The sequence below is a fragment of the Dasypus novemcinctus genome, chromosome 8, assembly GCF_030445035.2.
Source record: "Dasypus novemcinctus isolate mDasNov1 chromosome 8, mDasNov1.1.hap2, whole genome shotgun sequence".
Classification (NCBI taxonomy): Eukaryota; Metazoa; Chordata; class Mammalia; order Cingulata; family Dasypodidae; genus Dasypus; species Dasypus novemcinctus.
Genome location: NC_080680.1, coordinates 13125883 through 13197971, shown reverse-complemented (window position 1 = coordinate 13197971; position 72089 = coordinate 13125883). Strand labels below are relative to the sequence as shown.

Sequence of the window (72089 nt, the reverse complement as noted above, 5' to 3'; positions counted from 1 at the left end):
TTTTTTCTTCCCTCTATTGTTCCAATTTTAGAATAAGCACTGCCAAAGCAAACACTTTATGATGGCGGCTTTAAAGTCCTGGTTAGAAGATTCCACCATTTGATTAATTTTTTTCTCATTTTAAAAGTTATCTTGTTTATTATTACATTAAAAAATATAAAAGGTTCCAATATACCCCACTCCCCACACCCCCACTCCTTCCACTTCGACAACTTCTTTCATTAGTGTGGTATATTCATTGCATTTGATGAGTACATTTTGGAGCATTGCCACACAGCATGGATTATAGTTTATGTTGTAGTTTACACTGTCTCAGTCCATTCAGTGGGTTATGGCAGGATATATAATGTTCTGCATCTGTCCCTGCAATATCATTGAGGACAACTCCCAGTCCCAAAAATGTCCCAATATAACACCTCTTTTCCCCTCTCCCTCCTTTCAGCAACTCCCGTGGCCAATGTCTCCACCATTTGATTAATTTTTGTGTTTGTGTTTGTTTACTGTCTTTTCTAATAAAACTGGTTCTTGGTATCATGAGTGATTTTCTCTTGTATCCTGGATAATTCGGGTACTGTATTATGAGATTCTAAATCATATATATATATATATATATGCGTTGCAGCGTAGCATGAGGGCTGCCTGGGTCTGGATGTTCAGTTTACCACTGGGCCCTGCTAATACCATTCTGGCAAAAAGTGGAGCACAGAGTAATACTGTCCCATTGCAGATGGGTGGGTGGAAGGTTAGCCTCCCCACTTTGCCCTTCTGGCACTTAGCTAAACTGAGTCACTGACATTCACCCACTTGTCGCCTCTGAGTGGAGGTGTTAGCTCTGTTCTTGGAGGGCACTGCTTACTCCAAGGAGCAGGACTTCATTGCTGCCATATGGATGCAGAAATTCAACTCCCGTTTGGTCCTGCTGACACCAGGGAGGTGAAAGGGATGAGTGGAGCGCCAATCAGCCCACCTCCTGCTACCTTGTTTTGCCTCATTGATGTCATGGGGGTAGAGCTCACCTCCCTCCTGGGCCACACTGACCCCAGGGGAGGAGTGAAGAAGAGTACTGACTGCCCTCCCTGAAACCGCCTTTCCTGCCTTCTTGATCCACATGGGCATGCAGGCTCAGCTCCCCCCTAGCACTGCTGACATAAGCAAGGGAGACGGGAGTGCTCACGAGCCTGGCTGCACACTGCTGGCCAGTCTTATTGCTGCCAGGTGATGTGGAGGCTCAGCTCCCTCCTGTGCCCCACGGACTCCAGGGTTGGGAGACAGTGGAGTGCGCACTAGATCCAGATCGCACAGCCTTGTTCTTTCGGGATGCCAGGTATGGATGTGGGTGCTAAGCTTTGCTGAATGGGGTGCTGATGGGAGGAGGCTTGTGGTAATGAAGTGTAGTGTGACTAACCCCTCCTTGTACCTTCTCATTAAGTTTTGTTGCTTCTGGGTGGGGTGGGGTTTCAGCTTGTGGTAGGACCCCACTGACACTGCTCTGGTAGGGTATCTGAGTACCGCCTGCTCCTCTCCAGTGGAAGAAGGAAGAACAGCTCAGCCTACAGCACCACCTAGTGAGGGAGTTGGAAAGCTGCTGTCTGCTTTGTGGGGTGGGGGTAATGAGGTGGATGCTAGCTCCCGCCATGGCCCTGTGAAACTGGAGGGGGGTTGTGGTTTTTCTGTTAGTGTTTGGCTGGAATAAGGAAAGTATTGCCAAAAAGGGTCTTGTTGTTAGGGCATGCTTTTCTTGGTCCTTTGGCTGAGGAGAACAAGCTTTTCTTCTGATCCATCCAGAGTCTTCCTATGCCTGTTTGTTGTGTTATTTGCAATTGTAAGAGGATGGACCTGGGAGGAAGGGGACTGCTCTATCTCGACCAGAGTTCAAGAGGCATTTTAAAATGAAATAAATCTGCCTTTTCCTTTATGATATTTAATTTGTTGTAATGCATGCAAAACTATCCCCAAGATGGTTTTCAAAATCACCTATTATTTCATTCTATTACTTCTCTTATTTCTCTCTTCATATTTGTCTTGTGAGTTAACTTTACTATTACCCAATAACCAAGTAACTAATTTTTCAAGCTTTCCAAACTGATAAATCATCTCTCATCTTTCCTCTCTTTCCATCTTCCTGCCTAGATATCTTATTGACTTTTCTTTTTGTTTCATTCAGCTGACTTGTATCACTTCACACTGATTCTTATAGTTTTATATGCACATGTAATAGGACAAATTTGGCTTTATTATTTACCACCTATCAGTACAGTCATCCAGATACATAGGAGAACTATTTTGTGGAGTTGAAAAATATGCAAATACTAATTTAATTTGAATTGCATTTTGTGGGAGATAGTGAATTTAGGCTTCTTTAAATTTTATTATATAAAAATCTGTAATTCTGCATACAAAATTAACATATAAAAGAAAGTTACTCTTCTTTTTCCTCTGTCACATTTTAATTAAGGTATATACATTGTTTTTTTTTGTACAATGCTATTGCACACTTAATAGACTACAATATAGGGTAAACTTAACTTTTGTGTTTACATTTTATTTCATTTTTTTAAACTTTATTTTGTACATTTAATAATTGAAAGTATAAACAGTTAAAAACTAAAAAGAAAACACAGTTGAATAAAAACATACATTTCTCACTTAAATGTACTGGATACCTGTAAAAAATTTTTTTTTAGTTTTATTTTTTTAAAAGATTTATTTATTTATTTATTTATCCCTCTGCCCCCCCACCCCAGTTGTCTGTTCTCTGTGTCTATTTGCTGCATCATCTTTGTCCACTTCTGTTGTCGTCAGCGGCACAGGAATCTGTAGTTTCTTTTTGTTGCGTCATCTTGTTGTGTCAGCTCTCCGTGTGTGCGGCACTATTCCTGGGCAGGCTGCACTTTGTTTCGCGCTGGGTGACTTTCCTTAAAGGGCACACTCCCTGCGCGTGGGGATCCCCTACGTGGGGGACACCCCTGCGTGGCAGGGCACTCCTTGTGTGCATCAGCACTGCACATGGGCCAGCTGCACACTGGTCAAGGAGGCCCAGGGTTTGAACCGCAGACCTCTCATGTGGTAGACGGATGCCCTAACCATGGGGCCAAGTCTGCTGCCTGTAAAATTTTTTTGAATCATATAACATGTTACACAATATATTTGGTTCATAGTAAAGCAATCATACAGTATTTGTCCTTTTGTGTCTGGCTTACTTCACTCAAAATAATGTCCTCCAAGTTCATCCATGTTGTCATACGCTTTACAACTTCATTTCTTCTTACAGCTGCATAATATTCCATTGTGTGAATTCACCACAATTTGTTTATCCATTCATCAGTTGGACACCTGGATTGTTTCCAACTGTTGGTAATTGTGAATAATGCCACTCTGAATATCAGTGTGTGGATGTCTATTCATGTCACTGCTCAGTTCTTCTGGGTGTGTACCTAGTAGTGGTATTGCAGTGTCACATGGCAAATCTGTATTCACCTTCTTTAGGAACTATCAAACAGTCCTCCATAGTGGCTGTACCATTCTGCATTCCCACCAACAGTGGGTAAGTATTCCTATCTCTCTGCATACTCTCCAACACTGGTAGTCTCTGTCTTTTAATTGTGGCCATTCTGTTATGTGTGAAAGGTTATCTCATTGTAGTTTTGATTTGCATTTCTCTAATCATTAGTGATGTTGAACATTTTTTCATGTGTTTTTTTTTGCCATTTGCATTTCTTCTTTGGACAGATGTCTATTCAAGTCTTTTGCCCACTTTTAAATTGGGTCGTTTGTTTTTTTTATTGTTGAGTTATAACATCTCTTTATACATCATGGATATTAAACCCATACTGGACATGTGATTTCCAATATTTTCTCCCATTGAGTTGGCTGCCTTTTTACCCATTTGACAAAGTCCTGTCAGGTACAAATGTGTTTACTTTTGAGGAGGTCCCATTTATCTATTTTTTTGTTGTTGTTGCATGTGCTTTGGGTGTAAGGTCCAACAACACCTACCATAAGGTCTTGAAGAAGTTTCCCTACATTTTCTTCTAGTAGTTTTATGGTCCTAGCTTTTATATTTAGGTCTTTGATCCATTTTGAGTTGATTCTTGTATAGGGAATGAGATAGGGATTTTCTTTCATTGTTTTGGTTATAGATATCCAGTTGACATTATATGTCCTGTCATAACCCACTGAATGTACTGGGGGAGAGTGTAAACTACAGTGTAAACTATAATCCATACAGTGCAGCAGTGCTCCAAAATGTATTCACCAAATGCAATGAATGTGCCATGATGAAAGAGGTTGTTGATGTGGGAGGAGAGGGATGGGGTGGGGTGTGGGGTATATGGGAACCTCTTATACTTTTAATGTAACTTTTTTGTGATCTGTGTATCTTAAAAAAAAAGCCAAATAAATAAATTTGAAAAAACAAAATATAAAAACAACAACAACAGAAAAACCAGTTGGCCATATAGATGAGTGTTTATAACTGAACTCTCAGTTCTATTTCACTGATCAATGTATCTAGACATCTTTATGTCAGTACCATGCTGTTTTGACCATTGTAGCTTTGTAATACATTTCAAAGTCAGGCAGTGAAATTCCCCTCATGTCACTCTTTTATTTTAGAAAACTTTCGGCTATTCAAGTGCACTTTACCTTCCAAATGAATTTGGTAATTGCCTTTTCTAATTCTGTAAAGTAGGCTGTTGGAATTTTGATTGATATTGCATTGAATCTATATATCAGTTTGGGTAGATTGCTATCTTCATATATTTAGTCTTCCAATCCATGTATACAGAAGGTTTTTCCATTTGTTTCTTTTAGCACTGTTTTGTAGTTTTCTGCATATAGGTCCTATAAATATTTGGTTAAATTGATTCCTAGGTATTAGAGCCTTTTTTTTTTTGCTATTGTAAATGGAATTATTTCCCCCTGATTTCCTCTTCAGATTGTTCAGTACTAGTGTACAAAAACTATTCATTTTTGCATGTTGATCTTGTATCCTGTCACTTTACTGAACTCATTTATTACCTCAAGTAGCTTTGTTGTAGACATTTCAAAATTTTCTAAATATAGAATCATGTCGTCCATAAGTAGTAAGAGTTTTACTTCCTCTTTTCCTAATTGGATACCTTTAATATTTTTTTCTTGTCTAATTGCCATAGCTAGAACTTCTAGCATAATATTGAATAACAATGGTAGTAGTGGACATCCTTGTCTTGTTCCTGATCTTAGACTGTATTAATCAGGGTTCTCTATGGAAACAGAATCAACAGGAGATATCTGTAAATAGTATGAGATTTTATATAAAATTCTCTCATGTACTGTGGGGATGCACAAGTCCAGATTCTGCAGGCAGGTTGCAAACCAGGGGCTCCAATGAAAGTCCATTGAAGGTCCTTTATGAATTCTTGGGAGATGTTGGCTGTCCAAAGATAAGTTGGAAAATTCTCTCTGAATGCTGAAATCACTTCCCCTTTTAAGGGATTAAACTGACTGGATAAAATGTCACTCATTGCTGATGGAAATCTCTCTGGTTGACTGTAGAGATTGACTGTAGATGTAATTGGCTATCTATGCAGTAAATTCACTGATGACTAAAGTCCATAAATGTCCTTGTATTACAGTTACCCAGAACTTGCTTGACCAAACGACTGGCCACAAACCTGGCCGGGTTGTAGCCTAACCATCATATAGAGGGAACGCTTTCAATCTTTCCCCTTTAATACAATTTTGGTTGTGGGCTTTTTATATATACCTTTATCATATTGAGGACTTTTCCTTCTATTCCTATCTTTTGAAGTGTTTTTATCAAAAAAGGATGCTGCATTTTGTTGAGTGCCTTTTCTGCATTGATTGAGATGACCATGTGACTTTTTTCCTTTAATTTGTTAATGTGGTGTATTACACTGATTTTCTTATGTTGAACCTTCCTTGCATACCAGGAATAAATCCCACTTGGTCGTAATGTATAAGTCCTTTGATATGCTCTTGGATTTGATTTGCAAGTATTTTGTTGATAATTTTTGCATCTATGTTCATTAGAGAGGTTGGTCTATAATTTTCTTTTCTTGTAGTGTCTTCATCTGGCTTTGCTATTACTCTCTTAGTTTCTGTTTATCTGTGAATATTTTGAACGAATGCCAGCTTTGCTGGATAGAGTATTCTTGGCTGGAAACTTTTTTCTTTTAGTACTTGACTGTGGCATACACTGCCTTCTTGCCTCCATGGTTTCAGATGAGAAGTCAGCACTTAATCTTATTGTGCTTCCCTTGTATGTGATGGTTCTCTTTTTTCTTGCTGACTTCAGTATTTTCTCTTTGCCTTGAGCATTGGATACTTTGACAAGTATATGTCTTGTGGTAGGTCTGTTAGGATTTATATTGTTTGAGGTGCATTGTGCTTCCTGGGCATGTGCATCCATCTCCCTCAATAGGTTTGGGATGTTTTCAGCCATTATTTCCTCCAACACCCCTTTTGTCCCCTTTCCCTTCTCTTCTTCTTCTGAGATGACTGTAATGCATAAGTTTGTGCATTTTGTGCTGTCATTCAAATCCCTAAGTCCCTGCTAAAATTTTTTCAATCTTTTTATCACTTCTGCTATCTGTTTAATATTAAATATACTGTCTTCCACATCACTAATTCTTTCCTCTGCCTCTTCAAATCTGCTGTTATTTGCTGAGAGTGTATATTTGATTTCTTGGATTGTGCCATTCATCACCATCATATCCATTATCTCTTTGTGTATGTTTACAATTTCTTCAGTATGCTCTCCAAATGTTTTCTTAATATCCTTAATATCTTCCTTCACTTCCTTAAGCTGGCCCATGGTATTTATTTCGAGAGCTTTGATTAGTTGTTCGATGTTCTGTTCCTCTTCCTGGTTTTTTAGTTTGTTCATTGGACTTGGCCATATCTTCCTGATGATTGGTATTGTTTGTAATTTTTTTGTTGCTGTCTGGCCATCATTTTATCTTGATGGGTTTGTTCAGATAAGTAGCTTCTCCATCTCGCCTTGGGTTTTATTTAGATGCTGTTTTTGTGTGTGTGTTTAGTTTTCTCTTTGACACTTTGTTATTCTTATTCTATTTCCTTGTTGTTGTCTAAGTTCCCTTGAAGGAAAAGGATTAGGGCCAGGGAAAGCAAAAAAGGTAAGAAAAGAAAAAGTATAATAGTGGTATTGATAGTAAATGTTAGCAGAAGAACCATATATGACCTATGAGAATGAATATTAAATTCATGTAAGCAGTGTAGAGTTATAGGAATAAAAAAAGTGGAGTAATTACAATGAAATGGGAAACTGAATATGGCGAAGAATATAGTATGAATTTAAAGGCCAGCATGATCAGGACAGAGGGAAAGAGAAAAGAAAGGACTATAACATAAAGGGCTAATAAAAGATAGAAAATAGAATACAAGTGTTAGAAATAACAAGCCAGAAAAATTGGGGTAAACAAAGAGAGGTGGAATGTAAGAGCAACAATAGAAAGTGGAAGATAGATATAGGAAGGAAAAGAGATAGAGTTGGTAGCTGTGGCAGTTTGATATGGTTATGATTTCCAAAAATAGATATTAGATTATGTTTGTAATCTGGTCTGTAGCTGGGCATGATTAAGTTATGATTAGGGCTTTGATTGGGCCATGTCATTAGGGCATTGTGTCCCCACCCTTGGTGCGTGGGGACTCACAGATAAAAGGCATGGAAAAAAGACAGAGTTGGAGGGTTTTTGATGTTGGAATTTTGATATTGGAGTTTGATACTAAAGCCTTGAGCTGGAACCCTGGGAAATAAGCTCACAGAGGAAAGAGAAGCCAGCCCCAGAAAAAAAGGAACCTTAAGCTCAGACAGAAGCAAGGGAGGAACCCAGGAAGCCTGAACCCTCACTGCTGTTGGCAGCCATCTTGCTCCAACACTTGAGAATAGACTTTGGTGAGGGAAGTAACTTATGCTTTATGGCCTGGTAACTATAGCTCCTACCCCAAATAAATACCCTTTATAAAAACCAACCAATTTCTGGTATTTTGCATCAGCACTTCTTTGGCTGACTAATAGAGAATTTGGTACCAGGAGTGAGGTAGTGCTTTTGCAATTATCAAAATGCTGGAATGGTTTTATAAAGGGGTAAGGGATATGTTTTGGAGGAATTGTGGAAGACTTGATGGAAAAGACCTAGATCACTTTGAAGAGACTGTTGATAGCAATATGGATGATAAAGAGACTTTTTATGATTCCTTAGATGTAAATGATGAAACTATTATTGGAACCTGGAGGAAAAGTGATCATGTTTTGAAGTTACAGAGAACTTAGCAAGATTAACTCCTGGTGTTGAATGGAAGGCAGAACTTGAAAATCCAAGCCTGGGCATTTAGATGAAGAAATTTCCAAAGTAAACTCAGAATGTGGCTTAGCTTCTGCTTGCAGCTTATAGCAAAATGCTAGTAGAGAGAGATATGCTGATGACTGAACTGTTGGGCACAAAGAAAACAGAAACTGATTCTATAAATTCCAAGCCTCTGGAAATCAAGCTCCCAGAAGAAAGTGCCCCATTTGGGGACTTAACTAACCTTGGAACTTGTAAATCAGGATTGAAGATGCATTTATCTAGGAAAGACTTGTGGAAAGTCTTACTGTCTGATGGCTTGGACCCCTGCTTTGTGCATGCTAAACCAGCAAGGTTTTTGAGAGAGCTATATGAAAAAACCACTGTCAGTCTGGAATAAAAAGGACATGGAAAGGAAAGATTGAAGGAGAAACAGCTTTAAGAGGAAAACCATGGAAGCTGAGATCTAGAATTAGGATATCACCTTGGGCCAAGAGAGGAACCCCACCTATGTGTACAGAGAGGGTGAGTTTACCCCAGCAGTTGGAGAGGGTGGATGGTACTTTCTGATGTTCTGGGAGAATTTTGCTGACCCAGGGTACAGGGAGGGTGAAGCACATTCCCCAAGGATTAGGGTGGTTAAGGTCAGCACTCCACAGGTCTGAGAGGGTCTGTCCCCCACGGATTAGGGAAGGCCAGCTAGGTGGTCGACTCGTTGCTCTGAGAGTGTTGAGCCTGCATGCCAAAAGTTAGGGAAGGTCAGGTGGTCAACTCTTTGCTCTGAGTGGATTGTGCCTGTATGCCAAAGTTAGGGGGAATGTTGTCATCACATTGCTACATTAAGTACTATACTGTATTTTGGGTTAAGACTTTAACCCAAAGATTGGGTAAGGTGTGGCAATCACCCCAACACTCTTGGAGGGTGAGGCCTAGAGATTGGTTGACACCCAGATGCTTGATGAGGGTAGAACCAAGAAAATGGCTGTTGGTCAAGGATGTGGAAAGGGTGGGTCTCCATGTGGCCCCAATGAGAAGAAACCATTATCTTAAGTGTGACTCTCAGACTGAGATCGAATGGAGGATGCCCTGCAGGTTTACTGAACTGTAGAGGACGCGTGATTCATGTTTCCCTCCCAATTTCTCCTTATTGTAATGAAAATATTTATTTGTCTGTCCATTTGTATATTGGAAACAGATAAATTGTTTTGTAAGTTTCAGAGGTCTGTATGAGACAGGACTTTGCTCCAAGACAAACTGTATTTCTTTAAATTGATTGTGATATGATTTAGTACTTGCATTGTTACTGATTTAAGTTTTTTTTCAAATATTATAATGTCTTTTTGGCATTCAGAAGGTGGAGTGTAGCAGTTAGATATGGTTATGAATTCCAAAAATAGATAATAGATTATGTTTGTAATCTGGTCTGTACCTGGGCATGATTAAGTTATGATTAGGGCTTTGATTGGGCCATGTCATTATGCTAACAGGCATGACAAAAGACAGAGTTGAGGGGTTTTTCATGTTGGAGTTTGATACTGAAGCCTTAAGCTGGAACCCTGGGAAGTAAGCTCACAGAGGAAAGAGAAGCCAGCCCCTGGAAGAAAGGAACCTTAAACCAAGACAGAAGTAAGACCCTGGAAGGGAGGAACCCAAGAAGCCTGAACCCTCGCAGCTGTCAGCAGCCATCTTACTCCAACGCTTGAAAATAGACTTTGGTGAGGAAAGTAACTTATGATTTATGGCCTGGTAACTGTAAGCTCCTACCCCTAATAAATACCATTTATAAAAACCAATAAATTTCTGGTATTTTGCCTCAGTACCTCTTTGACTGACTAATACAGTAGCTAAAATCAGTACACACAGAAAAGAGGAAATCGAGAACAAGGAAGCACAGCAAACAAGAAACAAGCCAGCAGCACCTAAAAGAAAAAAAGAAAAAAAAAAAAAGGGCGTGGGGGGGATAAAAAGGAAGGAAAGACAAGAAAACAAAACAAAACAAAACAAAAGAGAAAACCCAGACAAACCCTCAAGCAAGGAGTCAACCAAACCCTAAGAAAAACCAGACTTCCCTCTTATGCCCCTGTGGAGCTAGTCAGGCTGCTGGTGTTTATCAATTACCCTGCAGCTTTTGATGTGAGTTTTGGTGAGTAAACTAAGTTAAATTGTGTAACAAAAAGTAGTCTTTTTTTTTTTTTTAAAGGAAAAATGAGGGACCCAAGGGAAGCTAACACAGGAATAATGTCTTTGTTTTCCCTGTCTCAATGTATCAGCTAGATGTTTAATATCCTATTGGTCACTACTCTAAGAGGAGCTAGGAATTGAACCAGAGTCCTTGCACATTCAAGGCTGAAACGCCTCTACTGAGACAAATCCTCCTTCTGGGTCAACCTGCTCCTCAATAAGAGTCCCCTTCCTGGGGCAGGATCAACTCTTGACAGTTGAATAAACTGATTAGGAATCTGTCCTTCCCCTTTTCTCCCTTCCTCACTTCCCTCTCTCCCAGGGCAGCAGGAAGTGTGTGAAAACTCCCATCCAAGACTCAAGTGGGACCCTGGTGAACCAACTTACCACAGAAAACAATGACTCTCAGTCTCTTTGAGAGAGAGCACCCACACCCTACCAGGAACCCCAAATATGGTCCTGGAAGCCCACCAAGCACTTCCCACTGTGCCCTTCCCTTATGTGTGTTGCACAGGACTAGTTAATTGCCTGACTCTACCTTCTCCCATACTCACCCTCCCTTATCCCAGGGAGTTTGGGTAAATTAGGTCACCTCAGAAGATTCCCCTCTCAGCTCTTCCTAATCTCTCCTCAAGCCAGCTGGCTTGCTCCTCAAAGCTCAAAAAGAGGGGTCCAGACAATTGAATCTGCACTCACCAGACACCTCTGTACCCCTCATCAGAACCCTCCCACTCCCAGAGCCCATCCAAGACTGGCAGGGTTTGGGGAACACTGGGGTTTAGGGTCCAGGGATCGCTGGGCTCAGGGAACGTGGACTCAGGGAACATGGGGTTTGAGGAACGTGGGTTCTGGAATCACAAGCTCAGGGAACATGGGGTTTGGGGAATGCAGGTTTGGTGATTGTGGGTTTGGGGAACATGGGGCTCGGGGAATGCTGTGGCTTCCTGCCCTTCAATGTCTTCTTGATGTTGTTTATCTCTTTAGCTATGTTGTCTTTCAGTTCATTAATTTGATTTTGGAAATTTGAGCACATCTTATTCTTTCAAATTGTGTGCTTCTCTTCGAGTTTTGATATATTCCTTTTTTGGGCCATGTCTTCCATATTCTTAGTATTGCTCATAATTTTTTTGCTAATGTCTACCATTTGAATTAGGATGTAGTTTACTCAGATGTTCAATTTCTTTCTCTTTCATAAGGATTTATTGGCAGGAGGCTGTGTGTTACTGCTTCTCTTTGATCCTTGACAGTTGTGAAGATTATTTCTGCTAGTTGCTTAAAACTGGGCTCTGGACCCAGTAATTGGTTGCAGACTTGCTTCCTAGGGCCTTGGGAAGGGAGGCTATCATGGCCAGAAAAAGCCTCTCATACTTATTTTTAATTTTCTTACATGCACTTCCATGGTCTGCCAGCAGGTGGTGCTCTTTGGCAGCCCTCTCAGTTCAATGCCTGGTGGGAATGCGTTTGTTGCAACAGAGACTGGGTCTTGTGATAGAGGTTCCTGCCTGGAGGCTAAGAGCCTTGTAATTCAAACTTTCTCAAAGACAGTTTTCCAATTTTCTCTGGAAGCCCTTATCCCCTTATCCCAGATGGGAAATATTTCCACTCCTCTCTGTATTCTCAACAATCAGTCCCCATTAGTAGAGAAGCAGAGGGTTGCATATCTTTAGTCCCTTGTCAGCTCAAGGCAAAAATGGCATCGCCCTGCCCATCCTGGAAGGCTGGTGGGACACAGCAGACCAAATGTTTGGGTCAGAAGCTGAGTCAGCCTTAGGCTGTGTCCCTCTTTCTCCCCTTTCCTGGGGGTGGTAGATCCTTGGAGCCCCCTTTGTCTGTAGCCGCAGGCCCAGAAGCCTGAGTATTCTAAAGCATCCTTAGTGTGGGGAGGGTGCCAGCAGCAGTGGCTGCTGGTTTCGACTCACAGTTCTGTCCTAGTGATTTCCCTCCTTCTCTCCTCTGGCTGTGTCTAGCTTTTGCCTGGTGTCCTAAACCCTAGAAGATATTTTTCCAGACTGTTTCAGCCTGTCCTCTAGCTGCTTTTCTGGAGGAGAAGAGAGTTCCATGTCTTTCTAGTCCACCATCTTCCTGGAAGTACCTGAAAGTTACTTTTAAATTTCTGAAACATATTTGACATACTCATCCCCAAAATTTAACATAAAAATTAGCAGAGTAGATATGGCTCAAGTGATTGAGCACCTGCTTCCCACATGGTAAGTCCTATGTTCGGTTCCCTGTGCCTCCTAACAAACAACAAACAATAACAAACAACAAACAAACCAATGAAAAAAACCAACTCATGGGAGCCAGTGTGACTCAATGATTGAGCGCAGGTTTCCCACTTGTGAGATCCCAGATTCAATCCCCAGCCCTGGTACCTCAAAAAGGAACAAAACAAAACAAAACAAAAACAAGAAAAAAGGAAAATTAAATTGTTTAAGTTATACATCTGAACATGGTCTACCAGCAGTAAATGGTAATAAATCAGTCAGCATAAGGTATGACTATCAAAGAAGACAACAACTTTACTCAACATTGGTTACTATTTTTAAAAATCTCTGCTGGTTATGTGATAGCCAGGTCCTAAGCCTCAACAGACTCCAGCACCTACAATCTGATCTATTGGACTTACCACACTCAGCTAAGATGGAGTTGAAGAAGGACAACCACCACACCATGGAGCCTAGAGTGATTACAACTGAAAATGGGAGGATTGCATCCAGCATCCATGTGGAATCTGAGCCTCCTCTTGACATAGAGGTGCAATGGACACAACCAATCCAATGTCCACATAGAAGAGGTGGCATTGGATTGGGAAAAGTGGACATGGTGGACGATGGGTATGGGGAAAGGCAGGAAGAGATGAGAGGTGGAGGCGTCTTTGGGACATGGAGCTGCCCTGGATGGTGCTTCAGAGGTTTCCTGTTTAAGGCAGAAATACAAACATTTTTAGAAGATATCAATTAGGGCTGTATGTGATCAAGGTAAGAAGAGAAAATTTGTTAATTTTTCTCCAGACACTCACTGCACATCCTTAGGTTTGTTGTCTTGGATTTAATTCTAGTTTACAGTTTCTCCTTGTGTATAATAAGAATGATAATTCCTTAGCTACCATCTGAAAGAGGTTGTTTTGAAGATTAAATGAAGTAATGTGTGCAAAATTACTTTGTAAATTGAAATACTATAACAGGAACAGCCAGCATAATTTATTTAAAGGGCAGAAAATATGCAAAAGATTTTATAATTACTACTGTTTACCAACGTTTAATAAGTTTTCAATTCTGTCTTGATTTAATAAGATCACAAATCACATTGTTCAGCTGTTAGAACAGTTTACATCTGAAATTCAAATTTCATTTTAACTAGGAAAAAAAAAATCTCTGCTGGTTTGATAAAGGAAAATGATAAGTTCCCTTTAAGTCATAGAGAGACCAAATATGGTTTCTTATGTTTCCTAGATCTTTTAAAAAGTAATTGCCTGTTCATTTCCTTTGCTTATTTTCCTATTGAATTGATTAGTGCATTATTTAGGTGAATTTTTATATGCTAGGCATATCATTATTTTATGTTATATTTGGTTGCAGTCTTTGTTGTTTGAATATTGATCATGGTGTATATGTATGTATTTATATATACATATTTTAGGAAGTTTTATTGAGCCATATTCACATACCATATGATCTATCCAAAGTGTATAGTCAATGGTTTTTAGTATAATCACAATGTTGTGAATTCATCACCACAAAAAGCTTTAGAACGATTTCATTACTCCAAAAAGAACTCCACACCCCTTAACAGTCACCTGTCAATCCCTCTAGCCTTCCCCAGACCTACAAAACCACTAATGTAATTTTATCTTTATATATTGCTTTATATTTACATTTTATGTAAATGGAATCATACAATATGTAGTATTTTGTGCCTAGTTTCTTTCACTTAGCAAAATGTGGGATTTTTTTTTTGCCTGATAATAACATCTTGTAGCATTAACATACATTTGTTCAGTTTCAAAGAAAACAGTCTTATATGTGCATATTACCCATATTCATATTTCACCTGAAGTTTTACTATGCTATACAGTCCCACGTTACATTTTTTAGTGTTCCTTCTAGTAATATAGATGACATTAGATTTTTCCTTTTGACCACTGTCATACCTATATAATAGCACTGCTAGTTATAAACACTGGGTTGTGCTTTCACCTTTTTCTATTCATTTCCAAAGATTAGCAAACAATCTTTTTTTTTTTTTTTTTTTTTTTTACCAATTCTGAACAAGTTTATCTTTCCATATTCTAACATCATTCTATTTTCTGGTGACCCATATTCTAGTTATTAACTCCATGAGTTTACACAGTATATTTAGTTCATAATAGTGCAACCATACAGAATTTGTCCTTTTGTGTCTGGCTTGCTTCAGTCAACATAATGCCCTCCAGGTTCATCCATGTTGTCATATGCTTCACAACTTTATTTCTCCTTACAGCTGCATAATATTCCATTGTGTGTCTATACCACAGTTTGTTTATCCATTCTTCAGTTGATGGACACCTAGGTTGTTTCCATCTTTTGGCAATTGTGAATAACACCACTATGAACATTGGTGTGCAGATGTCTGGTCATGTCATTGTTATCAGTTCTTCTGGGTAGATACCTAGTAGTGATATTGCCAGGTCATGTGGCAAATTTATATTCAACTTCTTTAGGGACTGCCAAACAGTCCTCTACAGTGACTGTACCATACTACATTCCTACCAATAGTGAATAAGTGTTTCTATCTCTCCACATCTTCAACAATTGCAGTTTTCTGTCTTTTTAATAGTGGCCATTCTAATGGGTGTGAAAATGATATCTTGCTGTGGCTTTAATTTGCATTTCCCTAATTGCTACTGATGTTGAACATTTTTTCATGTGTTTTTTTGCAATTTTTATTTCTTTTTTGGACAAATGTCTATTCATTTTTTTTTAACAAATCAATTTTATTGACACATACTAATAAAACGTGGAGGCAGAGGTGGCTCAGGTGATTGCACTCCCATCTACACATGGGTATGGTGAAGGCAAACTGGCCCACACCTCAGCGGACAGCTGACAGCTTGCGCCACTATGGAGAGCTGAGAGCAGACAGCAAATGCGAACAAGGGTGGGGGAATAAATAAATGAAGTAAAATAAATAAATATTTTTAAAAAATAAAGCATACATATCATCCAAAGTGTATAATCAGTGGTATTTGGTGTATATATATAATATAATATATATATATATTTTAAGATTTATTTTACTTATCTCCCCCCCCCTTTTGTGCTTACTGTCCGTGCTCTATGTCTGTTTATTGTGCGCTCATCTTCTTTTTAGAAGGCACTGGGAACCAAACCCAGGACCTCCCATGTTGGAGGGAGGTGCCCAATCATTTGAGCCACCTCTGCTCCCTGGCATTTATATATTTTTGCCAGGTATTGCAACTTTACCATTTTTCTGAAAGTGTTAGTCAACATAGTTAGACAAAAAAAATGAAGTACTATAAATATATATTTATTTCCAGTTATTTCTTTTACTACACATTTTCAGCAAACAAATCAAGGTACAAACAGAGTTTATTTCACATTAATATATTAACTAGATTTTTGTAAAGTAAATAGGGTGTTCTCTTTAAATAACCATCACCTTACTTCGTGGCCAGCTCAGGAGGAAAGGAGAGCAAATTTTAGTGCATTGAGGGGCATCCCGCCAACCAGGCTGGAAGGTGAAGGGAAGAGGGCAGGCTCAAGGGCTGGCAGCCATGGCTGCCCACAGGGCTGGGCTCAGGGCTCAGGGCCCTTCTCCCCATCCCACCCAGCAGCCTAAAAGGCATGATGGGGTAGATGTCCACTGTCCAGTTCCAACCCGAGAAGCCCCTCCTAGAGAGAAGAGAGATGAGAAAAGGCAGAGCAAAGCAAATTCCAGAAACACTAGCAGGGAACAGAGGGGCCTCTGCCCCGGCTGTAGCAGCCTTGGCCCTGATGCCTCCCAGTCAGCCCTGGCAGCTCCCTGGGTCACATAGAGGTGGCAAAAGAGTGACCAAGAGCAGGGCAAGAAAGGTGAAGGTGACAGGAGTTTGGGCTGGGACTAGAATGTGGCCTCTGGGGGCTAGGGACAGACCAGCGGGTTGGGAAGGGAAGGATGGCTGGGCAGAAGCCCTTCCACAACGGGCTGAGGACTCCTTCCAGGACTGGAGGACACGTGGCTGGTCCAATGGTGCTCACGGGTTAGTAGCAGCTGAGGATAAAGCAGCTACCAATGCAAGAGGCTAGACTTGGGCAGGGCTGGTGGTTAGAGAGGCCTTCCATGGGGAGAAGCCGCTAGTAAAAGGGGAGCAAGGGCGATCCCCCGAGCTCCCGAGGAGAGCCCCAGAGATGGTAAGTGAGAAGCTTGGCTAGGCAGCACCTGTGACTCTGAGCTCAAGTGGGAAACTGGCAGATGCCTTTCTAGAGACAGGGACCCCCTCCTTTGCCTCAGTTCCTGGGGTTCATCAGCAGAACTGGAGGCAGAACAAAGCCCTTCCAATGCCTCCCCCAACCCCAGACTCAGCTCCAAGGAGAGGGTAGGGAGGAATGGTGAGTGGTGGGAGACAGGGTGGGGTCTACTGGGTCTTCTCATCTGGGGTGGCAGTAGGGGCATGGCAGGCTTGTAGACATTGTGGGGGTTCCCCAGGTTGCAGTTAGCACTGGAAGCTGTTTCTGTGGCCTTGGCTTTGGCTGCAGGGGTGGAAGGGACATGAGGGCTGCTGAACGGAGGTTCCATGGGCCCAGGATAGGGTGGTGGTGGGGTCTGGATAAAACTCAGGTGGGGGCAGAGGATAGTGATAGCCTAGAGTGCAGCAGGGGTTCCATTCCATTGGTGACTGGCAGGGAAAGATACAGAACCTGCCGGGTATGGAAGGGTATCCTTAGACTCTACTGTTGCCTTCACCTTGAAAGGCTTGACATGTCAGCTGGAGCATTAGCTGTCCAAGCTCAGTGGTGCTCCCTGCCATCAAGGTCAACTTGTAGGAAGCAACGTCTTCCCAACTCCTTCCTGCTTTGGCCTTTACTGCTTGCTTGCATTTATTTGAACCCACCACAGACTGCTAGATTTCACAGTCCTTCATCATGTAGGACTGCATGACCTCCCTCCCCTTGGAAAAAAAAATGACCTGGTAAGGGGTAAAGCAGACAGAGCCTACCTTGGTTCCTTTGGCAAGGTTTTCCTGTTATTGAACCCAAGTGCCACATGGTCATAGGACATTAGGCTGCCACAGTGTTGTTGACAATTACTCTGCTGCCTTCCAAGTGATTCTTGTTGAGCACCATCATCTCTTGGAAAGGGGCTCCCTAAATATTTTTAAAGTGGAGGAAAATCTATAATTTTTTGCTAATGAAGTGATCACATGATTGAAAAACTGAAGACAATCACCTAAAATTTATTGGAAATACTGAATTCAGTAACCTGGAGTGGTAAAAAATAAATATGCCAACTCAATGGTTTTTACAACAATTATAACCAATTAGAATATAAAATGGGATGAAAGACCCCATTCACTAAAACAACAAAACAAAATAAAATAACACATATGGAACTAATGAGATATATGAATGTAACTGATGAAGAGAATAATAAAACCCAGTGAAAGACATTTAAAAGGCCTGAATAAATGATGGGATATGCTGTTCTCGGATGCTGTTATAGAATATTGTTTAATTTACAATTACTGGAGACTTCTGGAAAGATGGTGGCCTAGAAAGACATGGAACTTTCTTCTCCAGAAAAATACCTAGAGACAGGCTGAAACAGCCTAGAAAAAGATCTTCCAGGGTTTAGGACAACAGGCGAAGGCTGGACACTGCCCAGAGGAGAGAGGGACAGGGGAGGAATCATGATGACAGAACTGTGAGGTGAAACCAGCGGCTGCTGCTGCCAGCACCTGCCCCCACACTAAAGACACTTTAGAATTCTCAGGCCTTTGGGCCTGCAGCTACAGACAAAGGGGCTCCAGAGATCTACCATCCCAGGAAATGTGTCCCACCAGCCCATTCAGGCTGGGTAGGACCACAGTGTGGTTTCTCCTGGGAGCCAGCACAGGACTTGAGAAATCCAGCCCTCACAATATTCCTCTCTTCTAGCTGCACCAATTACTGAGGATGCACCTCCCCAGGAAAGGGGACAGAGAGGGACACAGCCTACGGCAGACTCAGCTTTTGGATCACAAATCTGGTCTGTAGGTCCTCGGAGCCCTTCAGGGCTGGGCGGGGCTGTGACCTTGTCTGCCTTGGGAACCCACAAAGGGCTAAAGGTACACGACCTCCCCATCACCTTCTCTACTAACTGGGGCTGATTGTTGAGGACTCAGAGGGGTAGAGAAAAGGGAGGGGGCTGCCAGAGAAGGTTGGAGAACTGTCTCAGAGAAAGTTTGAATTACAAAGCTCTTATCCTCCAGGCAGGAAGCTCTATCACATTGATTGCAACACATACACTCTGACCAGGCATTGAACTGAAAGCTGCCAAAGACCACCGTCTGCTGGCAGACCAAGGCAGTGCATATGAGACAATTAAAAATAAGAGGATTTTCCAGCCTGTATAGCCTCCCTCCCCAAGTCCCTAGGAAGAGAGTCTACAACCAATTGCTGGGTCCAGTGCCCAGTTTTGAGCAATTAGCAGGGACAATCCAAAAGTCCAGGTTGAGCCAAGAATCAAAGAGCAGTGGTAAAACACAGCCTCCTGCCATTAAGTCCCTACAAAAGAGAAAGAAACTGAGCATCTGAGTAAACTGCATCCTAATCAGATGCCTAGACATCAGCAAAAAATTACAAGCCATACTAAGAAAAAAGAAGACATGGGAAGCAGATGTGGCTCAACTGATAGTGTCCGCCTATGATACAGGAGGTCTAGTGTTGGGTACGCAGGGCCTCCTGGCCTGTGTGGTGAGCTAGCCCACACGCAGTGCTGCTGTGCACAAGGAGTGCCATGCCATGTAGGGGTGTCCCCTGCATAGGGGAGCCCCATGCACAAGGAGTGTGCCCTGCAAGGAGAGCCTCCCCATGTGAAAAAGTATGGCCCACCCAGGAGTGGTGCTGCATGTACAGATAGCTAATGCAGCAAGATGATGCAATAAAAAGAAACAGATTCCCAGTGCCACCTGGCAAGAATGCAAGCAGACACAGAAGAGCATACAATGAATGGACACAGAGAGCAGACAATGGGGGGTGGGAGAGAGGAGGAGGAGAGAGAAATAAATAAAATAAATCTTAAAAAAAAAAAAAAGAAGACATGGCCCAAGAAAAGGAATTTCACAAAGCCCCAGAAGAGACACAAGATGTAGAGAAATAATCAGTGAGATGTGCAAAAATTTCCAAAATCAAATTAGTTAGTTGAAAGACAAAATGGTTACAGAGATAAACAATATCAGAAGACATTGAATGAGCACAAAGAAGAATTTGAAATCCTGAACAGAAGATTAACAGAAGTCATGGGAATGAAAGACACAATAGGTGAGATAAAAAAACACATTAGAGGCATACAACAGCAGACTCAAAATGATAGAAGATAGAAAAAGTGATACCAAAGAAAGAACAGATGAAATTGCAGGGAGAGAAGAATAGAAAAAATTGAGCAGGGGTCAGAGAGTTGAATGACAACATGAAACAGAACAACATATATGTCATGGGAATTCCAGAAGGACAAGAGAAGGAAAAAGGGGCAGAAAGAATATTAGAGGAAATAATAGCTGAAAATTTCCTAACTCTTTTGAAAGATATGGATTTACATGTCCAAGAAGCACACTGTACCCCAGTCAGAATAAATCTGAAGAGACCTATAGCAAGACATATACTGCTCAGAATGTCAAATGTCAAAGGTAAAGAGAAAATTCTCAGAGCAGCAAAGGAAAAAAACCCATCCTACAAAAGGGATGCCTAGTAAGGCTTAGTGCTGATTTCTCGTCAGAAACCATGGAAGCGAAAAGATCATGGTATGATACAATTAGGATACTGAAAGAGAAAAACTTCCAGCAAAATTGTCCTTCAAAGATGAAGGTGAGTAAAAAATATTCACAAACAAAAACTAAGAGAATTTGCAAAAAAGAATCCAACTTTGCAGGAAATATTAAAGGAAGGCATAGAACCTGAAATAAAAAGACAGGAGAGAAAGGCTTGGAGGAAAATATAAAAGAAAGAATAGCAGAAAGAATAAAGAGTAAAAAGACAAAAATATGACATGATATATGAAAACCAAAGGAAAAAATGGTGTAAGTAAATAGTGCATTTATAGTAATACCATTGATTGTGAATGGATTAAACTCCCCAATCAAAAGATATAGGCTGAAAGAATGAATAAAAAACACGAGCCATCCATATGCTGCTTACAAGAAACTCACCTTAATGCAGGGATACAAAAGAACTGAAAGTGAAAGGTTGGAAAAAGATACTCCATGCAAATAGTAATCCAAAAAGAGCAGGGTAGCTATACTAATATCAGGCAAAAAAAAAAGGCTCTAAATGCAAAAAGCTATGAGATACAGAAGGCCATTATATATTAATAAAAGAGACAACCCACTGGGAAGATATAACAGTCATAAATATCTATGCACCTGACCAGGGTGCCCCAAAATACATGAGACAAAGTTTGACAAAACTGAGTGGAGAAAGAGACATCTCTACAATAATCACTGGAGACTTCAACATTCCACTCATTTCATTAGAACAATTAGAAGATCAACAAGGAAAAAGAGAACTTGAACAATGTGATAAATGAGTTAGACTGAACAGACATATACAGAACTTTGAATTATACATTCTTCTCAAGTGCCCATAGATCTTTCTCTAGGATAGACCGCATCTTAGGGCACAATGCAGCTCTCAGTAGATATAAAAAGACTGCAATTATACAAAGCACCTTTTCAGATCATAATGGAATGAAAACTGGAAATCACTAACAGACAAGAAAAGTAAACTTGCAAATGTGTGGAGGCTGAACAACACACTCCCAAATAATGAGTGGGTCACAGAAGAAATTGCAAGTGAAATCAGTAAATATATTGAGACAAATGAAAATGAGAACACAACTTATCAAAATGTAAAGGATACAGCAAAGGCAGTGTTGAGAGGGAAATTTATAGCCCTCAATGCCTGTATTAAAAAAGAAGAAAGAGCTAAACTCAAAGATTTAACTGAACATCTAAAGAAACCAGAAAAAGAACAGCAAACCAATCCCAAAGCAAGGAGAAGGAAAGAAATAATAAAGATTAGGGCAGAAATATATGAAATCGAGAACAACAACAACAAACAATGGAAAAAATCAACAAAACCAAAAGCTGGTTCTTTGAGAAGATCAATAAAATTGACAACCCCCTAGCTGGACTAACAAAGAAAAAAAGAGAAAAGATACAAATAAATACAGTCAGAAATGAAAAGGGGGAAGTTACTGCTGACCCCACAGAAATAAAAAGAATCATAAGAGGATATTATGAGAAACTGTATGCCAACAAACTAGACGACCTAGAAGAAATGGGCAAATTCCTAGAAATGCACCAACAACCTGCACTGTTGTTATAAGAAATACAAGAACTTAACAAACCAATCACATTTAAAGAGATTGAATCCATTATCAAAGTTTTCACAGCAAAAAAATGTCCAGGACCAGATGGCTTCGCAGGTGAATTCTATCAAGTATTTAAAAAAGAATTAACACCAATTCTGTCTAAACTCTTCCAAAATATTGAAGAGAAGGGAAAATCACCCAAGGCATTTTATGATGCCAGCATCACCCTAATACCAAAGCCAGAATAAGACACTAAAGAAAAGAAAATTATTACAGACCAATCTCTCTAATGAATATAGATGCAAAAATTCTCAACAAAATACTTACAAATTGAATTCAGGAGCATATCAAAAGACTTATTCATCACGACCAAGTCAGATTTATTTCTGGTATGCAAGACTGGTTCAAATAAGAAAACCAATCAATATAATACACCACATTAACAAACTGAAGGGAAAAAACCACACGATCATCTCAATCGATGCAGGAAAGGCATTCAAAAAAAAAATCCAGCATTCTTTCTTGATAAAAAGACTTCTATAGAAATAGAAGGAAAATTCCTCACATTGATAAAGGCATATATGAGAAACCCACAGCCAATATCATATTAATGGAAAAAGTTGAAAGCTTTCCTCCAAGATTGAACAGAAGACAAGGATGCCCACTGTTACCATTGTTATTCAATGTGGTACTAGAAGTTCTGGCTAGGGCAATTTGACAAGAAAAAAAAAAAATTAAAGGCATCCGAGTAGGAAAAGGAAGTAAAACTCTCATTGTTTGCAGATGACATGATACTGTACTTAGAAAATTCTGAAGTATCAATGACAAGACTACTTGAGATAATAAATGAGTTCAGCAAAGTGGCAGGATACAAGATCAACATGCAAAAATCAGTAAGGCTTTTGTATACTAGTACTGAACAATCTGAAGAGGAAATCAGGGGAAAATTCCATTTTTAATAGCAACAAAAAGACTCAAATACCTAGGAATTAATTTAACAAAAGAAGAACAGGACCTACATGCAGAAAACTACAAAACAATCCTAAAAGAAATTTAAAAATATCTGTACAAATGGAAAGACATGCCATCTTCATGGACTGGAATAATGAATATCATGAAGATGTCAGTCTTACCCAAACTGATTTATAGATTCAATGCAATACCAATCAAAATTCCAACAGCTTACTTTACAGAGTTAGAAAAGGCAAATGCCAAACTCAGTTTGAAGGGAAAGTGCACCTGAATAGCCAAAAGCATTCTAGAAAGAAGAGTGATGTGCAAGGAATTTCACTGCCTAAACTTGGAACATATTACAAAGCTACAGAAGTCAAAACAGCATGGTACTGGCATAAAGATTGACACATCAATCAGTGGAATAGAACTGAGGATCCAGAAATAAACCCTCAGATATACAGTCAACTGGTTTTTGACAAATCTACCAAGTTTATGTTAATGGGACAAAATAGTCTCTTCAACAAATGGTGCTGGGACACCTGGATATCTATAACCAAAAGAATGAAAGAGGACCCCTATTTCACTCCCTATACAAGAATCAACTCAAAATGGATCAAAAACCTAAATATAAAAGCCAGGACCATAAAACTACTAGGAGAAAATGTAGGGAAACACCTTCAAGATCTTGTAGTGATGGTTTCTTGGACCTTACACCCAAAGCACATGCAACAAAAGAGAAAATAGATAAATGGGAACTCCTCAAAATTAAACACTTTTGCACCTCATAGGACTTTGTTAAAAGAGTGAAAACGCAGCCAACTCAATGGGTGAAAATATTTGGAAAGCACGTATCTGGTAAGAGTTTAATATCCAGGATATTAAAAAAAGATGTTAAAACTCAACAATAAAAAGACAAACGACCCAATTAAAAAAATCAGTAAAATACTTGAATAGACATCTCCACAGAAAAAATACAAATGGTAAAAAAACACATGAAAAAATGCTAAACATCACTAATGACAAGGGAAATGCAAATCAACACTACAATGAGATATCATTTCACACCTATCAGAATGGTCACTATTAAAAGGACAGAGAACTACAAGTGTTGGAGAGGATGTGGAGAGATAGGAACATTTATTCACTGTTGGTGGGACTGCAGAATGGTACAGCCACTGTGAAGGACTGTTTGTCAGTTCCTAAAGAAGTTGACTATAGACTTGCCCCTTGACTCTTTGATATCACCACTGGGTATAGATCCAGAAGAACTGAGAGCAGGGACACAAACAGACATCTGCACACTAATGTTCATAGTGGCATTATTCATGATTGCCCACAGTTGGAAACATCCCAGGTGTCCATCAACCAAAAAATGGATAAACAAACTGGTGCATTCACACGATGGACTATTATGTAACTGTAAGAAGAATGAAGTTGTAAAGCATATGACAACATGGGTGAACCTGGAGGACCTTATGCTGAGTGAAGCAAGCTGAACACAAAAGGACAAATACTCTGTTTGTGTTACTATGAACCAAATATATTGTGTAACACATTGTATGGTTTTAAAATCTATATGTGTCCAGTACATTTGAGAATTATGTTTTTATTCAACTGTGTTTTCCTTTTCTTTTTGTTTATATTTTCAATTATTAAATGTACAAAATAAAGAAATAAAAAAATAAAAAAGCAAAAATAAATGTACTTTGGTGTCCTGGATAGTGCTTCACCGACAATTACGGGACATTGTAGATCCCCCCAGGGCCCACTGGATGGAACGTGAGAGAGTCTGGGCTATGATGTGGACCATTGACTATGGGGTGCAGTGATGCTCAGAGATGAACTTACCAGGTGCAATGGATATGTCATGATGATGGGAGAGAGTGTTGCTGTGGGGGAGTGGGGGGCGGGGGCGGTGGGGTTGAATGGGACCTCATATTTTTCATAATGTAATTAAAAAAAATAAATAAATAATAAAAGTTAAAAAAAAATGTACTTTGGGATTTTCCAGATATCTTTGTGTTGTTAATATCCTGTTTAATTCTGTTCTAGTTAGAGGACATACTTTGTTCTATTTCAATTCATTTAAATTTTTTGAAATTGTTTTATGGCCTGCAGTATGGTGACCCTCTGTATCCCTGGTTATATTCCTTGTCTGGTTAGTCTTGTCTATTAATAAATCCCCTCCAAGTAAAAAGAAGTTCTTGCATCATTTCCTATCCTTTTACTTTTGACCTTTATTTTATCCTATCTTATATTAATGGTGGGTTTCTGGTAGACAGTTCTTAGTTGGGCCCTTTTTAATTTAATGTGGTAATCTTTGCCTTTTACTTGATATGTTTTGCCCATTTATGCTTAATGTGATTCTTGATATGGTTTGGGTGTGAATATTCCATCTTACTGTTTGTTTCCTTTCTCCTATCTGTCATTCTCTCTTTTCCCTTATTTTCTTGCCCTCTTGTACCTTGAATATTTTTTATGAATTCATTTTGTATCTTTTGCTGGCCTATTAGCTATGTAACTATTTTGTTATTTTAGTGGTTATTTTGAGTTTATAGAATAGATAATTAACAGCTTACCTTCAAGGGATATTATACCATTTAACATATAGTATAAAAACCTTACAACAATATACTTCTATATCTTCCCTTTGGCTTGTATTTTTCCAACAAGATGTATGCTATTGTCCTTTTTCCCTCTGCACATTATCTGACTTTTCTCTTTTAAAAGAATTTAAATGAAGATTTAAAAATGTTCCTTTAAAACTTAAAAAATATTTTCTTTATGAATAATTTTAAGTATTTGTCTCGGTGCAGTTTTCTGCATGTTTCTTATGCAAGGGTTTCTTTGAAATGCTTGGACCTATGGGTTTATAATTTTCCTCAAATAATTTTCATCAACAAAATTTTTTTCTCTTACCCAATTCCCAGCATATTAGGCCACTTGAAGTTGTCCTACAGCTCAGTGATACTCTTTTCAATTTTTTGGAGTATATTTTCTGTATTTCTATATTACAACTTGAGTCTTTTTTAAAAAAATCTTCCTTATCTGGACTTCATGTTCAATCTTTCCTTTGACTTCTTGGAATATAGCTATGTCCTTATCTCATAATTTTGTGTGTCATTTCTGAGTCAGTTTCTATTGATTGACATTTCTCCTCATTCTGAGGCAGGCTAGGTTAGGGAACCCAAGACGAATCTGCCAAATGGCAGAAAAACTGCTGACGTTAAACACGTGGCCACAGGAGCTGCCCCCTGCAGGAAAGACCTTACAAGATGGCTGCTGGAAGAACCTACTGAGAATTCCTTATTCTGAACAAGATTTCCTCCAGAATCAAGGAAAAGCCCCAGATGTTCTCAAGGGGCCTTGCCATTGGGCCTCTCAGGGGAATTGATGGGTGGGGTAACCAATAAAAACAGTTAACAATGGGGATTCCTTCCCTCTAATTAGCAAAGGGGCGGAATAATTAATGGTTCAAAAAGTAAATGCAGAAGATGAATTGGACCTTTTTCCTTTCTTCCTTGCCCTCCTCTAGCCCTGTTCTTGCCGGTTTTGCCCTTTCTCTCCCTGTCTGGACCAGCATGCAAGTATACCTGGAACTCATAATCTGTTACTTTCTCCCATTTCTCTTCTCTCAGTTCCTTAATAATTTACTGGCCTAACTCAACTGGCTTGCACTTAAAATTCATTTTTTGTCACATAGCCAAGAACCTACAGAAAATCTGGCAAAAATTCTGCCTCTTTGTATGTTGGCACTTGTTCTTGGTGTACAGACAGCCTGTATTTTTCCTTATTGGGTGCTGGCTAACTTCGTAATCCTGACACTCTTCTTGCCTGTTTTTCCTGGGTCACAGTTAAATTACTTGGGAACAGTTTGATCCTTTCATGACTTGGTTTTGAGCTTGCTTAGGTGAGACCAGAGAAGCATTTGGTGCAGCTAATTCTACTGCACCATTGAGGCAAAACCTTCTTCACTACTTTACTGGATGCCATGTGAATTATGAGGGTTTCCACTCTGGTTGGTGAATATGGTTACTATTCCTGGCTCTATGTCAGCTCCCAGAATGTTCTCTAGAATCTTTTCCAGTGGCTCTTGTCCTGGCCTTGGAGTGTTTCCTCACATGCACATGCTGATCAGTACTCAATTGAATACTTGAAGGAGACCCACAGCAAGATACGTGGAGTTCACTCAGCACAGTTCTGTCCTCTGCAGCACTCTGTCTGCCCTGTGAACTCTAGCTGCCTTGGCCTCCCCAGAGTCCCAGCTCCATCTCTTCACCAGGGAGAGCACTGGGATCTTCTTGGGTTTCTTTTGGGTTCCCTCTCCCTGTCCTGTGACCAAGAAGCTTTCTCCAATTGAGGAAGTCCTAGTGCTCACCTAATTTGTTACCCATCTTTCAGGGACCACTGCCCTTCATTGTTTGGTGTCCATTGTCTTAAAACCTGTCTCATTTTGTTCTTTTTAAAGTTGTTTGAGCAAAAAAGGTAAATCTGGTCCCTATTACTCCACTGTGACCAGAAGCAAAAATCTTTCCCTAGTAATTAGAAAGAGCACTTTTGTCAAATTCTAAGAGAGCATGTGCCTCTTTGCACAGACTTTGTTATGTTTCGGGTTTTCTATTGTTATGTAATGATTTTTGTATTAGTGAAATAAATCTAATTATTGTAGCTTTATATTTTTTCACGTGTAGTTTTCCCTTATCTTTCCTGTTTTAATAATTTCTTTTTTGAACTAAAATATCTTTCTAATTAAAAAAAGTTGCCACTTTGGCATTTTTTGTTCATTCATTCATTCAAAAAGAAACACAGGGGTGAATTTACCGGATGGACTTGTTCGAGGTTGTGCACATCCAGGTAGTTAACGTCTTTTCAAAAAAAAAAAAAAAATTACAAGGGCTCTACAAGTTAAAAAAATAAAGTTTTAGTGTTCACCGAACCGCCCTTCCAGTGTATCCTGAAAAGTTAGTTTCATTTTTTTTATTTTTCACAAATTTTGTAAGTATATGTTATTCTAGGATGGAACGCGGGCTCAGAAGTTGCTTCCGCTGCTGTGGCCAATGGCTTGGCAAGCCCTAAGAGCCGAATCAGCTCGCGGCTTCGTGGTACTGAGCCAAAAAGTTTGGGTAGGGTCGGCTTTTCCCGCAGAGGTGTCGGGATAGGGTGAATTTTGAGAACTGCAGGGGAGTCTGGGTAGCGTAGTCCTTCCTCCGCGGAGGCGTCTGGGTATTGTAGTCCCACCCCTCTCGCCGTCGCTCCTCCTCCCCCGGAGGCGTCTCGGTAGCCCCGCCCCCAGGTGGCCCCGCCCCCGGGTAGCCTAGCTGCTCTCGCCTCGTTTGGCCGGGGGTGTTGGTCCTCCCTCAGCTCCGGTGAGTGTCCCCTGGTGCTCCCTGACCCTCGGCGCGCCCTGCAGCTGGGGGGACGGGCGTGGGCGGGCGGACGGAGAGTTCGCGGCTCTGGCGTGTGTTCCTTAAGGTTCTGTTTTCGGCACGTGGGGACCGGGCTCGCGGAGGCTGATCTGGGGTGTTTCAGCGGCGAGGCCCCGGCTGGGGAGTGAGGGTGTCACGCTACCGCTTGGACCCTGTGTCCCGTGGTTTTGGGGGGTGGTGTGGTGTGTGTGCAGTATGCCAAGGTCACAGATGGATTGGAGTCTGAGTTCCCTTTCGGAGCCCAGACTCGGGGACTGGCCATGACCAGGACCATTTTTTAATGGGAAGAAGTTAAACTAGAACATGAGGAACAAACCAATATGATGGGATAACACAAAAGCGAGGAAAACGGAGAAGGGGAAGAAGAGTTGACAGGACTCGACTGCTAATGAGATAGGTGGTCATTTTGGAGGAAAAACAGGGAGGCCAGGGGAACCTGTAACCTGTGTCCTGTGTGGAATTAGCACCATTAGCAAAGATCTGTAAGACTGGAGTGGGTGAAGATAATGAAAGGCTGAATTCCAGTTATTCTCCTGCACAGAACTCTTACTTGGATGGTAAACTATTAGCTAGACATTCTTGAGTCTGATACCTTTTCTCCTGATGCATGTTTAAAGCCAATTTCTGAGACACTGGGTTTCAAAGAGAGAAAGAGCTGACTGGTTGTGCAAGCAATGGAGCACAGTGGTCTTACGGCCCAACTGCCCCCTGATCTGCAGACATTATCGTATTTTGCAACATTGGGGTGCCAATGGATAATTAGGGTGGAGCTGGACACAGGTTCCTTCATTAATAAACATTAAGGGCTGAATGGGACGGGCAAGGCTGGGCCCCAAGCCAGGGGGAGTCACAAAGTTGCAATCATTATCAGACATCAAGGTTCTGGGATACGGGTACGCAGAACAAAGGTCGGCTATAAGGTTTCTCATACCATCCTGATAGTAAGCATGCACAAGCGTTAGCCTAATCCATAAGCAAGGATAAGTTCAATCTAGAATTACTACCACAAAGGTGAGCATATGCAAGGGTGAGGCCAACTCTAGAGTAACCATAAAGAGGGGTGAGGCCACTGTAGCTAATTTCAGTAATTTCAGGTATTAACCTTTTGCTATTTTATAATATAAAGGCATCTATATAATGCTTTAGTAATCATAATTATTTGTTAATTCTTAACCCTTGGTTACAACTCATTTGGGGAATTTGAACCAGCCTGTGTATTAGATGACCTTAAGGAATTATTAAGTCCTTCTTTATAAGAGAAGCACACTGAAATATTTTCAGGTGAAAAGATATGTTGTCTGGGATTTGCTTCAAATACTTCAGCAGAGTAAACAAAAATAAGAGAGAAAGAGTAAACCATTAACTGCTTTTGGGGATTTTGTAAAAATTTCCTAATACTTTAAAAAATTGTGTAAACCCATTTCCCTCCACCCCTTAAAAATAAGGACATACAAAAACATTAAGAAGGTGTGGGGGGACACAAGCAATGGAGCTCGTTCACCTCTACTGCACATTTTCCTAAGTTGTTGTAAGGAAAGTTTTTTTTTATCAAGAAAGGATGCTGTATTTTGTCAAATTCTTTTTCTGCATCAATAGAGAGGATCATGTGATTTTTCCCCCTTCAGTCTGCTAATATGGTATATTACAGTGATTCATTTTCTTATGTTGAACCATCTTTGCATATCAGGGATAAAACCCACTTGATCACACTGTATAATTTGTTTGATGTGTTGTTGGGTAAGTTTAGGATTTTGTTGATGATTTTTGCATCTAAAATTGACTAGAGAGACTGGTCTGTACTTTTCTGTTCTTATGGCATCTTTATGTGACTTTGGTATTAGGGGGATGTTTGTGTCATTGAATGAGTTAGGTAATGCTCCCTCCACTTCTATTTTTTGGAAGAGTTTAAGCAGAATTGGTGTTAGTTCTTTCCAGAATGACTGATAGAATTCATCTGTTGAAGCCATCTGGTCCTGGGGTTTTCTTGGTTGGGAGGTTTTTGATGACTAATTAACTATTACTACTTATGACTGGTGTATTGAGTTCTTCTGTTTCTTCTTTCATCAGTATATGTTGCTCATGTGTTTCTAGAAATTTGTCCACCTCATCTAAGTTATGCATCTCCTTGGCCCCAAATTTTCAAAGTATCCTTTTATGATACTCTTTATTTCTGTGGGATCAGTGGTGATATCCTCTCTCTTGTTTATTTTATTTTCATCTTCTCTCTTTTTTAGTTTTTGTTAGTCTATCTAAGGGTTTGTCAATTTTATTAATCTTCTCCAAGAACCAGCTTTTGGTTTTGTTAAAATCTTCTAGTGTTTCTTTTAAAACTCAATTTCATTTAATTTTCTAATTTTTTTTGTGTCCTTCTGCTTGCTTTGGGATTAATTTGTTCTTCTTCTAGTTCTTCCAGTTATAGAGTTAGGTCTTTGATTTTAGCTTTTTCTTCTTTTTAAATATAGGCTTTGTTTTATTTTATTTTTGAAAGTACTGGAAATTGAACCCGGGACCTTATATATGGGAAGCATGTGCTCAGCCACTGAGCTACATCTACGCCCCTAATATAGGCATATAGGGCTATAAAATTCCCTCCCAGCATTGCTTTAGCTGCGTTACATAACTTTTGGTATGCTGTGTCTCGTTTTCCTTTGCTTTGAGGTAGTTACAGATTTCTTTTGCAATTTCCTCCTTGACTCATGGATTGTTTAAGATGCATTGTATAACTTCCATATATTTGTGCCTATTCTGCTTCTCTGCTTCTTATTAATTTCCAGCTTCATTCCTGGCACTGTGGTGAGAGAAATTGCTTTGTGTAGTGTTAATCTTTCTAAATTCATTGAGACTCGTTTTTCGACCTAGCATGTGGTCTATCCTGGAGATATTTCCATGTGCATTCAGTAAGAATGTATATCTTGCTGTAATTGTGTGTAATGTTTGGTATATGTCTTATTAGGTCTAGTTCCTCTAATGTATTATTCTCTGTTTCTTTATTAACCCTCTGTTGAGGTGTTCTGCCTAATGCTGATAAAGTCCCCCACTGTAATTTTAGAGGCATCTATTTCACCCTTAGTTTTGCCAGTGTTTTCCTCATGTATTTTGGGGCACCCTGGTTAGGTGCATAAATATTTATGATTGTTCTTTTTTCTTGATAGATTACCCTTTTTATTAATATATAGTATCATTTGTCTCTTAAAACAGTTTGCATTTAAGGTTTCTTTTGTCTGATATTAGTGTAGCTACTCCTGTGCTTTTTTGGTTATTGTTTGCTTGTAAAATCGTTTTCCAGCCATTAACTTGCAAACTATTTGTGTCCCTAGGTCTATGGTGAGTTTCTTATAGACAGGATATAGATGAGTCATATTTGCTCATTCATTCTGCTGATCTTTCTTTTGATTGGGCAGTTTAATCCATTAACATTCAATGTTATTATTTACTTCAGCCATTTTTTTCTTTAGGTTTATTTATGTCACGTATTGTTTGTCTCTTTTTATCCTTTCAGTTACTTTTACTAATAATCTTCCTTTCTACACTCTCCTTCAGTCCCCTCTGTCCTTTTTTTTTTTTTTTTTCAACCTGCAGAACTCCCTTAGAATTTCTTGAAGGGCAGGACTCTTGTTGACACACTCTCTCAAGTTTTGTTTTTCTGTGACTATTTTGAACTCTCCCTCATTTTTGAATGCCAGTTTTGCTGGTTACAGAATTCTTGACTGCAGTTTTTTTTTTCTTTTATTATCTTAACTGTGTCATACCAATGCCTTTTCACCTCCATTGTTTCAGATGAAAAATCAGCATTTAATCTTATTGAGCTTCCCTTATATGTGATGGATCTCTTTGTCTTGAGCACTTGACAGCCTAATAAGTATGTGTCTCGGGGTAGGCCTACTAGGATTTATTCTGTTTTGTGCTTCCTGCACATATACATCCGTGTCCCTCCTAAGAGTTGGGAAATTTTCAGCTATTATTTCCTCAAACACTCTGTCTGTACCCTTTCCCTTCTCTTCTCCCTCTGGGATGCCTATAATGTATATGTTTCTGCATTTCGTGTTGTTATTGAATTCCCTGAGTCCCTGCTGAATTTTTCCCATTTTTTATCTGTGAGATTTCAAATGTCATATCTTCAGTGTCACTAATTTCCTCTGTTTGTTCAAATCTGCTCTTATATGCTTCCAGCATATTTAAAATTTCTTGTACTGTGCCTTTCATCACCATCAGATCTATTCTCTTTTTGTATATGTTTCTCCCAGTGTCTTTTTTTTTTTTTAAGGAGGTACCAGAGTCATACATGGGAAGCAGGCACTCAATCACTGAGCTACATCTGCTTGCCAATGACAGGGGTTTTCTTTGTTTGTTTGTTTGTTTTTAGGAGGTACCAGGAATTGAACCCGGGACCTTGTATATGGGAAGCAGGCATTCAACCTCTTGAGCTACATCCACTCCCTAGTGTCCTCTTTTTTTTTCTTTCTTTTTTTAATATTACATTAAAAAAAATGAGGTACCCATATATCCCCCACCCCCTCACCCCAGTCCTCCCCCCATAACAACGATCTCCTCTATCATCATGAAACATTCATTGCATTTGATGACTACATCTCTGAGCACTGCTGCACTTCATGGTCAGTGGTCCACATCATAGCCCACATTCTCCCACATTCCACTCAGTGGGCCACAGGAGACATCCAATGTCTGTTAACTGTCCCTGCAGCACCTCCCAGGACAACTCCAAGTCCCAAAAATGCCCCCACATCTTATCTCTTCCTCCCACTCTCTACCGCCAGCAGCCACCATGGCCACTTTCTCCACACTAATACCACATTTTCTTTGATTACTAATCACAATAGTTTATGAATAGAATATCAGTAAGTCCACTCTAATCCATACTCTATTCCTCCATCCTGTGGACCTTGGAATGGTTGTGTCCACTCCACATCTATATCAAGAGGGGGCTTAGATTCCACATGGATGCTGGATGCAATTTTCCTGCTTTCAGTTGCAGGCAGTCTTGGCTTCCTGGTGTGGTGGTTGACCTTCTTCACCTCCATATTAGATGAGTGGGGTAAGTCCAATAAACCAGAGTGTAGGAGTTGCAAGTCTGTTGAGGCTCAGGGCCTGGCTATCACATGGTCGGTTCAGTGATTCAGGTCCTCTGGGTATACAGTAAAGCCCAGCACCAACTACAGTTCCAGTAAAAGTAAAAGGAGAGAGTTGTGGACAAAGATCACATCTAAGTCCAGCTCCATTGCACAGAAACACAAACTCCAAAGTAGGGCCAACTGAGATGGCACTGAACTCCATCTGCCATGACCTTAGAACCTGTGGGTCTCTGTAGCTCTCAGAAGAACCAATACCTGGGGTCTACTTTATCTGTCTCTGGGACTCTGCTCAGGTATGCATAAGGGTAACTCCTCTGATAATGTCCCAGCTCTTTTTGGAGACTCATAGCCATATAAACTCATTTGTCCTTTCCATTTCCCCCTTTTCTTCAGGTCAAAATGCATTTTTAACTCCTGGTATTATATGTAGACTGAGATATTCTGCTGGTCCAAGTTGACCCTTTTATTCAAGGTCATTTTCTAGTTACATCATTAGCTGGTACTTGTAGTAATCCCTTGGCACCAGGGAGGCTCATCCCCAGGAGTCATGTCCCATGCTGGGGGGAAGGCAACACATTTAATTACATGCTGAGTTTGGCTTCAAGACTGGCCACATTTAAGCAACATGGAGGCTCTCAGGAGGTAACTCTTAGGCACCCTGCAGCTCTAGGTCTTGTTCTTATTTCAGGTGCACAGGCTCACAAGCATAGTCATTAGTATCAAGGGCTCATTGTTGGACCTTCCTTCTTTTTTGGTCTTTGCCGTTGCACTTGGGGGAATGTCGCTGTTCCTTTAGGGAATGTGATAGAGCTCCCCTGGCTAGGAACTCAGCACTCCCTCAGTTGTTGTTTTTAATTGTAACCACTATGAAAATATCCAAAGATTTTTATGTATCCTGGATATATGCCCTGTAGGACTCCCTGCCAACCGTGTGCCCCCTGTCAATAACATTCCACACCAGTATTCCTCCCCTGCCATTGTTGAACCTCTCTGTGATCTAAAACTTCTTGAAAACTGCAGCCCAATATATTGCCAGGTTCCATTAATAGTAAAATGGAATATAGTGATGAGTTTAAAGGTTAGATATAGAATACATATTAATTTAGAAAAATTAAGGTAAAAATAAATTGGGGTATCAAAAAATTAAAAATGCAAAAGCTTTGTTTTTGATATTTTGCCTTCCATCACTGTAATAAGTGTTGCCCTGTATGCAAATTGGCAAGGTAACTACTTTCATCTTTTCCTCAGTGTCTATGTCCTATCTTTTTCTTTTTTTTTCCTAATTATTAAGCTTATCTTCATGAAAGTTTTAGATCACAGTAATTCATATATACAATATACAGTACTCCCACATATCCAACATAAAACCCTTTTCCCTTCCACAGCAATAATCTTTTTACATATTCATATTATACTTACCGAAACTGATGTACAGATATTGAGACAATAGCTTTCAAATAAGGTAACATTTGGGTTTGCATTGTGGCTTGTATTTTAGACTATACAATTTTCTAAATTTTTAGTTATCTTATGTTTTACATTATGATTTACATTTTAGCCTATCAGCCCCTATATATTTTTGGTGTAATTTAACATGTCTTATATCCATCCTTGCGTACTCTTATGGAACACTTCTTTTGCCCACACAGTTACAGTGGTTCCATCTATTCAATACCTCTTTCCCACCTGCCCTTAGGGCCCACAGTGACAGACTGTCTTCATTTTTTGAAGAGCCATGTTCAGAGATACTTGCAACAGTGGTGAGGGCTTGACATGCTCAACTGCCCTAGTGCACTGGGAGCCACCATTTCTCTTGACAGATACAGTTCCCTCTATTTGATGGCATCAGTCCTCCTCAGGACTTCACTCTCATTATATGGGTCTCTATCCCATGGTATAACCCACTATGGCAAAATGAGCATTCACATACTCCCTAGGAGCCTGTCCTGCATTGGATTATCCCCTCTAAGCATCTTAAACAGGTAACCTTCTTTATTATATTTTTGAAAAACTTTTCTCAGCATTATAGTCTCAACCAAATACCTGACAGTCTCCTATGTTCGTGTGTTGCCCCACCCTCCCCCCAATTTCTTGGGCAATTTTACCCATCCTCCCATCCCTAGCCCCCCACAAGCCTGCAAAGCACCACCCAAAGGTAACCCTATTCCCCCATTTTATCCCTTCCTTGTACAAATACTTACCTCCAGCTTATCATAGATTTGACCCATGTAGGTATCAGCTTACATCCTTCCTCTATCCCCCATTTTCGTTTAAGCCTATCATCCAGTCTCTAGTTCTCTGAGGCAGCTTGGTTTATTTATTTCATATCATTGAGGTCATGTAATACTTGTCCTTCAATGCCTGGTTTGCTTCACTCAACATAAGGTTCTCAAGATTCATCCATTTTATTACGTGTGTTTGTAGTGTATTTGTTCTTAAAGCTGAGTAATATTCCATTGTATGTATATACCACATTTTATTTATCCATTCATCTGTTGATGGGCATTTGGTTTGATTCCAACTTTTGGCGATAGTGAACAATGCTGCTATGAACGTTGGTGTGCATATATCAGTTTGTGTCTTTGTTTTAGTTCTACTGGGTATATACCCAGCAGTGGAATTGCTGGGTCATACGGAAAATCTGTAGCTAGTTTTTTGAGAAACTGCCAAACTGTCCTCCAGAATGGCTGGATCCTTCTGCATCTTACTGTCCTCTTAATGTCCTTTTATTGAGTCATGGTATTTGTTTGGACATTATTGATTATTATCAGTAATTATTATTGATTATTTGTTTCCCATTCTGTGTCTCCTCCTGCTTTTTAGTTTGTTCATTAGACTGGGCCATGTCTTCCTGTTTCTTTGTATGGCTTGTAAGTTTCTTGCTGGTGACTAGGTGTCTGTTTATCTTGATGGACTTAACTCGGTTAGCTTTTTTTTTTCTTTTTTCCCTAGTCTAGGGTTTTATTTTGTTTGATTTTGTGTTAAAGGTCCTCCTTGACACCAGGTTCCAGTTGTTCTATATCTTCCTCTGGTTTCTGGAGGAGGAGTGCATGCAGCCTGCCATTCCCTACTCTGTCGTCTTGGATCTCCAGTTGAATATTTTGTAGAATTCCATTCTAATTTAATTGAATTGACATTTAAGCTATGCCGCTTTGCATTTTAATTTTTTGTGTGGTTGCTCTAGAGATTACAGTATACATTCTTACATTTTCACAGTTTATTTAGAATTAATACTGTACTACTTCAGATAAAATGGAAGGACCTTGTAGTTGAACAGATACTTTTAGCCCTTCCTTTGTCCTCTATGCTATAATTATCATAGGTATTTTAACTGTGTATCCTATCCATCACACAATGTGATTCTAATATTTTTGTTATAATGTCTATGTGTTTTAAACAAATTAGAAAAAAGATGTGTTTTTAAAATGTATGAACATGTTTACCATTTCTGGTGATCTTCAGTCATCACAGACTTTCATGTTTCCATTTGTCATCATTTCCCTTCAATCTGAAGAAACTCCTTTTCTTGTAGTTAGGTCTGCTGGCAATGAATTTGTGTGGTTTTCTTTTATCTGAATATGTCCTTTGCCTTTGTTCTTTTTAAAAATCAGCTTTAAGAGGCATTACTTACATAAGCAAAATCACAGTTTTTAAGTGTACAATTTGATAAGTTTTGATGACTGTTATCCTTCTGCCACTATAGTTTTGTCTTTCCTAGAATTCCACATCAATGGAATCATATGCCATGTATTTGTTTCTGTCTTTTTTTATGCAACATAATGTTTTTGAGATTCATTCATGCTGATGCTTGTGGAAGTTTAAAATTGTTTTATGAATCCTAAAAAGAGAAAGATTATGTATTTAAACTAATGTATTCCTCTGGGTGTGACACTCATTGATTGCTTTAAATTCAGCTGAGGGGCCTTTGATTACAGTGGTTGGTAAGACTGTTTTAGGGCTTTTGACTGGGCTAGTCAGTGAGGTGTAACTCAGGTTGGGTCTCCGCCCCCTTGCTCGGTCAGATGTAAACAGATATACTGAGAAAGACTGACTGACACAAACACAGGCAGAGCGAGCTCTTTCATTTTTGGTCCTGTCATGTGACAGAAAGAAGGCTCAAACAGCTTAGGCCCCAGGGACAGATGAGCCATTTGCCTGATAGCTCACAGCTGAAACTGATATAGGACATCCTAAGACACACCCAGTGCCACCTTGCAGCTGAAACTGGGAAGAAAGCAGACCCCCAGCTGAGCCACTGAGAGGAAACCCAGAGGCAAGGAGAGACCAGGCAGAGATCGCCGGCCATCTTGCTTCAACACGTGGCAGCTGACTTTGGTCAGAAAACACCTCATATAGTGACTTGAGTAAACTTTTCATGGCCTTGGGACTGGAAGTAGATGTGGCTCAAGTGGTTGAGTGCCTGTTTGCCACATGGGAGGTCCTGGAATCGGTTTCTGGTGCTGCCTAAAAAATAAACAAAAAAGCAAACAAATGAAAAAACCCACTCAGGGGAGCCGATGAGGCTCCGTGGTTGAGTGCCATCTACCCACATACAAGGTCTCGGGTTCAATCACTGGCCCTGGTACCTCAAAAAAAATTCCTCATTATAAAAGCCAAGAGATTTCTGGTACTTTGCATCAGTTCCCCTTTGGCAATCTAATGCAGTACTTGATGGGCTGTTTATTATTTTTATTTTTTTTTAAATATCTTTCTTTCTTTCTTTCCCACCCCCCCCTCGGTTGTCTGTTCTCTTGTGTCTATTTGGTGCATGTTCTTCTTTGTCCGCTTCTATTGTCAGCAGCATGGGAATCTGTGTCTCTTTTTGTTGCGTCATCTTGTGTCAGCTCTTTATGTGTGCGGCACCATTTTTGGGCAGGCTGCACTTCCTTTCGTGCTGGGCGGCTCTCCTTACAGGGCGCACTCCTTGCGCGTGGGGCTCCCCTACGCGGGGACACTCCTGCGTGGCAGGGCACTCCTTGTGCGCATTAGCACTGTGCATGGGCCAGCTCCACATGGGTCAGGGAGGCCCGGGGTTTGAACTGCGGACCTCCCAGGTGGTAGACAGACGCCCTAACCACTGGGCCAGGTCCACTTCCCACCGATAAGCTGTTTATTGATCAGTAGTTTATTCCTATTCCTTTTTCCCCTTGTATTCCATTGTATGACTTTTCCACCATTTGTTTATCCATTTTCCTTTGGGCTGTTGAATACATTTGGATTGTTTTAGCTTGTTGGCTGTGTTAGTAAAGCTACAGTGAGCATTCTTGTACAACTATTTTTGTGGACCTTTTTTCATTTCTCTTGTGGGTTAGGACTTGTGGGCGTTGACTGAGAAATTACAGACTGAGCTGCAAGGCAACTAAAGCGTTTATTTGGGGTTCTTACAATTGCAATTCAGGGAGCATAGATTCAGGTAGCAACCCAAACTATCCTGTCTTGGGGCTTCCAAGCAAGACTTTTTAAAGGAAAAAGGAGATTACGTAACTTGTTTGTAAAGAATTATGATTGGTGGATATTGGGAGCTTTCCAAATGTCCTTCAAGTTAGACTGTTTACTTATTTATCTTGTAGTTGGTTCATGGCATCCAGTTGTCCTTAGAAACATTGTTCCTTTGATTTTGCAGACCTTGAGACGGGTGTAAGAGTCACTTCTGAGTGGCCTCCCAACTCTGTTTTATTTCTCTTAGCTGTAGTAACTCCAGTTTCTTTTTTTTAAAAAAATATTTATTTATTTATTTTAAATTCCCCCCCCTCCCCCGGTTGTCTGTTCTCTGTGTCTATTTGCTGCGTCTTGTTTCTTTGTCCGCTTCTGTGGTCGTCAGCGGCACGGGAAGTGTGGGCGGCGCCATTCCTGGGCAGGCTGCTCCCTCCTTCGCGCTGGGCGGCTCTCCTTATGGGTGCACTCCTTGCGCGTGGGGCTCCCCTACATGGGGACACCCCTGTGTGGCACGGCACTCCTTGCGCGCATCAGCACTGCGCATGGGCCAGCTCCACACGGGTCAAGGAGGCCCAGGGTTTGAACCGTGGACCTCCCATGTGGTAGACGGACGCCCTAACCACTGGACCAAGTCCGTTTCCCCCAGTTTCTTTTTAATCTCTTTTCTCATTACCCTCTTTTGGTGAAAATCTTTCTCTGAAAGAATTGCTGGTCAACATTTGGCAGTAATCCCTTGGCAGTAGGGAGGCCTATCCCAGGGAGTCAGTACCACACAAAGCGGAAGGTTGCAGGTTTGTCTGCAGATTTTGGTTTGGAGAGGGGCCACGTTTGAGCATCAGGGAGGTTCTTGGGGAGTGACTCTTAGGCGTTAATTATATTTAAGCTTGTTAGAAATTTTATAAATACAAGCTTCAAAATTAACGGTCTGGCTCATTAACATGGCTCCTTCACATGGCTGCTTCTAACTTGTAGGATGTGAATTGTTCATATGATCAGGAAATCCAACAACAGAAATGTATGTTTTTTCTTTAAAAATCCCCTCGTAAAATACTTGCAAGTTCATTCCATTTTGTCTGTAACCACTTCTCACTCTTTCAGTGTTGATTCGTTTAAAGTGAGGTATCATACTTCATATATCAAAATAGTTTACACTACTGACTTGAGTTTTGTGATAGTTTCTATGTTTATTTCTGGCTTCACTGGGTCTTGTTCTGACTGCAATGTTTTCTTTGTCTTGACTATTCTTTTAGAAGCTTTACGTTTTCTACCTTTTAAAATGAAATATTTCAAACTTAGAAAAAAGAAGAGAAAAACATTATAGCGAGCATCCTTTTGTTGATCACCTTGATTTAGCAATTATAAATGTTACTACCTTAATAAATTTGTTTAGTTATTGCTTGAAATTTTATTTCTAAACTCCTTATTGTGGAATATTTTCAAGCTTATACAGAAGAGAGAATAGGATAACGAATTACCAGGTACACATCATCCTTCTTTAGCAGTTACCAACCAGTGACTCATTGTTCGATATATGCTGCATTTATCTTTTTTTTCTCCTTCTGAAATGTTTTTAAAACAAATCTGAGTCAATTTCATCCACAAACACTTCAACAGTGTATATCCAATAGATAAGTACTCTCTCTTTCTTTAAACTTAACCACATGCCATATTTGCAGCGGGCATCATCAGCACAGCCACTTCCAGCCTAAGCCTAATAAAATTAATATTGATCCTTTAAAATCTTCTAATAGCCATTTAATGTTCAAATTTTCCTCATTACTTAAAAATGTCTAAACAAGGTCTACACCTTGTATTTGGTTGATAAGTCTTTTAAGTCTCTTTATTCCACAGGAGTCCCTTTTTCTGTTTTTATTTTTAATGCCATTCATTTGTTGGTTTCACATTTTAAAAATTGCACCCTTCAGTACCTCAGCATTATATCTTAATAATGGCTATTGTTTCCTCTATAGCCAGAATGTCATCATACTTATAAATCTCTAATATTATCCAATACCCAGTTCATTTTGAAATGTCTCTAGTAGTCCCTAAAAGCTTTTTTTTCTTCCTTGCAATTTGAGCAAACTAGGATCCAGTCAGGCTTATACATGGCATCTGAAAAATATTGATCCCTTACGTATCCTTTCATTAGAACAGTCTTACCCTTTTAAACAATTTCTTCATGGAATTTGTTTGTTGAAGGCCCCAGACCAGTTGCTTACTGCGTGTTCCTGATTTCCAAGTCACATTTCAATTCTTGGGAACCTAATCTCGGGTGTTAGGAATCAGGAGTGCAGCCACGGTCACATGGGAAGAGACCCAGATTAAAGCTTCCACCCTCTCCAACTGTCCTGCAAATCTATATTTTTGGGGTCCTCTAGGGTTCCTTCTGCTTTGGCCTTCTGGACCCTCTCTTTTGGTCTCAGGGCAGATGTCGATGGTGTTCTCCAAGTCTCAGTGTGAGTGCTCACCTGTGGCGCTCTGAGGCCTTTTTCCTCTTAATGGAACCCACACCATGTCAAACTCTCATCCAGCTGCTGGGACATGAGGCTTTTTTCCCCAGCCAGAGCAGAGGGCCCAGCCTGCTGCTGGCACACCTCTGCGGGCTTTATTTACAGGACGGTGGTTAAGAAGGGCACCGATGCCCTCAGCACCCTGCCTGCTTTGCCCTCCTCTTCCTGCTCACCGCCAGGTTGGGGGACCAGCTGGAGTGCAGGGGCTGCTGCTTTTATGGGCAGGGCGTTCCTCCCCAGGCTCCCTCTCTCTTCTTCTTTCTGCAGCTGTGCCTCTGAGAGTTGACTCTTGTCCTTAAAGAACACTCAGATCAGGAAGATGGCCCCGGGACCCCTCACAACCAGGGACAAGGTGAGTCCTGAAATTTCTTCCAGACTTTCAGGGGATGGGCCCTTTGCCCTATCTTGTCCAGAGACTGCCTTACTGGTATTGCACAATATCTAGTCCTGCTCTTGGAGGTGTGACCCATCTTACCTGGAGCCTACTCAGAGGCTGCCTCTGCTTCATTCAGAACGTGGACATTTCCAGTTAGTTCACTGATCGCTTACTGAGCAGTTAAGATACAGGGACATCCATGCTTCATGTGACTCCCAAGGCCTAAAAAGGTGAAGGACATCTTTGGGGTGGGCTGGAGACTACGCAGGTAGCTGGAGCCGAGCAGTGTCTTCACAGTGTGGTCACTCTCCTTGCTCCCCTTGCCACCCAGGCACGCTCAGGTTACTTGCCTGGCCCCTGAAAGCTTTGTTTTCACCACCTCTGAGTCTGGATGGAGACATTCAGCTGGATTCCTGAATGCCAGACTAAGGAGTGTGGACTTGAACTTGGAGCAAGCTGGGTTTTTTGAAGAATTCTGAGAATGAGTTTGCTATGATGAATTTAAAAACTTAGGAATAAATACAGAAATTGAATGGATTGAATGAATATGGGTACTAAAGAAAAGATTTTCTAATCCCTGAGGCTAAATAGTTTTATGAACTTGACTTAATTGAATGGAATTAACATTTATTGACTACCTAAACAGAGGCAAAGCAGAGCACTTTTGTATTGATTATATCAATCACAGAAAATATAGTCATTTTTGCTACAAATTATGGGCTATTTCAAGTATAGATGTTTTCTGCAAAAATATCTCAACATGACCTTAATCCTGGATCCATGGTGGATATTTGCATGCTTCTGGAAAAGTTAAAAATGATTGGTTTTGATGTTTTCAGATGATCATTGAAAGCTGTGTGCCCTACATTTGTCTTTTATACCTTTGAGAGAAAATGTGTAGGTACTTTTGAAAGAAAATATATGCAATTCAAGACATTTCCTAAGGTTATTTGGGAATTTTTTCTTTTATGTTTCCATTTACTATTTATGTTAATAGAGAAGCAAAAACCAGAAGATGGCACCAGCTTTCATTTTCTGTCCCTGTTGTGCCACTTCCTGTGGGATCCTTGGCAGATCCTGAATCTCATCTTATCTATAACCAGCTGTCAGTATACTTTCTTTTTTCTTTTTAGTCATAAATGCTTATCGCATAAAGGGGCCACAATCTTATCTGATTATTTATCAGGAACTAAAGAACAAAGGGGTTTCTTTGGGTTGCTGTATGTTATGTGAGGCATAGAAGTCACCTATTTTTTTTTAAGGTTTATTTCCCCTCCCCAAGATAGCTCCTCATCTGTCTGCTCATTGTTTTGTGTTTGTTGTGTGCTCACTGTGTGCTCACTGTGCCTGCTCGCCTTCTTTAGGAGGGACTGGTGCCTCCCGTGTGGGAGGCAGGTGCCCAACTGCTTGAGCCACATCTGCTCCCTTCATCTTATACTTTAGAGTTAGTAAATTGCATTTGTAGGTAGTTTGGTCTGTATCAAATCCAATTTATCTAGAAAAATCTAGAAAAATCTAAACTGTATAGACAACATGACTTTCAGGCATTTCTCCTCAGGGCATTTGCCTGAGAGGATGAATAGGAATATGCATGCAATTTGTGATGTAGAAGAGACCTGGTGGGTACATGCCCTTAACTAATAAGAAATTCACTGGCAGCTCTTCATTGATTCTTCTTTCTTTTTTAGATTTTTATTTTTCTTTATTCCCCCTCGTCCCCATTGTCTCCTCTTTGTGTCCATTGTCTGTGTGTTCTTGTGTCTGCTTGTCTTCTCATTAGGCATCTCCAGGAACCAATCCTGGGACCTTCCAGAGTGGGAGAGAGGCAATCATTCTCTTGCACCACCTCAGCTCCCTGTTCTGCTATGTCTTCTTATTTTCTCTCCTCTGTGTCTCTTGTGTCATCTTGCTGCGCCAGCTCTCCGTATCAGCCAGCACTCCTGTGCAAGGCGCCATTACTGCGTGGGGTGGCATTCCTGCATGGGCCAGCACTCTGCCTGGGCCAGCTTGCCGCATGGGCGAGCTTGCCCTTACCAGGAGGCCCTGGGCACTGAACCGTAGACCTCCTATGTGATAGACGGGAGCCCAGCTGCTTGAGCCACATCTGTTTCCCTTCATTGATTCTTGAGAAATTTTTATTTGAGTGACTTCTCTGGGCAGGACTTTTTGGGCTATAAACAATGTATAAAGCACAATCTCCATTCTTAATAGACCTCCCAATATATTTAGGGGTCAGACACTCATTGGGATTAAAATTTTTATTAGTTTTTTTTTGTTGTTGTTGTTGAGGTATAATTCATGTACCATACAATTCACTTTCTAAAAATGTACAGTCCAGTGGTTTTAAATATAATAAAAAATTTGTGCAACCATTATCACTCTCTAATTCCAGGATGTTTTCATCACACCAAAAAGAAACCCTGTACTCATTAGCGGTCATTGCCCATTCCTCTCTCCTAGCCCCTGGCAACCTCTAATCTAGCATTTATAAAGAAATCAAAACAACAATAAAAAAGAAAATGGGCGGAAGACATGAAGAGACATTTCACAGAAAATATGCAGATGTTCAAGATGTTCATCATGAACAGCTATTAGGAAAATTAGAATTAAAACCACTATGGGATCCCACCACATACCTATCAGAAAGGCAGTAGCCAAATGTTGGTGATGATGTGAAGGAACTGGAACTCTCATATAGTGTTGGTGGGAGTGTATGGTATAGCCACTCAGCAAAACATTTTGGCAGTTCCTTAAAAACTAAGCAAGCCCAGGATGCCCCAAATTAAATGAGGCAAATAGTAGCAAAATAGAAGGGAGAAATAGATGCCTCTACAATAACAGTTGTAGACTTCAGTATGTCACATTCAGCATTGGATAGATCATCTGGGCAGAGGATCAACAGGGAAACTGAGAGTTTGAATAATATGATAAATGGACTATACCTAATTGACATATATAGAACATTTCACCCCAGAACAGTAGGATATACATTCTTCTCAAGTGCTTTTTGATCTTTCTCCAGGATAGACCATGTGTTAGGTCACAAAATAGATCTCAATAAATTCAGGAAGATTGAAATTCTACAAAGCACTTTCTCTGATCATAATGGAATAAAGTTAAAAATCAACAACAACAACAAAAACTAAACATGCACCTACCATTAAGACCCAGCAGTTGCTCTCTGGGCAAAGAAATAAAACCTTGTGTTCATACGATAACCTGTACGTGAATGTTTATTCTAATAGCCTCAAAGAGGAAACAACCTAGATGTCCTTTGATAGGAGAATGGCTAAATAAGCTGATACAATGGAATACTACTTAGGAATGAATAGGAGCAAACTATTGTTACATGCAGTAACATAGATGAGTCTTCAGAGAATTATGTGGAATGAAAAAGCCAATCCAGAAGGTCCCGTAATGGTGTCATTCCATGTATGTGATATTTTTGAGATGATAAAATTATAAGAGTTGGGAACATATTAGTGATTGCCAGGGGTTGAATAGAGTGTGGGGTGGGAAGGAAGTAGGTGTGGCTATAAAAGGGTAACATGAGGGATCCTTGTGGAGATGGAATTGTTCTCTCTTGACAGTATCAGGGCTAATGTCCTTGGTTGTGATGTGTGATGTATTACAGTTCTTATTATATTATCATGGAAGATGTTACCATTGGGGAAAGTTGGGTAAAGAATACAGAGGATCGCTTTGTGTTATTTTCTTACAACTATGTGATTCTACAATTATCTCAAATTTAAAAAGTTTAATGAAAACTTCAATATACACTGTACCATATGCCCCAGCCATTCTAGTCCCAGATATTTATCCAAGAGAATCAAAAGCATATGTCAATACAAAACCTTTTACATGAATATTCATCATAGCTTTATTTGTATAAACCAACACTGAAAACAACCCACCCAGCAATCAACAAGTGAATGTATAAACTAAATGTGGTATACCCATCTAATGGACACCTATTCAGTAATAAAAAGGAATGAGCTATTGGTACATGCAACAACATGGTTGAATGTCCAAATTATATATCGAGTGAAAGAAATCAGGCACAAGAGAGTATGTATTATATAATTACATTTACCTGAATTCTAGAAAATGAAGTGACAGTTAGCAGTTCAGTGTCTGCCTGCGGCCAGGCTTGTAGAGAATTTAAAAGTGGCACTTGGGAATTTGGGGGTATCATGGATATCTTTTATATCTTGATTTTAGAAGTAGTATCATGGGTGACACAACTGTCAAACTTTTTGTTTTTACCAGCTTTACATGTGTTTGCCCTTTCTCCTTGCCTTTATTTAAAGCTTCCCAAAGGCAGGCACTATATTTTTTGCTGATAAATCCTTTAGCACTCAGCCTTGGCTCTTGCCTGTGGGAAGTACACAAATGTGTGCTATACGTGTGACTATGAAGAGGGGATTAATAGTCGTGAACACACGGGTCCAACTGCAAGCAGGAGCTGCGACTCTCACCCACTCCCCCCAGGACAGCTGCGCTGCTGTCCACTGAGCGCTGGGCAAGGCTGTGTCGTAGGTGGGTTTTATGTTTACAGGGATCACTGGCCTTCAGGGATGCGGCTGTGGACTTTACCCAGAAAGAGTGGCAGCTGTTGAGTCCTGCTCAGAGGACCCTGTCCAGGGAGGTGGTGCTGGAGAACTGCAGCCCTCTGCTCGCTCTGGGTAAGGATGGCCTGTCTTAGGGCTCTGACTCTGCCTGTTGGGCGTCTTAAGCTTTTATGTAGTAGCTGCCATGCTTACCTGGTTTTTCCCTTTGGCGCTGGATTCAAAAAGAAAAACAGTATTTTTCCTGTCCCCCCTGAGAATGCCTGGGTTTTGTAGAGTTGAAAATGGTGACTCTTTACGTGCGTGTGCACATGTGCACATGTGCGTGATGTCCGACACTGTATTTCCAGGCCTCTTTTTCCAGGTTGGTGCCCTCTTCTGAGGGTATTTTGCTGCAAACAGGGGAAGATATTATTCTACTTCAGCACAGAACAGAAACAGCGTACTGCCTTTAGGTCCTGAATCCCCTCCTCTTAGCCGTCACTTCTAGCTGCTCAGAGGTCCTTTGCTCCACCCTCTATGGCTCCCTACCACTTTCTGGGTTATTGCATTCCCCCGTTTTGCTCTGGGTTCTGTAATAGCCTCTTAAGCCACAAACCAAAGGTCACCTTGGTTTCTTTCCTGTGAATAGGAATTGCATTTTCCAAAACACAACTCATCACACAACTGGAGAAACGGGACGATCCCTGGGGAGAGGAGAGTGAATTTCCCCTGCTATTGTATGCCTCTAATATATTATTATTACTATTATTATTTGGAGGTATACCAGGGAATGAACGCAGGACCTTGTACATGGGAAGAAGGCACTCAACTGCTGAGCTACATTTGCTCCCCAGTGAGAGGTGGTTTTTTTGCTTGTTTGTTTTTGTTATTTAGGGGATACCAGGGATTGAACCCAGAACCTCATACATGGGAATCAGGTGCGTAACCACTTGAGCTACATCCACTCCCCTCTAATGCATTTTTGATCTCACCTATTGTGTCTTTCATTCCCGTAAGCTCTGTTATTTTTCTATTTAGGTTTTCAGATTCTTCTTTATGCTTGCCCAGTGTCCTCTTTTTTTTTTCTCAAAGATTTATTTATTTTATTTCTCTCCCCTTCCCCTCCCACCTCAGTTGTCTTTTCTCTGTGTCTATCTGCTGTGTGTTCTTCTTTGTCTGCTCTGTTGTTGTCAGCGGCACGGGAATCTGTGTTTCTTTTTGTTGCGTCATCTTGCTGTGTCAGCTCTCCGTGTGTGCGGCACCATTCTTGGGCAGGCTGCACTTTCTTTCATGCCGGGCGGCTCTCCTTACGGGGCACACTCCTTGTGCGTGGGGCTCCCCTACGCAGGGACACCCCTGCGTGGCAGGGCGCTCCTTGCGCACATCAGCACTGCACATGGGCCAGCTGCACATGGGTCAAGGAGTTTGAACCGCGGACCTCCCATGTGGTAGATGGATGCCCTAACCACTGGGCCAAGTCCACTTCCCACCAGTGTCCTCTTAATATCCTTTGTCTCTTTAGCCATAGTATCTTTGAACTCATTAATTTGATTTAGATTTGTATGAATGTTATTTATCTCAAATCCTCTGTCTCATCTGGGACATTGATATTTTCCTTTGCTTGGGGCATTTCTTCTATTTTCTTAGTATGCCCTGTAATTTTTTGCTGATGTCTAGGCATCTGATTATGGTGATGAGTTTACTCTGATGCTCAATTTCTCTCTCTTGCATAGGGATTTAGTGGCAGGAGGCTCTGTGTTACTGCCATTCTTTGATTCTTAGTTCAACCTTTTCCAGCTCTTTAGGATTATTTCTATTTAGTTGTTTAAATCTGCATCATGGATTCAGTAATGGCCTGCAGACCAGCTTAGGAAGGGCCTTGGGGAGGGAAGCAGCAGAAGCTGGGAAAAGCCTCTCCCGTTTACTTACTTTTAATTTCCTCACATGAAGTTCCTTGGTCTGTCAGTAGATGGCACAGTTCCACAGCCCTCTCAGATCAAACCCTGGTTGGAAGGCAGTTTGCTGCAATACTGATCGCAACAGTGTGACAGAGGATCCTGCCTCAGGGCTTTTCAGAGCCTTGCAAATCAGACTTCCTAAGAGGCCAGTAATCCCCTCCCTTTTCCCAGGTAGGAAATAATTTCACTCCCCTCCACATTCTCCACAGTCATTCCCAGTTAGTAGGGAGGATGATTGAGAGGGTAGGCTGTCTTTAGACCCTGCCGGCTCCCAGGGCAAACAAAGGTGCGGCCCTACTCAGCTTGGGAGGGCTTGTGGCACACAGCAGACCAAATTAGTTGGCCACAAGTTGAATCAGCCTTAGGCTCCATCCCTCTCTTACCCCTTTCCTGGGAGGTGGATCCCTGTGGCCCCCTTTGTGTGTAGCCACTGGCCAGAAGCTGGAGAATTCAAAGCTGTCTGCTCTAAAGGTTGGGGGATGGGCACCTACAGCCGCAGATTTTACTCCCAGTTTTCCCATTGTAATTCTTTTCTTTGCCCCTGTCTCTTCTGGGTGGTGTCCAGCCTTCCCCTGGTGCCTAAACCCTAAAACCTTTTTTTTCTGGGCCAGAAACCTTTTTTCTGGGAGAGAAGTGAATCCTGTGTCTTTCTAATCCTCCATCTTCCTGGAAGTCCAATTTTTCTCTTTTTAAAAGAACTTTATTATTAAGGTAAAGTTGATGTACAATAAACTACATATATTTAAAGAGAAAAATCTGGTATTTTGACTTATGTATACACCTATAAAACCATTACCATAATCAAAATAACAGGTAAATCTATCACCTCCTACATTTCCTTGTGCTCCACTGTAATCCCTCTTTAAAGTCCCTTTCTGCCTTCCTCTTCCTCCCCCATTCTCAGGCAACCACTGATTTCCTTTTTATCACTAAGATTTATTTATACTTTCTAGCATTTATATAATTGAACCACTCAGGGTACCTAATGAATTCATTCACTCATCATAATCATTTTGCATTTGAGCCATACTGTTGCATGTATCAGTAGTTCACTTTTTATTGCTGAATACTGTTCTATTATCTGTAGATATCACAATGATTTAGCTATTCACCTACTGAAAGACATTTGGGTTATTTCTAATTTTTGACTAGTTACAAATAAAGATGCTATGAACGTTCATGTACAAGTCTTTGTATTGACATATATTTTCATTCCTTTTAGGTAAATCTCTGGCCTAGAATGGCCAGGGTGTATGTCAGAATGCACGTTTCACTGTTTTCCGAAGTTTTCTGTACCATTAGACATTCTTATCTGGTGCTCCATGTCTTTGTCAGAACTTGTCATGGTTAGTCATTTTAATTTTAGACATTATTGCTGTGTAGTGGCATCTTACTGTGGATTTTAATTTTCCTAATGACTGATGATGTTGAGTATCTTTTTATGTGCTTATTTGTTATCAGTATGACTTCTTTAGTGAAATGTTTTTACAAATTTTTTTCCCATTTTTAAACTTGCTTTCTTATTTTTTTATGATTGAATTTTAAGAATTCTTCATTTCTAGTAGTCCATTATCACATAGGGGACTTAGACATATTTTCTCTGTGGCTTGCTTTTTATTCTCTTACCAGTGTCTTTCAAAGAGTGATTCTTAATTTTGTTGAAGTTCAATTTATCAAAAAAAATGTTAAATGAATTGTGCTTTTGGTATTGCCTAAGGTCAAAAAGATTTTCTTTTATTTATTTTATTTTTCTTCCACTTTTTCTTTTGGAAATTTTATAATTTAAAAATTTTACATTTAGGTGTTACCTATTTTAAGTAAATTGTACTTTGGTACAAAGTCTGGAACTAAGTTCTTTTTTTTTGCTTTTGCATACAAATAACCAATTTTATTGAAAAAATTATTTCTTTATTGAATTCCTACATTTGTATGTCTATTTGGTATAATTTTTCTTCTGTCTGAGGTAATTAAAAAAAAACAAAAAACATTTCAAATAGTGCAGGTCTGTAGGTTCTGAATCCTTTCAGCTTTTGTGTATCTGAAAAAGTCTTTATTTCACTTTCATTTTTGAAAGTTTTTTTGCTGGGTGTAGAATTCTAGGATGAGTTTTTCTTTTATTAAAATACTTTGCAGATTTTGCTCCACTGTCTTTAGTGTTTTGTTTTATTCTTTTCCCTTTCTTTTCTTTCTTTCTTTTTTTTTTTTTTTTGAGGTACTGGGGGCTGGGGATTGAACCCAGGACCTCATATGTGGAAAGCTGGTGCTCAACAACTGAGCCACATCAGCTCTCCTGATTTGTTTTGCTTGTTTTTCTTACAAAACATGCTGGCAAAAGTTTTTTAAGAAACTGCTATATCGTTTCCAGAATGGCTTTATCATTTGGTATCCCTATCAGTGATGTATGAGCAGTCCAGTTTTTCCTTTCTTTGTCAGTATTTGGTATTATAACTATTTTTATTTTGATTATTCTGACAGGTTTGTAGTGATATTTTGTTTTCATTTGCATTTCTCCAATGGCTAATGATGTTGAACATCTTTTCATGTGCTTTTTTATCTCCAGCCATTATTTAAGATTTTCTCATTATTGCTCTATAGTCCTATTTATATAAAATTTCCAGAAAAAACAAATTTATAGAGATAGAAAGGAAATTAGTGGTCACCTGGGGCATGGGGGTAGGAATGGGGATTATCTGAAAATTGGCTTGAATGGTTTCTCTGGTGTGATGAAAATATGCTATAATTGGGGTATTTTGAAAATTTACTAAAAATTGTTTTACACATGGTAGGTGAATTTTATGGTATGTAAATTATACATCAATAAAGCTGTTAAAAAACACTTGAACAGTTCAGCAAAGTTCTTAAGTGAAAATATAATAAATGGAATATCTAATATAGCTTGTAGTGATAAGACCAAACATATAATTTATCCTAATATGTATAAATGGGACAGAATTCCATATTAAAAGAGAAAAGACCTAAAAATATTATCAAGTTATGAATATATTTTAATAATACACCAAGATTAAGTGTGATTTATGCCTGGAATGCAAGGTTGGTTTAACATTTGAAAAAGATTGAAGTTGATTTCACTTTCCAGGGGAGCACTGCTTAGGAGCAAGTAAGAATTAGTCACTGATACATGGACCAACATGGATAAATCTAAAAACAAAACACACAAACAATAAATGCTGAGTGAAAGAAGACAGGCACAATAAATTAAATTTTGTATGATTCTGTTAATAGGAAATTCTGGAATAGGCAGACTAATCTATAGTGACAGAAAGCAGATCTGTGGCTGCCTAGGGTTGGGGGTAGTGGAGGGACCTGGCCCCTGCTACCTCTGCGTCATTCCCAAGCTGTGCAGGACTGAGCAAGGGGCACGGTTACAGATTGGCAGGTCAGGGATGGAAATTATTTTTCTGTTTCTTCAGTTCAGCATTTGTGGAGTCCTTCTCCAGTCTCTGTCATTCCCCAGAGTTCTTACCAAGTGGGATTTATCCTTTCATTAGCCGATTCTTTTTTTTTTAAGATTTGTTATTTATTTCTGTCCCCCCCACCCCAGGGTTGTTTGCGCTTCCTGTCTGCCCTCTGTGTCTGCTTGCCAGCCCATCACATCAGCTCGCTGTTTTTCTTGTCTTCTTTAGGAGGTGCTGGGGACCAAAGCTGGGACCTCCCATGTGGAAGGTGGGTGCCCAACTGCTTGAACCACACCCACTTCCCTCATAGCTGATTCTAAGGGGAGATTTTTCCAGAGGACATCTTAGGTTACCATGTTGATGACATCATTATTTTAAACACGTTTGAAAACAATTTTGTATTTTTTACCTATAAAACCAGTATAGGAAACTTAGAATATTTAACTTTATTATGCTTTTTGTGACAAGTAAACCAGATTGTGCATAAACTATAATATTATGCTAACATCTATTTTGTGATCAGATCACGGATATGGCATATTAACAGAGTAGTCCAGATTTCATGCATTTATGCTGATTAATCTTTAAAATGTTCCCACCTCTTTGACATTTATGGACCAAGTCTTAAAATTCTTGTTTAAAAGCAATAAATGCCTAGCATTTCATCTTCTCTTGTAATCCAGTAACCAAGGATATTAACTTTCAGTTATACTTTTATCACTCAGAACCATAGCTGCAGCAGGAAAAATTTCCTTATGGAGCCATTAGGCTTAATTTTTTTCTTTCTTTTGGAAAATTTTGAGTAAATTTATTGAAGTACTTCTTGGTGTGGAAACCACTCGCACAGGAGCACTTGTAAATGTTAAAAGACTTTATAAAACAGACTGATTACTTTTCTTCTACAACCTGAATAGATATTCCAAGAACTGTTATGATGGAAAATTTTACGATTATCTGAAAAGCATTACTTCTGGTAAAATTATTTCTCTTTCTATTCTGTAGCTTCCTGATGTTTAAACCCATGTTAAATTTCAAAGTTTCCCACATGAGCATTAATTCTAAATCACCTTTTGTTAAACTTTGCTACATTACTAGATAGGCACATAAATTATGATGAATATTCATAGCGTAAGCTGTGGTTTCCATAAGCATAATGTTAACAATTAAAATCAGTCACTTTATTTAACACAGAAAAGACACAAAAGTGATTTCTATACTGTTAAAAGGCATGTGTTTAATGGTGTATAGTTCTATCATGGCCACAGTCTTTATGACCCAGTGGGTATGTAAATAAACCAAGGAGAAGGTAGCGGCTGCTTTTCCCAGCAATCCATGGACAAGAGACAGTAACTCAATACTGAACGCTCAGCTGGACACAACTCAGTGACATTCAGAGAGAAGAATTAGAGCATAATTGCTATAATTGCTGACGTGAAATCAACCATGGCAGAACCCCTCAATGACCAGATCTGAATACCAGACTGCAAGATAGAGTGCTTGCAAAGTTTGGAAGCCCAGCCGTGTCAGCTCTTTTGAGTGACTGTCAGCACAATCTCAGAGGAGCTTCTAAACCTGAACTCTCCCACCCCAGCTGTATGCTAAGGAGAAAAGTTAGGGGGCTTTAAGTGTTAAGAAAGGAGTTTTATTCTTATTAGGATTGAAAGCTAGCATTTTAGATCAGATGGGATGAGTCAGTACTGTAGATCGCTGTTGACAAACATTTTCTGTAAGGGGCCTGAGAGTAAATATTAATACTTTAGTCTTTTCCAGCTTTATGTTCTTTGTTGTAACTATTCACCTTTGCCATTATTGTGTGAAAACAGCCATAGACAATACAGAAATGCACGAGTGTGGCTGTGTTCCAAATAAAACTTTATTTACAGAAATAGCTGATGGGCCGTAGTTTGCTGACCCCTGCTTAAGAGGCTTCTTAAAACTCATCTCATTTGTCGTTGGCTACGAAAGAGTCAGGGAGGTCCCAACAGGCCTGATAGACTCAGGTGACTCAAAGCTCATGTTTTCTGTCAGCTTCTGCTGGATAGAACCAATTGTAATGGAACAAAACACGCACATTTAGTATTTCCTAGGCAAGAGGTGTAGTATGTGGAACTTATTCCTTTTACAACGATGTGTAGAAAACTAAGAAAACCAGGTCATTGATTGATTGGCAATACCAGGAGCCAGAATCCTTTAAGGGGGACAAACACAGGTCTCTCTTTCTCACTGCTGAATCTCCACTTTCTGATAGAGAACCTAGCACACAATAATCCTCTAGAAAATACTTGTTTATGGGCAGGGAGACAAATTCAGTTTTATTTCATACATGGATCTCTTTACATGCCATTTTATACAGCCTCCCCCATTTGGGAGATCATGGGATTCCTAATACAATCCACCCCTTTCTTAGAGGAAAGGCTACTTAAATGTGTAATAAATTATATAGCTTAGCTCTCAGTAAGAGCATATATTGATGAAAATGTTTATAAACATCATTGTTAATGACTATGGCTTAGAAGGTATATGGATTGGGGGAAAATGTTTAATTCTCACTGTAGCAGTTTACAGAGCTAAAGCTGCCTGTGATACTTTTTTTGAAACTGTCCTAGTCTGGCTGATATTTAGAACTGATTCATGATATGGGTTTTCTGTGTTGCAAAGAATATGTAAAATGGACGTATGTGAAAAGTTCGGTCTGTAAAGGGGAGCTTTGGTGGAGAAGAGCAGGTGTTGGGGACAGCTTGGGCGTGACTGGGGCAAGCATTACCACCAGATGAGGCGGCGCCTGTGATTATTCTGACTGAAATTCTCCCTCTAGCAGGGTCGAGGATGGCATTCCAGTCCTGTCTTCCCTGCCCAGCGGTTCTTTCTGATCCTCGGTCCCTTCAGCAATATGTGCTGTGTGATTACCTCCCTGAGAGCTTCCCAAGCTCCTCTGGAGGAAATAAGTTCCTCCCAGAAGATCAGGGGCCAGGCCAACAGAAGCATCAGCAGCAACACCGCTCTGATCCACAAACCTGGTGTGAAAAAGCAGAAGGTCGAGACGCAGAAGGCTCCAGCACCTTTTCTGGGGGGAAGAGCAGAACAGCACCACAAGGGCTTTCTTCAGCCCAGCTCAGGGACAGCCAGGAGACGCTGGGAGGCAGCAGAGGAGGAGGAAAGGACCTGGAGGAATCAGATAACATGTGGAAGGGAGCTGAGGCCTCAGAGCCTGGACCAGGCATGTGCGGGAAATACAGACTAGGAGTTAGCAAGAAGTCGGACCTATTCACTCACCAGAAATATCACGGGTACGCTGCATGTGGGAAAGGCCTTTGGTAGAGGGCAGCGCTTCTCAGCCCCCAGAGGACGCACTCAGGGAGAAGGCCTCCGTGAGCAGGGCCTTGGGCGCGGCTTCAGGGGCAGGGGTCCCTCACCAGCCACCAGGGACGCCCTGCGGGGAGAGGGGGGACACGGGCGAGTGTGGGCGGTGCTTTCCGTGTAGATCAGGCTCACTAAACACCGGAGGACACGCTGGGGGAGGAGGGCTTAGGCCAGAAGACGGCCCTCCTCCCGCCCCAGAGCACCCATTCAGGGGAGAAGCCTGTGGGGCAGCGGTGTGGGCGCGGCTGCTGCTGGAAGGGCCCCCGCCCGGGCTCCAGCACACCCAATGGAGAAGCCCTTCCCCTGCCTCTGTGGGCGAGGCTTTGCCCGCCAGGCTCATCTTTTTTTTTTTTTTTAAAGATTTATTGCTCTCCTCTTCCCTGCCCCACCCCCCAAGTTGTCTGTTCTCTGTGTCTATTTGCTGCATCTTCTTTGTCCGCTTCTGTTGTCAGGGGCCGGGGAATCTGTGTCTCTTTTTGTTGCGGCATCTTGCTGTGTCAGCTCTCCTTGTGTGCGGTGCCACTACTGAGCAGGTTGCGCTTTCTTCCGCACTGGGCAGCTCTCCTTATGGGCGCACTCCTTGCGCGTGGGGCTCCCTTACACGGGGGACACCCCTGCGTGGCCTGGCACTCCTTGCACGCATCAGCACTGCGCATGGGCCGGCTAACAAGGCTCTTGTTAACGTGCAGGGGAGGGTGCACCCGGGAGACCTGCCTTCGTGTGCCCGAGTGTGGGCCAGGCTTCGGGCAGCAGCCGGGCCTCCTGGGCCGCCCCACGCTCCTGTCCGCGGGAGCGGGAGCGGGCAGCGGGGGGGCTTCAGCCGCAGGATCACCCTCAGCAGGCACCGGAGGACGCACACGTCTGACTCATGGCTAAAGCCGGGCCCACACGCTGCACAGGCATAAAGCTCCTCTGCTAGGTGTGTCCCTGGTCTCATGAGCGCAGATTTAAAGCTGAAGTGTCACCCACTGTCACCTGCTGCAATGTAAGGCTTCCCCGGTGTGCGTATGGAAACAAAATTTTAAAAAGCAACTTCTTCATAAAAATTATGGAAAGAAAGGAAAGCAATTGTACTCTATGAAAATGCACACAGTCTCCTAGAGGCCCTACCCAGGCCTGACCTATGGTTTCGGCCCGACCAAGCACAGGATGAAGGGCAGACAGTGTTCAGGCCGGTAGAGGAAGATTCTGGGTTCCTCACCAAACCTCTTGTTGACTCCCTCTGTGTGTCCTGGGAAGGAGGGGGTTGGAGGCCCCTGACACCCCCACCCCCAGCTCCATCCCAGAAGGAATAAGACCCAAGTGTACCAAAGACTTTCAGAAGAATCTGTCCAGGAAGGAAAGGGTGGGACCTGGGGACAAGTGTCTCCAGGATTTCTGAGGACCACTGGTTTTTTCCCACAGTGAGGAATGTGAGTCTTTGGGGGAAAGAACTGGGTACTCATGATGTTAGGTCATGATCTCAACCTCCAATGGCTGCAGAGGCCAGAAGAATCCTCTTCAGAGACCTGGACCCCCCCTGGGGCACTGAGAACTGGGGAGGGAGCTCCAGCCAAAGTCAAGACAGTGCTTGCCCCTTCTAGTTCTGCCCTTTGTCTGCCCCTAAAGTTCTCTGAGGTACACCTTGCTTTCTCCTTCCCTGTAAACCTCTGTAGTGGAGGCCCTTAGAGATCCACCTGGATGCCTTCCCCTGTGCACCTCTGTGATCGTCAGCACGGCTGGTCCTCACGGCTGACCCCTTCCTGGAAGTTACATGGCCCTGGGAGCAGCTGGCAGCCAGTGACCAATGGGAAGTGCCAAAGGCCCCTCTCTTGCTTCCAGGTGTCTCTGGTAAGATTCATGGTCTAGAGGTCATTCCAGAACCTGGGCTGAAGGTGCTGTCTGTTGAAACCCACCCTTGCTTCGTCTCTTCCCCTGACCTCTCCTGCTTCCCACCTTCCAGACGATTCTCTCAATAAATCACATCTACAGGTATCCCCATCTAAGCTTTGCTTCTGATGAACCTCACCTATGGCAGTTGGTACTGGAGGTAGCCCTAGGAAGCAGAGTTCTAGGGGTGACTCAGCCAGCTGCCTGGGAGGTCTCCATCTCCAGTGTCAGATGGGGATTGGGAGTCCCCAGCATGCTTCAGCACAGTGACTGCTAATGAGGAAGGGGCACTAGCCAGTGCCATCCTTACACTGGAGGCACAACATGTATGATGGGAGCCACAAGGCTCGGGTCACATACGACAGCTGCACAATCCCCTTCAGGCCCCTGTCCCCCTTCCGGACCCACACACATCCACCTGCCTTGTTGACCTACTTGCTCCCTGTCCTGGGCACACAGCCACCCTGCACAGCTGCCAACTGAGCCATGTGAACATGGACACGGGACCCACAACTCCCTAAAACGCGGACACTCAGACCACCTCTGATCTCCTTGCTTCCTGAATACACGTATAACTTCTAACCTTCCACGAATATGTAATCACCGCACCCCAGATACGCAACTGTGACTGCCATGGGCTGAAATCCACACAGCTACAAGCTGTACCTCCGCAAATATGCTCGTGTGCTTTCTCATATACTCCACACTCCTTGGATCCACAACTGTAAGTGACACCATCAGACACTGAAAGTTCACACATACACACGTGTGTGCATGCTACTACCTTACAGAATCCAAATAAACAGAATCCTAACTCCCAAAAAACTCACTCAAAATTAAAATATTCATATATAAACTGTAAATATGCCACACACCCAGATATACACAACTACTACAACTTCTGTACACACACAAGTTGACTAAAGACACAAAACATGTATAATCTGATTAAACAGACACCACACCAGAAACTCACATAGACAATGGCTGAAAGCCAGAAAGCCCTGATGCTCCCCCACACTCCCAGTACACATAAAACCCACCAAATCTCTCCAAAAACATCCTGAAGACACAAAAAAAACCTCACACCTTAAGAATAAACACACATAAACACCCTTCATTTTACAAATACAAAACACATTAGAGCCCCCCATTCTTCCACACACCTGATATAAACACAAATCCCCTTCTAGGTTTCAAACCTCTCAGACACTTCCCTTTATAAACAAAAATCCCATCATCTTTAAAACGTGCATATAGGGACGCGGACTTGGTCCAATGGATAGGGCGTCCACCTACCACATGGGAGGTCCGCGGTTCAAACCCCGGGCCTCCCTGACCCGTGTGGAGCTGGCCCACGTGTAGTGCTGAGCGCGCAAGGAGTACCGTGCCAGGCAGGGGTGACCCCACATAGGGGAGCCCCACGTGCAAGGAGTGCACCCCGTAAGGAGAGACGCCCAGCGGGAAAGAAAGTGCAGCCTGCCCAGGAATGGCGCTGCACACAAAGAGAACTGACACAGCAAGATGATGCAAGAAAAAGAAACACAGATTCCCAGTGCCGCTGATAAGGATAGAAGCAGTCACAGAAGAACACGTAGCTAATGGACACAGAGAGCAGACAACTGGGGGGGGGGGGGGGGGGAGGAAGAGAAATAAACAAAAACAAACAAAAAAGTGCATATATAGTCTTACACCCAAGGATCCAAATTCAATTCCTGAAAAATATACTCACACCCCCTCTGCTCACACACATACACCCCAGGTATATTTGCAAGCACCCCACAAATGACCCAGCCCCACATATGCATAGAACTGTCCCCACTCCCCCAGCAGCAGCACGTACCCCTGACCCACAGCACTAGGATGACACCCAACTCACCACATTTCCTGATTACATTCACATCCTTCAGGGTCCCCCGGCTCAAGCACCCAGTGCCAGAATCTTCCACCCACAAATCCCCATACAGCCCCACAGCCCCACAGCCCCACAGTTATGATGTACATACGAGACTCCCTGTGTCTGCTGGATATACACGGTAATAGTCAAATCCACAGAACCCTGAAGAGTCTCAGACGCTAGCTACCTACCTACCAGATCCCTGAATATACACTCAGAATCCCTTCTCCAAAAAGACGTAAACCACCCAAGTAACAAAAAAATCACCATCTATAGTCTTTAAAACAAAAACACAAGGTCCTCCAAAGCCCTGAGTAAACAAACATTTATGTATTACAAATATCCTCATATCCCACAAAAAAACTTGAAATCTCATATAACCCCCCAAATCAATTGCACAGACCCTCTGACAACACCCAAATACATTCCAGGCAAACTCACCTATTAATACTCAACACAGTTGCCTAATTCCAAATGTTACACATCCAGTCCCCTGTATCCTGTGAACACACATACATGATGCCCCAGGAGGTGAAGATAAACAGTAACATGCCTAAAAAGGCACAGACACATCAACATTTTCCTAAATAGTCACCCATGATGCCCCTCTGTACCCCAAAATGCACACGGTAATCTTATATCCCCAAATACAAACTTACTCAAAACTCCAACTTGAAAAACTACGAACAGACTTCATCCTTCTGTCTAGAGAACAGGACCACCAGATAACCCCCAGCCACCCTGCTTTCTCCATATCCTCCATACCAAAAATATAACCCATAGTTGGTGTATACTCAGGAGACTTCAATCTCTGCACTTTCTATGTGCCAGCTGGGCCCTGCGCCTCAGCAGAGTTGCAACTCCTCTCTGGTTCATTGGACTTACCCAGGTCAGCTGACAGGGAGGTGAAGACGGTCAAGCACCACACCACCACTCAGGGAACTGAGAGAGTCTACAGCTGCAAGCAGGAGAATTCCATCCATCAGCCATGTGGAATGTAAGTCCCCTTGATTTAGAGGTGGAGTGGACATCACCATTCCAGGGTCCTCAGGATGGAGGAATAAAATACGAATTAGAGTGGATTTACTGGTATCCTAGTATAGAATTATTGTGACTCTAGCAATGGGAGTAATTATATCATTGATGTGGAGACAGTGGCCATGGGAGTTGCTGAAGGTAGGAAGAGGGAAAAAGAGGTGATATTGGGGCATTTTGGGGACTGGAGTTGTTCTAAATGATATTGCAGGGACAGGTGCAGGACATTATATATCCTGCCATAACCCACTGAATGGACTGGGAGAGAGTGTAATCTACCACATAAACTATAATCCATGTGCTCCAAAATGTACTCATCAAATACAATGAATGTACCACATTCATGTGGGAGAGGTGGGGGGATTGGGGAATGGGGTATATGGGAACCACCTATATATATATTTTTTCTCCCTTGTGTCTTTTTGTGTGCTGTCTGCTCTCAGTGTCCATTTGCTATGCGTTCTTCTGTGTCTGTATTTATTTTTTATTTCCCCTCCCCCTTGCAGCTTGCTTGTTTTCTGCTCTCTGTGTCCATTTGCTGTGCACTCTTCTGTAATTTTCGCTTGTCTCTTTTGTTGTGTCACCCTGCTGAGTCAGCACTCCATGATGCTTCTGGGCCGGGCAGTGCTCAGTGTGTGGGCGAGCCTGCCTTCACAAGGAGGCCCCAGGACACAAACCCAGGAGCTCCCATATGGTAGATGGTGCCCAACTGATTGAGCCACAGCTGCTTCCCCTATATTTTTTAATGTAACATTTTGTGTGAGCTATGTATCATTGAAAAAAAAATATAATACAGAAATTAAAAAGATAAAAAAATATTGCAAAAGAAAAAATATAGGCTAGGTGCTATGAACAGATAACATGTGTGTTCTCAATATACATAGATCCAGCTCACAGTTCAGTAAACCCATCACCCTACCTTGTCTCACATACATGTCTGTGTACACAGACATATTTACAGTATCTCACAATACACTCAATATGCATAGAAACACACGCACATTCCCAAAGTGGTTGACTGTGTTGCTAGGCAGAATAGTTGCTGATCCTTTCTGCAGTGTCTCTGAAGAGAAAATACTATTAGCCACTCCCTGTTAAACCCTGCTATGGCCATTTGACTTGCTTTGGTGTGTGAACACCCACAAATTACTCTTGTCCAATCCTCAAATTCATGCATTAGAAAGGTAAACATAACTCTGAAGTAACACACACCCCAGAGTTCAACCTGTGCTCCGTACATTCTCCAAACCTGTAGAAACTTCCTACAAACTCCCTGAATAGTCACATAAACTGCTTAAATCCTAGCACACACAGCCCACAGCCTCCCTAAAACATATATAAACCATCAAAATGTTCATCCTATACACACAGCCATCCCCACCCCTTGAATTCACATGTACAAACTCAACTTACATACACAGAAACACCCACTTCCCCTAAACACATTTCCCACAACCCTGAAGACAAACTCACACACCCAGAATATATATAAGTGGCTCTGAACTGAGAAAGAGATGAGTCTGGTGGACAGTGGGAGGGGCCACAGATCTCTCTGCCCTGAACACCTTGCTTCCCTAGTTGACTGGAATGTAGGTGGGAGACAGCCCGGCTGTCAGCCCCTGCAAGGATTGCATCAGGACAGGGAGTCACCTTCTCCAGGGCTCACCCTTTCCCAGGAAGGCTCATAATCCAGTGGTTGATGGAGGCAGGTGAGAAAGACCTGGACTACTTAATTCAACTGAGGAAAGAGTAGACTTTGTAGAGCCACAGTCCATCTGAGAAAATTTTGGGGTCTATGGCAGAATTGACTTCTCTCTCTCTGTCCAATCCTAATTTATTTTTACTTTTCTACCTTTCACAGAGATTCTTTACTAACCAGCTTGTTCACTAACTTCTGTATCTCAGTCTGCATTTCAGAGAAGCCAAACAGACAACAATCACCCATTCCTTCATTCAACAATTTTTCATGGAGCATCAATGACATGGGAAAGTTGCCTCATGTGGGACTTCAACTGTAGAGCATCAAGCAGGCTATAAATAAATAGCACTAGGCTGGATTCATGCACACACTGAATTTCTCAGATGTCCAGTCAGCAATGAGATTTAGTGCTGCTAATGTAATGAACTCTGCAGATAGAAATGGGGGGATGTAGCAGTTTGATGTTATTGATGAATTAAAAAAAGAAATACTGGATTATGTTTGTAAACTGGTCTGTTCCTCTGAACATACTAAAATATATTATTCAGACGTTTACTTGATTAATCAAGTAAATCTCTTGTGCCAGTAGGGCATTGCGTCCCTGCCCCTTGGTGGGTGGGGACTCCCAGATAAAAGACATGGCAAAGGACAGAGTTGGGGTTTTTAATGTTGCAGTTTTCATGTTGGAGTTTGATGCTGAAGTCTTAAGCTGGAGCCCCAAGAAGTAAGAACATAGAAGAAAGAGAAGCAAGCCCAAGGAAGAGAGGAACCCTGAGCCTGGAGAGAAGCAAGACTTGGGAAGGGAGGAACCCAGGAAGCCTGAACCCTGGCAGATGTTGGCAGTCATCTTGCTCCAACATGTGGAAATATACTTTGGTAAGGGAAGTAACTTATGCTTTATGGCCTGGTATCTGTAAGCTCCTACCCCAAATAAATACCTTTTATAAAAGCCAACAGACTTCTGGTATTTTGCATCAGCACCCTTTTGGCTGACTAATACAGGGGATGAAAATAAAGATGAGAGTTATCAAAAAACACTTGTTGATTGAAAATGTAAGAGAAAATTAAATCACCAAGGAGAGTCAGTTTCCTCATATAAAATCACTTCTCCTATAGTGGATTCCTCTTCCTGGGATATCTGCAATCTGGGCACTGAGGTGCAAGTTATTTTCCAGGTATACCAGTTATCCATTGCCACAATAGTGCAGATAAACAAACTACATCAAAGCTCAATGGATTACAGCCATAGGTGTAGATTTCCCTCAGGCATCTGAGGGTTAGGGTTTGCAGCTTGGCCCTCTTGGAAAGTTCTCCTCTGCTCTAGGCTCCCTCACATGTCAGGGTTTAGTAGAGACGCAGTCTGTTCCACATCTCCCACTCAGCAGGAAAGTCTGAGAACATGCACCTGTCAATGGCCGACATTCAAAAGGAAGTCCCAGAACCAGATCCCAGAGGCAGAGGGGGGAGGCACTGCAATGTGAGAAGGAAGGGCAGGGGGGCCTGGACAGAAGAGCTCTGTCATTTTGTCTTCTGCAACAGATAGCTGTGGCTTCTACCTCACCAAGTTGTACACTTGGAGAGGAGAATGTTATGGCAGGTTATTGCACTCCTACCCTGGGGGAAAGCTAAAAACACATTCCCTGGTCATCTAATCCTTATTCAGCAAACAATTCTTTGTGGCGTCCTTTGTGCAGACACTGGAAAGGCTACTGTGGAGAATTCAGAGGTGAATAGGTCAGGTCCCAGTGCTTGAGGATTCTAAATCATATAGAGGTTTATAACTAATTTTGTTCTCATCTGGGTCCATCATAGACATATTTGCTGATGGAAGGGTGGGTAAGCAGTGAACTTGGCCTCCAGGTGGAACCTAGACTAGTCAGCTCCAGGCTGACAATCCCGCAGGGCTTCCTGCTCCAGGCAGCAGCAGCCAGGAGGTGAGTCTGGAAGAAGGGCAGGTGTGGGTGTCTCTAGGGCTGGGGTGGGGGCTTCTCTGCTTGACTTGCTCTCTCCACCTCCTGCTGCAGAACTAAACCTGGCTCAGGCCCCATCCCCAGTTCCTGGCCTCTGTCAGCCCTTGTCTGGGCTCCCTTGAGCCTGCTCTGCTTTCCACATCTGCAGGTCCTGGGCTCCTTCCTTTGGCCCCTAGAACACAACCTCCACCTTCAATCCCACACTTCTGCTGCAGAAATCAGAAAGACTTCCTTTTAGGAGCCGCTGCCCAGTGGCGGCACAACAACCTTCTGAGTCTCCTCAGCCCTCACCAGTGCGTTACTGTAGGGCCTGTGGGACCCCATGTCCTGGTGTGGAATTTGAAGGGCAAATGGCCTGTCACCATCAGCCTTTGGAGAGAGTCTGGGGATCCAGGGGGCCTGGCCATAAGGACCACTCAGCGAAGAGCCGACATGTGGGTGGAGGGTAACACTGGTGGTCCTGTCCCCAGGGTGAGGGCGCTCCCCTCCAGGCTTCAATCTTGGCATCCAACATTGGGGCAGCAATGCCAGGCTGGGGTCTGCAGCCCTAAGACCACACTCCATCCTCCAAGCTCAAGGCACACCCTCTGTCTCCCCACATTGTGGTTTGTTACAGGGCCATCTTAATTCCTTTCAATTCTGAATGAAACTGCTATAACCTACACCAGTTTTGGAGGGGGATTTAAGAACATTGTTTTTAAATTAGAGAAATTGTAGGTTTACAGAAAAATCATGCATAAAATACAGAGTCCAATATATTAGTACGATTAACACCTTGCATTAAGGCAGTTCACTGTTACAATTCATTAAATGACATTTTAATAATTGTACTACCAACTATATTTCATGGTTTACATTAGGGTTCACTTTTGTACAATCCTAGGTTTGTTTTGTTTTTCAAATTTTCTTCTTGTACCATATTTACATCCTTAAATTTCCCCTTTGACCACAATCAAATACATAATACTGTGCTTTTAATTATATTTACAGTGTTGTGCTATCATGCTTTAAATCATAAAAGCAAGCACAGTACCATTCTCCAGTTAAGGGCAGTATAATTAGTACAGCAAATTGCCGCTGAGTTGAAGTTAGGATACAAAACGGGCCATGGAGGCCACAAGAACCCCTCTGTACCACAGGGAAGCATTTATTGGAGCATTTATAAATGGGGCGTCTGCTTCTTTTGTGGTCGGGAGAATTCATCACAGAGGAGAAAAGGCCCTAAGGAGACTCACCATTAGGAGTGAAACCCGGAAATCCTTGGGTGGGACTGAGGGAGGCAGGAGGCAAGTGTGATGTCATGGGGTGGCCACCATTCCTAGTCACCCCCAGTAGAATTCAGATCCATTTAAATTAGAGAAACTAAATAAGGTTCAGTAAACCTATAAGAAAAACATGAAGGTGAGATGACATTCCCAGTGCAAGGGGAGCCTTCCTTTCCAGATAGAGAAAAAGTCCATGTCCAAAGGGTTCCGAGTCAGAGCCACATCTCCCCCTAGCTGGACCAACCAGGTGCCACCTCCTCATAACCCCCATTGTTCTCCACCCCTAGCTCAAGGACAGAGCCTTCCCAATTCCTCCAGTGTCCCCTCACTGACACCTAGAGGCCCCGCTGTCCCTGAAGACTCAGGTTTCCATGGAGATGGTTTGGTTGAGAACTAGTGATACAGCTGACTTTTTTGGTACCCAATATTACCTACCAGGGAAGATGATGGTGGGTGGGTGTGGAGTGGGGGCACATGGTTCTGCAGGCTTTCCAAAGCAGGACACTTAGAAGACAGCATCCTTGTCCAACAGTCATGCTCAAGAGAAGCCAGTAGCACCTGCAGCGTCCATATGATGCTGAAAAATATTTTCCTGGGACAGGACTTGCCCCATTTGACCTCCTATCCAGGAATCCTGAAACCTCAAGATTGCTGAGCACTAGTGGAAAACTGACCCATGAGGTTCTGCAATCCACAGCCATCTTCTAGCTGCTCCATATATCCAGGGACCCTTGGTGTGAGGACCACAGGAATGCATCAGGACCTTCCACCCAGCTAAGGTACAGACACACTGTACCCATTTGAATGAGGACAGGCAGGAAATCAACCTTGAATGGAATTCTTTGGCCCTAAAGTATGGACCAACCCGATCAGGGGTAACCAAATAATTCAGAATGACCCAGGGTGGATACACACAAACAAGGAACCCAAACCTACAAATGGCTCATTCACAATTCCCTTAGATTTGCCAGTGCAACTCCTACAACGTTGCCCAAGTGTTTTTGCTCTAAATGTACATTCTGAGGAGCACACACACACGTGAAAGGTGCTCTGAGAGAAAAGACCAAGAATCCCTGGTTTGTATCTGCAGGAAGAGAAGGAGAATCCCTGATTTGTAGTGCAAATATTCCCACTATCGCCAATTTCAAGTTACCAACCTGACATCGCTGAATCCAGAGCTGGGAAGAGATATGTACTATCAACTATCCAAAGTTAGTATGAAGCACCCACAGTTAGCCTGATCCCCTTTTATGTGACTGTGTGTGCAGGATGCAATTGTACAAGAGTGGAATCCATCGTTCCCATCCTAGATGTAGAAGCAAAGCCAGGCTATGCATCTCTGGAACACAGATATGAATATAGCGGTATAGCTAGGTTTAACCACCTGATACAACTCTCGCTAAAATAATTCTCTGTGTGTATAAACACAGATATGGAATACATTTTAAAAATTTAATAACAATGCATGTGCAGCACAAATTTTAAAAATAATTACAAAATATACATTATCTATTGTAAATTCCGTTTAGCCAATTCTCACATACCTTTGTTCATTTTTGCCCAAATCTTGTATCTATTATATAAAACCTGTGCCTGAAATTCCATCACAATTGACACCAGACCTTGAAAAACTGCTTATTATTCCACCAAGCAAAGACTCTAATATTCTTGATAAAGGAGTGGTTTCACCACGAACACTGGTTAATATTTCTATCTTAAAAAGTAATATAAATAGTGAAGAGATGGCGGAATTTCACTTACTTTTTAGTGTTCACTCTTTCCTCAATAGAAGAATATTTTTTTAAATAGTGAAGATATTTTCATTTTTTGTATTATCAGAATGTAACAGATAGCACATTTAGGCCACATTTTTCAAATTTAAAAATTAATCTAACTCTAGACCATCCAGTTGTCAACAAATGCAGCGGGGCTGGTCTGCAGCGCTCCTCCCTCCCGCGGTACAGATGCTCCCCCCAGTGGACGGGGCAGCTGAGGGCAGGGCCACAGCCTTAGGGAGCAGCTCCTGATGCACAGGAGCACACACGGTCGTGAGCGCAGAGACACCATTACAAAGCCATGAGATTGCATGGCCATCACTTTTATTTTTTATGCAACTGATATATAAAAGCAGGGGGGGTGGAAGCGGCGGGGTCAGGGTCATGGCACAACCCCTGCCCCCCCCCTGCTCCCCCCCACCCCGGCGTCACCGCCAGGGGCGCGCCCTCCCCACTGTGCACGTGCGTCTCCTTTCAGGAAACGGTTCCCAACCGACGCCTGCCTGGGGCAGTTGGAGGACCAGAGAGCTTGTGCCCCAGAGCCCCGCCCCCAGAGCCACGTGCGCGTGCGCAAGCGCCAGGCTGCCCTCCCTGCAGGGACCAGGTCTTGGGAGGGGCCTGGAGGAGAGGCAGGAGGTGGAGCCTCAGAAGGCGCTGCGGGGCGTGTCCAGGCCACGCCTCTTTTCCAGGAACCGGAGCAGTCATTCATGGCGCTGGGAAAGAGCACGTGGGAAAGGACCATTCACAACTTTCATACTTACCGATCTGCAGGACAGTTCCGTGCATTATGATAGGGTCCTCTGTAAAGTATTTTAGAAGAGGTCTAGCCTAGGGCAGTGTCCTCAGATTGGAAGGATTGCTTGTGCACACCTTGGCTGTATTTGTTTTCTTCTTGTTCATGACCTTTCAAAAAATATGCTCCTTTTCATAGTCAGAGGCAGGGTGCCTTATAGAACAATCCTGGCATCGAATTTTAGACCTGGAAAACCCTACAAAGCTGTGCTTTCTCTGAACTCCATTGCTAGGGTGTATCCTGGGACTTTTCCTATATTAGAATTTTTTTAGTGAGTTTATTTAATATGTACATGAATGTGGACTCAGCAAGATTTTCTTTGAAGGCTATATTTTTTTATAGCTTTCATCAGGACATTTGATCATCTGAGCCCAGAAACTAGTTCCTGGCTTTTTTGGGTCCTTACACCTTGAGGGAAAATTCTTAGGAGGCTTTTTAGCAATGAAGTAGACTAAAATGCAGACTTAGTTATACTGCCTGTGACTATTTTCTGTTTTAGTAGGAATGTAAAAATGGCATATTTGGGTGGAGCATAGATATAAATTCAGGTGTCTTTACTGTAGGTTCAGTGCTTTCTTTTCCTTCATGGGGTAACTATTAAGAACTTAATGGGTTACACTTCTTATGTTGTGTTGCCTGATAAAATAGAGGAAACTTAATTAAATTTGAATCTCAGACAAATAATGCATATTGGCATATATTTGTCATATACAATTGGGGACATGATAAAATATAATTTGTTGTTTACTGAATTTCATATTTTACTGGGGTTTATATACTTTTATTTTCTAAACCTGGCAACATTAGTCTTAGGGATATTTTAAATGTTTTAGTAATTGAAGAACTTTTCCTTGTAGTCTACCCTAAGGAAATCAAAGTTGAAAACAAGGTACCAGCTGAAAGACAGTAATTGCAATAAAATTGACACTAGATAATATATATGCTATTGTATATACTATTTATAATCAGAAATAAAACTGAAAATATTCATAATGAATTTGCATTGTGTTTGTTTTAGTTGCATGATATTTTTCTGGAAAAATGAAAAATAAGCAATTAATATAAGTTTCCTCTGGTGATGTGGACTGGGTTGCCAGTGGAAAGGGATAGATGCAAGACTTGTCACTGCCTTTTCCATTTTGCAAAATTTGACTTTCAGACAATGTGAAGTTTACCTGTTAAAAGCAATCAAATTAATTAAAAAAGAAAAAAAGCAACGATTTTTCCTGTAAACCTACAAGCATGGAGCTCTTTGTTGTACAGGGACTTTCCAGCACAAAACTATGTTTATTTATAAACAGTTCAAGTATAGAACCTAGGAATAAGCCTTTGTGCTATGAATTAGGAAGAGTCAATTAATTGCTCTAATGAAGTACATAATAATTGTGCTGTCCATTTATACTTTGAAGGGACCACCTGCATTTTCCCCTGTCAGAGTCCTGGATGAAATTCTCCCCTCCCCCACCTCAGGCCCACCTGCCCTCTGCCCCTCCCCCACTGTAGAATGTCTCCGTGCTACATTCTAGTCCTGTTTAGATTCAAACTTCTCCATCCTTTCCTTGGGCTCCTGAGAATCTGTTGGCAGCAGGTCACTCTCTGAGTCGTGGAATTGAATCTTCCCTAGAGGTTGCCAGATAGCAGTGGTCAGTGTTCAAGTGTACAGAGGTAGCTTCAAAAGAAGGTAAGCGTTTATGATAAGGCAATGTGTTATCATTGGCCCGGATAACCTTCAAATCCATAGAAATTCAAATTTCACCCGTCTTCTTTGGACAAGATTTGAGATGTACTACAGGAAGGAGAAATCTCTGGACTCCACCAAGAACCTCTCACCTGGAATTTGGGGGGTAACATGTTGGAAACTTGAGACTTACAGTTAAGGAAGGGGTCTCCTTAAGAGGTAGATCTAGATATGTCAGAGAAATTACAATGGGTAAGAGAAAGGATGGGAACAGGAATAGATTTTCTCTAGAATAAAGTCACATCACATGTATACTAAATTGTCATGTGATTATGTTGTGTGGTGGCATAGAGAGGCTTGCCTCCATACTTTGTCATGTCTTCAGGCACCTGGGAATTTATGATTTTACTGGAATATGACCTGGAGTAAATGAGTAAATGAGATCATACGGGGACAGTTAGAATCAGTGGTCTAACGTAAAAAACTTTTCAGTGGAGTTATCTTGGCCAAGTCAGCAGTGAAATATCCTGTCTGTGAGCTAGCCTGGAAGTTACTCTAACTGCCCCAGGCCAGAGCCTTTAAGCTCCTACCAGCCCAGAGACATCTTTGCTTTCACTCCTGGCAAATGTTTTCTTTGATTCGATGTTGCCAGGGCAGTTTTGGTAACTTCAGCAAGTTTTAGAGATTGGATTTACCTGAATTTTATGACTTTTTCTTAAATTGTATAAACTCAGATATTCAGACCAATTCATCTTCTCTAATTCCCCTTGGCGAGCCCTCTGCCCTTCATTGTAAAGTTGAGATGAAGATGTTGCTCATATTCCACGAATACTTCATGGTCATGGGATAGACAGTGGGTGCTGTTTGTTTTCAGTAGAAAGCTCAATGATGTGTGATTTCTTTTTTAAAGAGGGGAAGGAGAAGAGATACAATTAGGTATACTTTCCTCTATCACTAATAGTAGTAGTAGTCGTTGTAGTGTTTTTAACAGTCTGAAGAGATGATGGGGACAATACTCTTAAGAATTTACTGCCTTCATAACATCCCTGTGCAGCCTAGAACGTACCCAAGAGACCATCCCTCATCTGCTTGTGAGCATGCTAAGGGGTATTTTTTCCAAAGAATTACTTGACACCAGCTCTTTGGTCAAGAGTCTGACTGAATGTCTTCACTAAAGATATTGAGTCAGGCTAAATTTCTGGTAGCGATTTCCTCAGAGAGGGGCTTTCATCTGTTGATAGCATGGGCTTCTTTCTCCTTGGCACTCAGAGGTCTGGGAGCCTCACTGAACTGGGAGCAAGTTCTCTTATGGGAAAACTCTCATCTGGAGTTCTGGAACCTATATCATTAGAGGGACACTTGCTATTCTGAAGTTTCTCCACTATGTGCCTGCTCACTTATTGAAATTCATGGCTCTGATTCTCTTACCATATGCATGGCTCTTCTGATAGAATGGCATGCCTGATCTAGCACCACAAAGAAGAAACGTGTCTCTCAGTGAGAAGGTGATTTATTGTAAGTGCACAAGCAAGGAACTGGGAGAATCTTCCCACAACCAGTTCAAAGTGAGGATTGGAACTCGAATTTTATAGGGAAAAAAATGGGAGAGGTGAGAAGAAAAGCAAGTCAAAAACAAAAAACAAGAAACAAAAATCAAGTGATGACTTTAGATCTTCCAGGGTCTTGTGAGGAGGGTACATGCAATTTCTCAGTCCTCTGTTATCTCAAGCATGTTAAACTCCTAACTTTTTCCCAGTTTCAGTGATTTATCAGTGACAGTGTAGATTTAGATATTGGTGCTTGTGATGCTATTCTGTGGTTTTGCTTTGAGCTGATATTTTATTCTTGTTATTCCTGTAAGCAGAAGTGGGATGGTCTGGTAAATGTCCTTTTGGGAACTAAGAATGAAGGGTAACTATTATGATTAGATTAATAGAAAACTATCTTAGTTATGTCTGGGTAGATCTAGAGCTGCTTAGGGGAAGAAATGTTTAATAAGCATGTTTTCCAGCTATCATTCTCCTAATGAGTAAAGGACAGTCCCTGATAGCCTCAAGAGTGTAGCCTTGTGACCTGTAAATACATGCATTTCCTTGTCTCTACAGCATCTCCAGTGCTGGGACCAGACATGACCATGAACTCTGGAGCCTCCCTGTATCCCATCACTGCCCTGCCAATCCCCCCACCCATTCCTGGCCCACCACACCCACCTCCCTGGGGGCAGCACCCACCCCCAGTCTTGAATCAATCTTTCCTTCCTGGCAGCTCAGTGCTGCCTGCTTTCCCCAGACCACAGTTGGTGACAGGAAATGGGGGCCTTGTCACCAGTGGGACTGGAGGTGACAAAGCCATTATCCAAATCAGAAAACTAGGGGGACCAGCAGAGCCCCCTCCTACTCAGCCCTTTGTCCTTCTGCAGATGCCCCACATTTCGACTGACCCAAGGATCCTCTGTGGGGGTGCTCAGCATGCCCTGCCTGGGATCTTGAGAGCCTCTGCTGGGGAGCCCTTTATCCCAGGCTTGGCTGTGGGGTGCACCCAGGCTGCTGAGGGAGGCTGGACCCCAGGCCTTCCTCCTCAAGCTCCACCACCAGCTGCCCAGCTGGCCCCCAGTATTCCTCCAGGGAATGCTTTCTCCAGGCCACAGGGGCCCTCCAGGGAGGGTGGTCCTCCCTGCACCCAGTCGACGGATGACTCCTGTAACCCCAAGAGTGTTTACCAGAACTTCCGACGTTGGCAGAGCTTCAAGTCCCTGGCCGGGAGTTACATTCCCCCAAGTCCTGATGCTGAAGCTCTTTCCTGCTTTCTCATGTGAGTGGCTTCCTCTTGGAGACACATTTGACTGTTTTGAAACATTCAGATACAGAGGACTAGGGGGTGAATTCCCCAGGTTAAGGTCTCTAGAAATACTTGACAGTAGGTCATGATGAGAGAAGATGTGTTTCTAGCTTATGACTTATTTTCAGGTGTCTATCACAATTGATACTAACCTCCATAT

The 72089-nt window shown here is 41.7% G+C and overlaps 1 protein-coding gene across 1 annotated transcript; it reads left to right on the top strand.

Annotated features, from left to right (window-relative positions):
* Positions 1-28307: 28307 nt before the first annotated feature.
* On the top strand, positions 28308-62564 carry ZNF169 (zinc finger protein 169). The gene is made up of 4 exons (XM_058301449.1): positions 28308-28354; positions 54566-55037; positions 59766-59873; positions 61817-62564. Exons 2-4 carry the CDS (start codon positions 54577-54579, stop codon positions 61890-61892), a joined length of 645 nt encoding a protein of 214 aa, XP_058157432.1. The 5' UTR covers positions 28308-28354; positions 54566-54576; the 3' UTR covers positions 61893-62564.
* The last annotated feature ends 9525 nt before the right edge of the window (positions 62565-72089 follow it).

Bases quoted from the DNA above. Each gene is read 5' to 3' on its own strand.
- ZNF169 (XM_058301449.1), top strand. From the start codon at position 54,577: ATGGCATTCCAGTCCTGTCTTCCCTGCCCAGCGGTTCTTTCTGATCCT. The intron at 55,038-59,765 runs GTACGCTGCATG...GGACTTACCCAG, and splicing joins ACTCACCAGAAATATCACGG to GTCAGCTGACAGGGAGGTGA. The intron at 59,874-61,816 runs GTAAGTCCCCTT...TCTGTATCTCAG, and splicing joins ATCCATCAGCCATGTGGAAT to TCTGCATTTCAGAGAAGCCA.